This window comes from Prunus avium, chromosome 7 (assembly GCF_965620075.1).
Source record: "Prunus avium chromosome 7, drPruAviu1.hap1.1, whole genome shotgun sequence".
Classification (NCBI taxonomy): domain Eukaryota; kingdom Viridiplantae; phylum Streptophyta; class Magnoliopsida; order Rosales; family Rosaceae; genus Prunus; species Prunus avium.
In genome coordinates, this window is record NC_142290.1 from 2,137,509 (window position 1) to 2,209,597 (window position 72,089).

General features: G+C 41.6%; 1 protein-coding gene and 1 pseudogene across 1 annotated transcript; one reads left to right on the forward strand and one right to left on the reverse strand.

Moving 5' to 3' along the window:
- Nucleotides 1-12,621: 12,621 nt before the first annotated feature.
- Nucleotides 12,622-13,878, reverse strand: LOC148292804 (uncharacterized). Its single transcript, XM_088244026.1, has one exon. It carries the CDS (start codon nt 13,876-13,878, stop codon nt 12,622-12,624), a length of 1,257 nt encoding a protein of 418 aa, XP_088100152.1.
- Nucleotides 13,879-43,307: 29,429 nt separating this feature from the next.
- LOC148292805 (uncharacterized) lies at nt 43,308-46,736 on the forward strand (annotated as a pseudogene).
- Nucleotides 46,737-72,089: the final 25,353 nt, after the last annotated feature.

Consider the following 72,089-nt stretch of genomic DNA (forward strand, 5'->3'; position numbering starts at 1 on the left):
TCCTGTTAATGGCTCGAGAGGTGTGCCATATTCAGGTTTCCCATTAAAAGCTGCTTGCTGCCTCCGATAAGGATGGTTGATTGGTAACCATTTTCTATGCCCCATGTAACAAATTTTGTAGCCATTTTTCAACCTTTGACTAGGTGTATCATCGCCGAATATTAGACAAGCTTTATATCCTTTAACGACACAATCAGATAAGTTCCCATAGGCAGGAAAATCATTAATTGTTCACAGTAATACACCTCTGAGTGTAAAGTATTCTCCTATGTGTGCATCATACACTCCTCTAATCCCATCCCACAGAGATTTTAAATCATCAATCAAAGGCTTTAAGTAGAGGTCTATATCATTTCCGGGCTGTTTATGACCGGAAATCAATAAGGTCAACATCATGAACTTTCGTTTCATATAAAGCCATCACACTACAAGAAAAATACCATATAACAACATGAATATAACGTGCGTTTAATGGGTGTTGTAAAATATACTTTTTACAACGTGCTTTTGAATGTGCGTTGCCTAAATTTTTTTTGACAATATGCAAGAGTTGCGTGTTGTTAAACGGCTATTCTACAACACACACAAGTGCGTTGCAAGTTTCACTAAAGTCTACAACGTGCCTAGTACGTTGTGAAATTTTTATTTTTTTTTGTAAGAGAAAACATATACTAAGTGACAACAAAGTTTATGCGGGAAATTTTTTTGCAAACTCCCTCTTTTTTTTTTGGACTAAGCAAACTTGGTAATTTTTTTTTTCTGTTATGAAAACCAAGTTCAAATTGAGAAACCCATTCAGCCTTAAGCCCTCTCGCTCTCTCCTCCTCTTCCACCCCTCTCCCCCTCTCCCACCTCCCCCCTCTATCACTCCTTTGGTTTTCAGCCTATCCCTCTCAAACACCCCTTTCTCTCCCTTATTTTATTGCTATTTCATCTGTTCTAGGAAGCCCAAGCAAAGGAAGCATATGTAAGGCCCCATCCCTTTTTTCTATGGCTAACAAAAATTATAATTAACTTTTAATTTTAAATTTTTGACTATTCTCTTTTGATTTTCAACTTCCTAGGTTATTTTTGGGGTCCAATTTTGGTTTTGATTGTTATGAAGGATTTAGGGTTTTGATTGGGTTTCCAAAGGCTATTCTTTGAATTGCTCTGTGTAATATTTGTCAATCCATAGGATTTCGATTTAGGATTTGGGCATTCGCAATTCCTTCCATTCAATTTAAGGCTGAAAGTGTTTTTTTTCCTTCCTTAAGCAACTCTGATTCTATTGGGTGGGCCGAAGACACTGTTAGTGTATAAGCTATGAGCTAATTAAAGCTTAGCTTAAGCAATGCCTTGTAATCATGTGTGTATCCACTTTGGTAATTAAACCAAGTGTAGGGCCTTTATTGTAATTTGTCCAAGTGACATGTGGAGAGTGATCCATTAGTCTAGAGGGATGTGTGGCTAGGATTGTTTCACACGCTGGAAGCACTGAGCATCACTATGCATAACTAATCGTTATGCACAGTGTGTGTGTTGTGTAAGAAAGAGAACTTTCTCTCTGCTATTTGCAGAGCATAAAGCAATACATAAATCTTCTTCAAATCTGAGTGCCATTTTCGTTTCTTTCTTTTCCTAGCTAACACACACACACAATCAAAACTTCAACAAGGCCTCAGAGCCAGGTTCGATCAATTAAGATCTGGGTGTAGGAAATTGAGCTCCACTCAAGATTGGTTGAGCTCGGGCGAAGTTGCAGAAAGTTCATAAAATCAGATTTCGACTTGTGATTCGTTTCATCTAAGCTAAGAGATGGCTGGATCTGGAAGTTCTGAAGTGAGAACTCCGATCTTCTCCGGTGAGAATTACGAATTCTGGAGAATCAGAATGACGACGATCTTCAAGTCTCATGGGTTATGGAAATTGGTTGAAAAGGGGATTTCGACCTCAGATCCAAAGAAGAAGAAGGCTGAAGGAAGCCCATAAGAGGAAGTCATGGGCGGAACCAAGGCAAGGGCTGCCCTTGGCTCTAGCCCAGGGACAGTTTGGGAAAAAACAAATTAAATATACATATAGTCTAATATTTTAATTTAAATATATATATATATATATATATATATATATGTATAATCTCAATACCAATATGCATAGTAAGAGGTCTTCCACATTTGTATTTGGTGTTAAAGTTTGTCCCAACAACAATTTAAAAATTTTTCTTTTAATTTGTCTCCAAAAGTGAAGCATTTTTCTAAATAAAATTCACCTTTTCGTGAATAATATGGCTCTAATTTTTTTTCCTTGTGTTTACAATTAGCATGATTTATATGATTTAATGTATATTTTAATTTCTAGAAAAACTATAGAAAATGTAAGTAAAAAAAAAAAATTATCATTAGATTTTAAGCTAATAACTTTAGCTAGCCCACCCATTGAAAAATTTCTAGTTCCGCCCTTGGAGGAAGTTGATGAGAAAACAACAGCTGCCTATATGCAAGATGCTAAGGCTCTAGGCATTATTCAGAATGCGGTTTTAGATCATATTTTCCCACGAATAGCTAATGCTGAAACAGCAAAAATGGCTTCGAATTTGTTGTATGGAGAGTATCATGGTGGTGATTAGGTGAGGTCTGTAAAACTACAAAATCTGAGGCGTGAATTTGAGTATGCTAGCATGAGAGGTGATGAAACCTTATCTAGTTATTTGACAAGGCTAAATGACTTGATAAACCAAATGAAAACATTTGGTGAGCTTCTGTCTAATGAAAGACTTGTCCAGAAAGTGTTGATTAGTCTTAGTAAGCCATACGATCCTATATGTGGCTATTTTGAAAAGCCAAGAGCAGAGGTTTGATCTGCATAATGTGGATACCATTGAAAGAGCTTTTGCTTCACTCTCTGTGAGCTCAAAAGGGCAACAAAATAGGGGTAACTCTCAGTCCAGTGGCCCTAAGTCTCAAAAGAATTGGAATTCTAAGGGGAAACCATGGGAGTCAAAAGGAAAGTCTCAGCAGAACAATCCTGCTCCAAATCACAAATTCAGTTCATCACAGCCGGCTAATCAAGAAGCTGTGAAGCTTCAGTGCAGAGTGTGCTCTAAGTGCCATTTTGGAGAATGCAGATATAAAGGTAAGCCAAAATGTTACAATTGTGACAGATTTGGTCACTTGGCTAGAGAGTGTACTGTGGGGAAGACTACTCAAAAGGCTAACTGTGCAAATCAAGTGGAGGTTTCTGGTAATTGTTCTATGCTAACAGTGCAATTACGGATGTCAAAATGAATGGGAATTGGTATATTGATAGTGGTTGTAGCAACCACATGACTGGAAATGTTGAGTTGCTTGTTGATGTAAGGACAAATGTTCATGGAAAGGTGCAAATTCCTGCTGGAAATCTGGTAGACGTTGTAGGAATAGGTTCATTAGTGATTGACACAAGTGCTGGCAAGAAATACATCAAGGAAGTCATGTTTCTACCTGGACTGAAGGAAAACTTGTTGAGTGTTGGTCAGATGGATGAACATGGGTACTATTTGCTCTTTGGTGGAGGTATGTGTTGCATTTTTTATGGCCCCTCACTTGACAAACTAATTATCAAGGTTAAGATGAAAAGCAACAGATGTTATCCCCTATCCTTAATGCACAATGATCAAATTGCATTGAAGGCTAGTGTGACAGAATGCACTTGGATTTGGCACAAGAGACTAGGTCATTTAAAACTCAGAAGTCTCAAACGATTGAGAGAACAGAATATGGTTCATGGTCTCCCACATCTAGAAGAAACCAGTGGTGTATGTGAGGGATGTCAATTGGGAAAACAACATAAAGACTGGTTTCCTAAAGAGCAGGCTTGGAGAGCAAGAAATCCACTGGAATTGATACACACAGATCTGTGTGGTCCAATGCAGACCGAATCCATAGCTGGAAATAGGTATTTTATGCTACTTATTGATGATTACACAAGGATGGCTTGGGTTTACTTTCTAAGGTATAAATCAGATGCAATAAATTGCTTTAGAAAGTTTAAATCGATGGTAGAATTGCAAAGTGGGTTCAAAGTGAAGTGTGTGAGAAGTGATAGAGGAGGAGAATTTACATGTAGTGAATTCAGCAAATTGTGTGAAGAATGTGGAATTCAAAGACAATTAACCACAACCTATACTCCACAACAAAATGGTGTGGTGGAGAGGAAAAATAGGACTGTGGTGGAAATGGCCAAGGCAATGCTCCATGAGAAGAATATGCCTTACTTTCTCTGGGCAGAAGCTGTTCACACAGCAGTGTATCTTCTCAATTGATCACCTACCAAAGCATTGGAAAATATGACCCCATTTGAAGCATATAGTGGCAAAAAACTGGGCATTGGTCATCTCAAAGTGTTTGGATCCCTCTGTTATGTACATGTACCAACTAAAACAAGACAGAAGCTTGATGCTAAGAGTGTTAAAGGTGTATTTGTTGGATATTCTATTTGTGAGAAAAGGTACAGAGTATTTGATCCTTCCATTAAGAAGTTGATCTTGTTAAGGGATGTTGTGTTTGATGAAGGTATGGCTTGGAACTGGAAAGAGCAGACAGAGATGTCGATTGTAGTGCCAAATATTCAAGATCAATCTAGAGCTGTAATTGATTCCAGTCTACATGAGGTGACAGAAGTAGAAGACAGCTATCAAATGGAAGAACAAGAGAGAGATGTCCCTGAAACTATTGCGATCACAAGACCATATGATCATACACCAGTTAAATGGAGAAACATTAGTGATATCCTAGCACAATGCAACCTTTGCATTGTGGAACCAGAGAAGTATGAGGAAGCTGCACAAGATAAGGCATGGATAAAAGCTATGGAAGATGAACTCTCTATGATTGAGAAAAATGGGACTTGGGAAGTTGTAGACAGACCAAGTGACAAAAAAGTTATTGGAGTGAAATGGGTGTTCAAAACCAAACTTAATCTAAATGGTTCAGTGCAAAAGAACAAAGCAAGATTGGTTGCCAAGGGATATGTGCAGAAACTAGGAATTGACTATAATGAGACTTTTGCTCCAGTGGCTAGATTGGACACAATCAGGACTTTAATTGCTCTTGCTGCACAAAGAAGCTGGAAGCTATATCAACTAGATGTCAAGTCTGCATTCTTGAATGGAAAACTGCAAGAAGAAGTTTATGTGGAGCAACCTGAGGGATTTGTGCTTAAAGGCAAGGAAGATAAAGTTTATAAACTGCACAAAGCCCTTTATGGTTTCAAACAGGCACCTAGAGCCTGGTATGGAGAAATTGACAGCTATTTTGCTGAGTGTGGATTTGAGAAAAGCTTGAGTGAAGCTACTCTCTATACCAAGACAAGGGGAGCAAACGATATACTAATTGTATCCATCTATGTGGATGATATAATATACACAGGACGCAATCAAAAAATGTTGAATGAATTCAAGGAAGACATGAAAGAGAAGTATGAAATGACTGACTTGGGACTTCTTCATCATTTCCTAGGAATGGGAGTGATTCAGATAGATTCAAGCATCTTTATTCATCAAAGGAAGTATGCCTCTTCCTTGTTAAATAAGTTTAGCATAAATGAGTGTAAACCTGTGTCCACTCCTCTTATTGCTACTGAAAAATTAACCAAGGAGGATGGTAGTGGTTCTGCAGATGACGAGAAATATAGGAAGCTTGTGGGAAGCTTGTTGTACCTCACTGCTACAAGACCAGATATAATGTATGCAGCTAGCTTATTAGCTAGATATATGCATGGTCCTTCAAATAAGCACTATGGAACAGCTAAGAGGGTGCTAAGGTATGTTAAAGGGACATTGGATCATGGTTTGATGTATGACAAAGGCAAGAAGGAAGTTTTGGTTAGATACTGTGATAGTGATTGGGGAGGCTCTATTGAAGATAGCAAAAGTACATCTGGCTATGCATTCTCATTTGGAAGTGGAGTGTTTTCATGGGCGTCTGTCAAGCAAAACTGTGTAGCTCTCTCTACTGCAGAAGCAGAATATGTTAGTGCTTCAGAGGCTACAACTCAAGCAATCTGGCTTAGGTTTGTTTTGGAGGACTTTGGTGAATTACAAGCAGATGCTACTCCTCTGAAATGTGATAACACATTTGCAATTTCCATCACTAAAAATCATGTGTTTCACCAAAGGACAAAGCATATTGACAAGCGGTATCATTTCATCAAGGATGCTCTACAACAAGGTGTTATTGATTTGGTTTATTGTCCTACTAAAGACCAAGTGGCAGACATCTTTACCAAGTCCTTAACAAAGGAGAGGTTCAACTATCTTAGAGATAAGCTCGGAGTCGTATCAGCTCAAAGCTTAAAGGGGAGTGTTAGTGTATAAGCTATGAGCTAATTAAAGTTTAGCTTAAGCAATGCCTTGTAATCATGTGTGTATCCACTTTGGTAATTAAACCAAGTGTAGGGCCTTTATTGTAATTTGTCCATGTGACATGTGGAGAGTGATCCATTAGTCTAGAGAGATGTGTGGCTGGGATTGTTTCACGCGCTGGAAGCACTGAGCATCACTATGCATAACTAATCGTTATGCACAGTGTGTTTGCTGTGTAAGAAAGAGAACTTTCTCTCTTGCTATTTGCAGAGCATAAAGCAATACAGAAATCTTCTTCAAATCTGAGTGCCATTTTCGTTTCTTTCTTTTCCTAGCTAACACACACACACAATCAAAACTTCAACAGACACCACTCTAGCAAGTCGCTCTACTCGGGAAGGAATTTGCTTCAAATTCTGTTAGATATATGGTATTCATTTTCTTCTTTCAATCTATTTTCTTTATTTTCTTTAAAGTATTGGCATGTGCTGCTGTTTCTTTTCAACCTAAATCCAATCTTTCTATGAATTTCTCTACAATCTCTTTCTAATTTGTTCTTTTTATTGTTACGGTTTCCTTTTTTGGGGCTTTCTCTCTGTAGTGACTTGCCCATTCTCAAGTGAGTTATTTCTTGCTCCATTCTGAATGTTAGCTTGTTGCACATTCTTTACTCTGTTATTTGGATGTTAGTTTGAATCTCTGTATTTTTAGTTGGTACTTCACATTCTTACTTGAATCTCATTGGAAATCTCAAATGGAACCACTAGTTTTAAATTTCCTTATGTGTTCATTTGGTTATGAACTTTGATTTTGTTTTTAGTTTTGGATTCATTCTTTATTTTGTTTGGAATTTGGAAAACTGATTTCTAATTATGAAACATCTCTCTATTAAAATAACTTCATTAACTCCATGAAATCAGATTTGGGGCTTGGGCATAAGGTCTTGTTTGTAGGTGCTGTTTTGAAGGAGGTGAAAAGAGAAGAGGAAATTGAAAAGCAGACAAAGGAGATTACTCCACCAAAGTTAAAGAAGATGCCATCTCAAGAGGTTTGAGTTTTTAACTTATATTTTGAAAATCACAATGGATGACTGCTAAAATTAGTTTTCTGACAAAAATGTAGGGGATTTTGATCAATAGCCAACGCCACAGATCAAATGCAGGTTTGATTCTTGTTAGCTTGTGCCTGCTATTACTCGGAGGTTTTTGCATAGGTTACATGTGGTTTGGTGTGTTAGAGATTGATTTTTGTTGTTATACTCATGACTGAATGGTTATATGTAACTTATTTTTGCATAGGTTATATGTGGTTTGGTTTTTGCATAGGTTATATGTACCTTATTTTTCACATGTACATGTGCACATAAGGATAAATCCAATAAATTGTGTATTCATGAAAGGATTTTTTTTCAGAGATTAATTTGTTGAACAAAACGGTAACTAATAAATTGACATGTTATGTTTCATGCCATAAATAACTTGGCAAATTAACGAGTACAACTTGCGATTAAAGTATATATGACTCCAAGTTCGGCGTTGTCTGTTGGTACATAAGTATGAATTTTAGTAAATCTGCGATGAAACCACGGTAGATTGGAATTTAGATTTCTCAATATTATCTTACTGAAACTAAGGCCAGAATCCGATCCCAATATGTTATTGAATTAATGTACCTTGATGGTCTATTTTTTTAAATACAAAAACGCTACGTGGCTGAACTTGTTTACCAACTTTTTGTATGCGAAAGAGATACTGGTTTTTTTAAAACAGAGTTATGTGGTGATAAAATAAAATAAAAATGACAACCAAAGAGATACTGGTTTTTTTAAAATTTAAGCCTTTCGTGTTATTCGGTGGATCGAACACTAAACTAGTAAGAAATAATAATATTTAGCACACACTGAATAAATTAGTAATATTTACTTGTTTTGAGATTCAGAACTACGTGCTTGAGACTAAAATATACAATAACTACATATTAGTTAACTTCTGTGTAATCCTCATATGTTCAAATTTATCTGTTTTTCAAGTGATTAAAAGAGGTCAATTAGGACCGCCACTTATATTTACCATATTTACTACAACGATTTGAGAATAGAAGACTATGTCCTATAAAGTGGAATTTCATGTTGTCGCCTAATTAGCGAAAATTGTTAGGTGTTACACTATTTCAATTATTTTTTTTCGTTGTATTCGGTAATTTAGAATCACTTCAATGTTTGCTCGTATACCACACCTTTATCATCACAGTATTATGAAAAGAAATTCAAACCAAGCAAACTATAAGTAAGAAGGTGATGTTATTTATTATCCATTCAAACACTTAACGAACATAAGATTTTTGGTGCACATCATAAGTACATGATATATATTGATGTATCAAGTAGCACTGATTATGGCATTTCCTTCTGTGCTTGCTGGTGTGTAGAGAAGTCTTGAGGAATGAACTTGAATATTTCATTTGACGGACACTTACACTAACCCTCGACGCATTTGCAGTGGGCGCATCCAGAAGATGTTTGGCACGGAAGATTTACAACTGGACCCCTTGCTTCGACTCCAAATTGCACACCTACCACAAGTAATATTTCAATAATTCATAATAAAACTGTTTTTTGTCTTTATTGTGAACATACTGCTTTATGCATAAGTTGACGTTACAAAAATATACACTTAAACTAAACTTTATGGCTGAAAATATCGACAGTTGTTAGGTTAAAGTATATAATTTTAACGATGTATCAACGACATATACACATTTTAAAAAATAAGTGAAGTCAACCACGTTGGAGAAAAAATAATTCCTATATGCAGTTGTATTGCTCAAAGAAGTCAGCCCTTGAGGTTAGCCTATGTTGTTAGGATTAACGTTCGGATTATAGTATGTCAACAATAAATTTCTCTTTCATTGTAACAAAAATATAAATTGAGAGAAGTATTTTACCATCATATGAAACAAGAAAGAGCACAATGAGGAAAGCTGACTTGAATGAACCTTTCTCCATATCTATTCAATTTGTTGAAAGCTAGGAAGGATTATAGGTTTGTACGTGCTATAAAACTTAAATTCGGAGTCACTAGTTTTTAAAAGACTACAAGATATATAGGCGAATTTGAAAACTATTTTCCATGATTGCACATTTCGGTGAGGTTCGATTCAACGAATTGTTCACGCATGAATTTTGTAAACAAATCAATTTATCGAACTATAATGGTAAATAAGTTAGCATAACAAGATTGCGATTTGATGCCTAGTATAATTAGGTGCATATTCAAGCTACAAAGCTTTGTTTTTTGTTTTTTTTTTTTTTTTGATCAAATAGAAAGATTCATTCAACCGTAGCACCAACCAATGATAACGTTTACAAATGAACGGAGAGCGTTAGTGTGTCCTCATTAAAACCTTGCCATCCAAAACCCCCAATGGGGGAAAATCCGGTCAAGGAAAAAGAGTACCACCGCATCTCAAAAACAAACAATGAATTACACCATAGCTATATCCTTATCTAAAAGAATGCTTAACCATGGAGGAGCACGGTCTTTCCAAAAAAGGCGAGATCTCACTCTCAACCCATGCTGAGCTAGACTATGTGCCACCCCATTACCCTGCCGATGTTGGTAGAACACTCCAGCCACGTCTCGATCAACCATTAACCGACGAACATCCTCCACCACATTACTAATATTACTCCACCAATCCAAACCATCTTTAAGCATAGAAACAGCTTCTTGAGAATCAAGACCAATGTAAACCGAGTAAAACCCATGTATCCCATCATCAATAACCCTTCCCGGACAGCCACTAACTCCGTGCCCAAAACATCCAAACCAGGTGGACCAAACGATGCGAAACCACAGATAAAGTTTCCGGCGTGGTCACGACAAACTCCCCCCAGACCCCGATCACCTTGCTCACGTCCCACAGCCCCATCACAGTTAAGGAGAAGAGTATTGACCCGTGGTTTCAACCAATGGGCCTGCGGAGAGACGAGGGGGAGCTTGGACCGCTCCTCACAAGATTTAAACACTTCCAGCATTTCCATCGTGTTTTCCACCATATTATCCACCCGTGTAATCTGTTTCCCATGCAAAGAATCATTACGTAGTTTCCACGCACTCCACGCACAACAAGCAAAGCGCTCTAAGTCAGCTTTCGACAGCATTGAAGCCACAGCCTCAAAAGCATCAGCGAAGGTGCCCCCCGCCATATTAATTCGTCGGATGAAATGGGTACACTTCCATAGCTTTTGACTCATTTTACACGACCACAAAGCGTGGAAAGCATCTTCAGGATAGTTCCCACACCTTGAGCACACATGAGACGGAAGCACCCTTTTCTTAAATAAATTGACTGCAGTTGGCAGAATTTCAGTACATGCCCGCCACAGCAGCATCTTAATTTTGTTGGGGACAGCTAGCTTCCAAATTCGCTTCCAGAAGCCTTCTTGAGCACTCTGATCCGATCCTCCCACTCCAAAATCATCATCGCACTGCCTTACCGCCACACGATACCCAGTTTTAACGGAATATTTCCCGTTCTTTGAGAAAAACCAATATTTGCTGTCACCCAGCTGTGAAACTGATCCCAAAGCGATGCCAGAAATGATATCCCGATCTTCCAAGCTAAAATGTTGCTCTAACAGTGGCAAATTCCAAGAGCCAGAAGCCGTTAGAAGGTCAGAGACCATAGACGTCTGCTCCAGCCCTCTAGTCATCAATGGTTTAAACGTAAAAGGTTTTGGAATCCACTTATCTTGGAGAACACGGATAGAAGCTCCATTGCCCACCCTCCAAAGCAAGCCATCCTCAATAACCTCACGTCCCCACAGAATAGATCTCCATATCAGTGACGGCGAACTCCCCAAACTAGCCTGCATAAAATCATCCTCTGGAAAATATCGGGCTTTAAGCATCTTAGCCACCAGAGAGGTGGGGTTCTCTAAAATTCGCCAAGCCTGTTTTGCGACCATGGCTTTATTAAAAGCTTCAAAGTGTCTGAAACCAAGGCCTCCCAGCCATTTTGGTTTACACAATTTTCTCCAACCCAACCAATGAATTCCTTTCCTACCACTCTTCCCCCACCAGTACCTTGCAATCATAGCAGATAATTCCTGACACAAAGATTTTGGCAGCTGAAATACTCCCATTGTATAAGTAGGTAGTGCCTAACCAACCGCCTTAATTAAGACCTCCTTGCCCGCCGCTGACAGGAACTTCGTATCCCAAGTATTAAGCTTGCGCCACACTTGTTCTCGCACATGATTAAACATCCGGGATTTGCTGCGTTGAGCTAAGGTGGGCAGCCCAAGGTAGCGTTCATGACATGTAACAATCGGCACTCCAAGCATTTCAGCAATCAGTTGCTTCATCACCGGATCAGTGTTGGGGCTAAAACAAACTGCAGACTTATCAAAATTTATTTTCTGACCAGATGCTCTCTCATACATGCTGAGAATTTGAAGCAAATAAGCACAATCAGCAAGATGGGCATTACAAAAAAATAGGCTATCATCTGCAAAAAATAAATGAGAAATAGTAGGTGCTCCCTGAGCCACGGAAATGCCGCTAATACGCTTGATTCTGAGTGCGTTAGAAAGCAAAGCAGACAGTCCCTCCGCACAAATTAAAAACAGATAAGGAGAGAGAGGATCTCCCTGACGCAGCCCCCTTGATGGCACAATCAGTCCCGACGCCACCCCCCGAACTTGAACAGAGTATGTAACAGTGGATATACAATCCATGATTAGCTCCACCCACCTATCGGTAAAGCCCAAACGCTTAAGCATAGCCTCAATAAATGTCCATTTCACCCTGTCATAAGCTTTAGACATATCCAGCTTTAGTACCATTTTCTTCAGCTTACTCCCACCACGCCGTTTAATAGCATGGATGCTTTCAAAAGCAGCAAGAATGTTGTCCGTAATCAGCCGTGTAGGGACAAACGCGCTCTGAAACTCGGAGATGATAAGCGGCATAATAGGCTTCAACCTGTTAACTATAGTCTTGGAAATCATCTTATAGATTACTGTACACAAACTAATCGGCCGAAACTCCATAACTTTTACTGGATTGTCAACCTTAGGAATGAGCGTCAAAAGTGTGTGATTTATTGCTTTCACACTGGCACCCCCATTCTACATTAAGGCAGTACCCTACCACATCATTGCCTACCACCCCCCAATACTTCTGATAAAACAGTGCCGACATACCATCCACTCCTGGAGACTTAGTAGGAAACATTTGACTCAAAGAAGTTTCGATCTCCTCCCTTAAGAAAACTTGGTTGAGGCGCAAATTTTGAGATTAAGTGAGTATCGGTTTGACCACCTCAGTGACTGCCCCTGCCTCATGAAGTCCATTTGAAGCAAACAAGCCTTGAAAATAATCACAAAAAACAATGCCAATACTTTCCGTAGATGTACGCCATATCCCCTGATCATCTACAATAGTCTTAATTAGGTTCCGTCGTCCCCGCATTTTTGCATGTTCATGGAAAAATCTAGTATTTTTGTCCCCATATTTCATCCATGAGACCCGCGATCTCTGCCTCCACAACATCTCTTCTCGTTCCAGTAACACATCCATTTCCCTACAAATATCTCTCTGTTGAGCCTCAACTATTGGAGAAGACCTTCTGCTTTGGGTGTCATCTAACTTCCGCTGCAGACTTCGGAGCTTTGTGGGTATTCGGCCTACATGGTCATTATTCCACGTCCGCAGAGGCCCTCGACATGCCTTCAATTTCTCTACGACAGTTCCAGTCTCAGACTCCCAAGCATGCGTAATGACATCTTGGCAACCCTCAATAGTAGTCCACATTTCCTCGAACAAAAACCGCTTATGCGTCCGTGCCCAAGTACTTGGTCTCAAATATGACAACAAAGGGAGATGGTCAGACACCATAGAATTCAGATGATGCGTTGTGACCTCAGGAAAGGTCCTAACAAAGTCACCATTAGCCACCATTCTATCCAGCCGAAGCTTTACATTCCCATCACCTTGCCACCGGTTAGACCATGTAAACTTATACCCCTGAAACCGAATAGTTGTCAAACCACACTCCTCCAAAGCTTCCCGAAAGGCCCTCATTTGTGACATTGGTCGGAAACGGCGACCCAAGTACTCATGAGCCTCAAGTATTTCATTGAAATCCCCACCTACAAGCCATGGCCCTTGAACAGTCCCTGCAATTCGTCGTAGCAAATCCCAAGAGTGCCGTCGTAACCTCGTTTCAGGATTACCATAAAACCCAGTAAAGCGGAAAGTCTCCATATCCACACCCTTTAAAATAGCGTCAATATGCCCTGGAGAAGAAGAAAGAATAGATACTTCCACTCCGTGTTGCCATAACAAAGCTAAACCCCCCGCCCTTCCTTCTCTTCCCACACTGAAGCACCCCATCATACCTAACTGCCGTTGCACACACTCCATCTGGCGCACCGTCTTTTTGGTCTCCGACAAAAAGATGATACGAGGCTTTTTATCTCTGAGAAGGAATCTCAGAGCTCGGAATGTTCGTGGGTTGCCCAGACCCCGAACATTCCAGCATAAGATTGTCATTGCTCGTGATGGGCCCGACCCCCGGGACCCATCACGGGTGTGCGCTTAGCACCGGATGTATTATCAGTCATCACCGGACTCCCCCGAGGCCTGGCACGGCCTCGCTGAAAGCCACGTCGTATACTACCTTTGCAGAATGAGGTTGGCGGCCCCAAGATAGCAGAAGCCGCAGTGATATCTTCCCCCAAAACTGTTTTGCCTTTGTCCAAACGTCTTGGAGCAGTATGAAGAATCTGTGAGATATCCTCATCCAGCCGCAGGGGACCCATATCCGACCTCGCAGCCTTAGTGACCCCTTGGTTCAGATGCACCCTACCTTCCCTGTGGCCAACCACATCACCATCGACCCCTTGTGAGGAGACCGTGACCTCCTTTTCCTTGTGCACTCGACGCCTTTTAAAGACTTGCGCCAAGGGGCAATCCATCCCATTATCCATCTCCATCATTCCTTGCCCGTCAAAGGCCTTGTCGAAGGATCGAACCACCCCCGTACGCTTGGACGGCATCGAAGCCATGTCATCCTTTTGAGGTTCGTCATCAAACAAACCTAGCCGCTGGCCTGTTAACTGATTCTCTGCCCGGATACTATACACATCTTTCATTATCGTTTTCCGCCGTCTGTATTGTTCAACTTCAATAGCCCCTGAGGCCTTGACACTGCATGCAGAACCCACGTGGTCCAGTCGCCCACAATATAAACAGAAATACGGGAGCCGCTCATATTCGATTTCATACTGTTTTGCCGGTTCATCTGCCGACAAACGCAGTGTGACACATCGTTTCAGCGGCTCATTGATTTTCAAACCCACCCTGATACGTAGAAAGCTCCCCAAGCAGTCTCCATTTAAGCCACGATCCACCATGTAGAACATACCCAAAAAATTACCTAGTTTTTCTCCCATGGCCGGGGTCAGAAAAATCGGCGGAATACGGCGCACACGCACCCAAAAACTTTGCGAATCCACCGAAACGGACATAGGATCCACTTCACCATCAGTGCTCGCCAGTAGCAACAGCGCCCTATCAAAAGTCCAAGGGGAGCCCCTCATCACCTTCTTCCTATCGAAATCTGTTTTGAAAGAGAACAAGAACCTCTTGGGGTCGTCCAGAGACACCGCAGTGAACTCCTCCCTGGTATGCCAAATCCTCTTCAACGTGCCAAATAAAGCCTCCTTATGAAACGCCTTTGAAGTGAGCAATTTCCCAACAAGCAAGAACCATTCAGCCTTCAAGTTTCCCAGATCCTCTAACCCGACAACCTCCACTGATTCAGATTCTGAAATTGCCAAGGAAGAGGTGAGACCTTATACCAGTTCATCAACACCCGCCATCATCCACTCAATGCTTCCCTGTGTAAGCCGAAGGCAACACCCAAACCCCGCTTGAACAAAAGTGCTTCCCTCTGTACGCCGAAGGCAACACCCAAAACCCGCTTGAGCAATAGTTCCGCCGTATTCCACACTGTACGTCTGATGAAACAGACACCGTTGAAAGCAGCCGTGAACCACAAGCAATCACTTAGAAACCCTAACCAACCTGTACTGGAGACTGGCGGCACTAAAGCCCTAACCTAGGAGGAAGGGACTTTTCAAGCTACAAAGCTTAATTTCTAAGTTATTTGTGCTCTCCAATCCTAAGATTATACGCAATTTATCTTTTGTAAATGCATGTGTAGAAAAGGGTGGGATAAATAAATTGTGTATCCATGAAAGAAATATTATTTTAAGAGATGAATCTGTTCTACCAGAATGTTAACTAAATTAGCAAATTAGGTTTCAAGCCAAAACGTGTACGACCCAAATTCAAAGTATATATATATATATTCTATTATTGGCGTTATTTGTCTGTACAAAAGTATGACTTTTAGCAAATCCATGATGAATGCATTGGATTCCAAGAATTGTTCGTCTATGGATTTTGTAAAAAAAAAAATCAATGTATCGAACTATAATGGTAAATAAATTGGCATAATAAGATTGCGATTTTATTCCTTATATAATTAGTGGCTTAAAATTGTTGAAACAATATAACTTAATTTCTAAGTTATCAGTACTTTCCAAACCGACGATTATATGTAACTTATTTTTCACATGTACATGTGTACATAAGGATAAATCCAATAAATTGTGTATTGAAGAAATGATTTTTTTTCAGAGATTAATTTGTTGAACAAAACGGTAACTAAATTGACATGTTATGTTTCATGCCATAAATAACTTGGCAACCTAAACGAGTACAACTTGCGATTAAAGTATATATGACTCCAAGTTCGGCGTTGTTTGTTGGTACATAAGTATGAATTTTAGTAAATCCACGATGAAACCACGGTTGATTGGAATTTAGATTTCTCAATATTATCTTACTGAAACTAAGGCCAGAATCCGATCCCAATATGTTATCGAATTAATGGAACTTGATGGTCTATTTTTTTAAATACAAAAACGCTACGTGGCCGAACTTGTTTACCAACTTTTTGTATGCGAAAGAGATACTGGTTTTTTTAAAACAGAGTTATGTGGTGATAAAATAAAATAAAAATGACAACCAAAGAGATACTGGTTTTTTTTAAATTTAAGCCTTTCGTGTAATTCGGTGGATCGAACACTAAACTAGTAAGAAATAATAATATTTAGCACACACTGAATAAATTAGTAATATTTACTTGTTTTGAGATTCAGAACTACGTGCTTGAGACTAAAATATACAATAACTACATATTAGTTAACTTCTGTGTAATCCTCATATGTTCAAATTTATCTGTTTTTCAAGTGATTAAAAGAGGTCAATTAGGACCGCCACTTATATTTACCATATTTACTACAACGATTTGAGAATAGAAGACTATGTCCTATAAAGTGGAATTTCATGTTGTCGCCTAATTAGCGAAAATTGTTAGGTGTTACACTATTTCAATTATTTTTTTCGTTGTGTTCGGTAATTTAGATTCACTTCACTGTTTGCTCGTATACCACACCTTTATCGTCACAGTATTATGAAAATAAATTCAAACCAAGCAAACTATAAGTAAGAAGGTGATATTATTTATTATCCATTCAAACACTTAATGAACATATTGGGAGAACATAAGATTTTTGGTGCACATCATAAGTACATGATATATATTGATGTATGAAGTAGCACTGATTATGGCATTTCCTTCTGTGGTTGCGGGTGTGTAGAGATGTCTTGAGGAATGAACTTCAATATTTCATTTGACGAACACTTACACCAACATATGAAAATTGAGAGAAATATTTTACCATCATATGAAACAAGAAAGTGCACAATGAGGAAAGCTGACTTGAATGAACCTTTCTCCATATCTATTCAATTTGTTGAAGGCTATGAAGGATTATAGGTTTGTACGTGCTATAAAACTTAAACTCGGAGTCACTAGTTTTTTAAAAGAATGCAAGATATATAGGCGAATTTGAAAACTATTTTCTATGATTGCACACACTACTACAAAAAGGGCAAAAGATGACCAGTAAACAACGACGGTAGATCAAAAAACCGTCGTTGTTTTTTAAAAGACGACGGTAATAGAAACCCGTCGTAGAAACATACTTTAAACACCTAAAAAACCGGCACACGTATAGATATTTTTAAACCACGACGCACCAAATTAAAAAAGCGTCGTCTTATTACAAAGGTATTTTTCAGAGTTAAAATCTGAACCTAAAAACAACGACTGCATCTATGAAATCACCGCCGTAGAAAGTAAAGACGACGATATAAAAATAAGACGCCGTGTTAACTAATTAATAAACACGACCCAATTTTCTTAGTCAACGACGCATAAATTCAAAAGAATCTGCGACGGTTAATTACAAAAAAAATCACCGATTTAAATTAAGTTACCACGACTGTAAATATAAATTTATCGACTTTTTAATTATACTATACTACGACGGTATCCATAACTCTACTATCGCATAATTGTACTAACCACGACGGTTTGTTAAATTAACGACGTACAAATCTTTTACCATTATTCGTCTATCATTACCAGAATGAACTCTGTTCCTCATCATAATCGAACCATTATTCGTTTTTTACCATTGTTCCTCATCATAATCGAACCAGAATGAACAAAGGCAATGTTTTAGAAGTGGATGATGTGCCAATTACTCTCACAAGGAGTTTGAGGGCAAGAAGCTTGTCTCAGCCACCAAGGAAGGTCTCAAGCTTGATGAGAGTGAAGACGAGGCAAAGAAGAAGGAAGAGTTGAAGGAGAAGTTTGAGGGACTCAAGGTTGTGAAGGATGTTTTGGGTGACAGAGTGGAGAAGGTTGTGGTGTCTGACCGTGTGGTAGACTCTCCCTGCTGTTTGGTGACAGGCGAGTATGGTTGGACTGCCAACATGGAAAGAATCATGAAGGCTCAGGCCTTGAGGAATAACAGAGCGGCTGAGTACATGTCGAGCAAGAAGACCATAGAGATCAACCCAGAGAACCCCATCGTGGAGGAGCTGAGAAAGAGGGCTGATGCAGACCTTGTTCTCCTTCTGTGCAGAAAGATAATTTTTTAGATGATGTGTGTGTGTTTGTGTCTTTCAGATACACAAACGCGCACACACATCAACATCAAAACTGAAAAATGAAAGCGAGGTGAGACAGAGAGGTGATGTGCCTCCAGAGAGGTGAGAAAAAGTTGAAACCCTAATTGAAAAATGAAGACGACAGAAAGACAGAAAACCCCTTATTTATAAACAAATCTTATATACCACGTCAGTTTTTTAAAATTATCGACGTTTATATGAAAACATAAACGTCGTTTAAAACTAAAATAAGGCCGTATTAATTAATTAGCAACGACGCTATATAAAAACGACGTTGTAATTTTTTGGAAAACTAATTTATTGTGTAATTAAAAAAGTTACACGTCAGTATGAGTAATTAAAACGACGTGGTATGAATTTTTAACGTCGTTATTATTGAGTATAAGGTCGTTGGGTAAATTGGAAGTGACGTGATTCATCTTTTTGAAGAAAAATGCATCGTGTAATTCGATATAAAAACGGCGGTTCATTAAAACCTTGCGTCGTGTAAAGTAATATTATAGGGCAGTGTGAACCTATAGCGCCGTATAATGTTTCATACTAGGGCGCTTCCTATTAATAGCGTCGTTTTATGAAACGGTTTGTTATTATTTTAAAATTTTTGCCTACCTGACCCATACTTGCACTGTTTCCAAACCCGAGAAAAACTTTCAAGCTTCTCTCATTATTCATTCTCAAAGCGCTGTTTCAAATTTTCAAGCTTATCTCCGAGAGAAAACTTTTCGTCTTCCTCTCCTCTTCGTCTTCGTCTCTGAACTGAAACACCAAACTCCAGGAGAAAGCTTTCATTGCACGCAAAGGGTAAGCATGTCTGGAAGGATTTTTGTTAATGTTTTGCATGCGCATATCATTTTCGTTGTTTTAAATCTTTTTACATTTTTTCTTTCCAAGTTTGATAAAATTTGCAGACAAAGACGGAAAGTTTCCAAGTTTGAACACTACTTTGATTCTTTTACTTCAACTAAATAAGACGACGGTGGCTTGTTATTTACGTGGTTAGATTTATAGACCACGACGGTTCGTCAGTCACCCTAGCGTCGTGTGAAAGTGTTCTTCTTTGTTTTTTAAAATGATATTCTTTTTTTGTATTTGATTTTTAAGGATATATTCATCGCAGGTTTGATTTCTCTGAACAATGGTTTTTGTTTTGAAAATCTTTTTAATTATTTTTTTGTTGAAAATATTTTACGTTTTTCCTAATTTGTTTTTGTGGTATAGACGACGGTATATTAATATTTACGTCATTTTATTTTCAATACCACGGAAAATGTTTATTATTAACGTCGTTGTAATATTTAATACTCTGTTTTTTGTGATTATATCATAGGACGTCGGTTGTTTATTATTTACGTCGTTATAATATTTTATCACGTCGGTGGTTAATTACCGTCGTGAAAATTTATTATTACGTCGACTGTTTTGTTCTTACGTCGTTTGAAATATTATAATACGTCGTAGTTTATAAATAATCGTCGTGTTTTTTCTTAATTTCACTGATATATTTTCACTTGCAGGTTTGATTTGTCTATAACCATGGTTTCTCAATCCCAAAGTAAGGAGTCTGGCTTGAAAAAAAATGAATGTAAGGAGCTTAGAGTTGTAAATCCTCAAGCCAAGTCCTCAAAGAAGTTGAAGTTTGTTTCATCTTCTGAGACAGAATCAGGCAGCACGGCAACATTTTCTGAGGAGCCAAAGTCGGGTCGGGGTATAAGCATAATGCCCCGTGTTGTGAAGAGAAAATTTCAGAAAATCAAGCCTGTTGTTGAGTACAATGACATGGGGAAACCATTTGGCCTTGCACATAGTGAGATGCAGTCCTACATTGGTGGGTTGGCACGCTCCAGAGTCCCACTTGTGGACAAGAAATGGGCTCAAATATCCAAGGATATAAAAGAGCAGATTTGGGAAGCCGTTGACATGGCTTTTGTGGTTGGTCAAGAGGGCAAGAAAATGGTGCTATCTTCTGCCGCCAAGAAATGGAAGGATTTCAAGTCTACACTAACGAGGGTTCATATCCTTCCATTCATCAAGGAGAAGGAGAAATTAAGGCAACGCCCCGAAACATACAAATTCATAGAGAAAGCTCAATGGGATGCCTTTGTAGCTTCAAGGTTATCTGAAAAATTTGAGGGAGCACTTGGTGGAAATCATGCCTGGGGTAGATATTGATCGATCTACCTTATGGAAAAAAGCTAGAGAAGACAAACATGGTAACATCCCGGATCCAAAGGCTGCAGAGAAGGCAAAATTAATTGTAAGCCTACTCACTCTGTTTTAAAAAATTTATGACGTCTACTGTTATATTTTTGCGTCGTGTGAAAAATATTACTACGTCGAAATATTTTAAAACACGTCGTTAAAGGTCTGAATCTGATATCACTACTCTGTTTTTTGTAATTATATCATAAGACGTCAGTGGTTTATTATTGACGTCGTGTTAATAAATTAATAACGTCGGTATTTAGGTAGCGTCGTCTGAAATATTATATTACGTCGATTGTTATGTTATTAAGTCGTGTGAAATATTATATTACGTCTATTTTTTATAAATACCCGTCGTTTGTTTCCTTATTCTCACTGTTTATTATGTCTTTTTGTTAGGATGATTTGCAAAAGCAAGTCTCTGAAGGCACTCTTTCTTTGTCAGGAACCAATGATGTGTTGACATTGGCTTTGGGTCCCGAGCATCCAGGAAGAGTTAGAGGGGTAGGGGCTGGGATTTCCCCTAAGCAATACTTCAATTTACCTAGACAACACAAGGTAAGGTTTGCCGATCAATTGAAGGAAAGTGTAAGACTTGTCCTTCAAGAAGAGACTTTGAAAATGGAGGCTAGATCAAGGGAAGAGAGTTTAAAGATGGAGGCTAGGACCAAGCAATTGGTAGAAGCTGAGAGGGAAAATTTGCTGAGTCAGCTTTCCAAACTCATCCCCAATTTTGATCCAAGTGTGCTGAAACTGAATACAATGTCCCAAATCCAAGGGCAAAGTCCCAAAAATCCAATGTCGGACAAAGCAAGCTGCTCTGGGGCACTTGATGTTAGAGCCCTACAATTTGAGGAGGATACTACCAAGAATGGGGAAAAACAGGAAGAAATGGTAACGTCTTTGAACTTTGAATTCTCTGTTTCTCTGTTTATATTTACCGCCGTGTTAAAGTTATACCACGACGCATTTTTTATTAAACCGTCGTTTGATGTTATTTAGACGTCTGTAATTATTACATACCGTCTTCTGTTAAGGTTTACCACGATGGTTTATTTACTTGTTTTTAATTTTTGTACAATGTCATTTATATATTTCTTTATTTCTTAAAACAGAAATCCGAGGAAGTAGAAAAGAGAGTAGGAGGAAAGATACTTGAGATAGTTGAACAGGTAAATTCTCATAACTTTGCCTTTTTTTTTTTTTTTTTTCAATTCTCATTACCGTCGTAATAAATGAATTACCATGACGTTTATTATTTACCGTCGTTTAATGAATTTTACACGTCTGTAATTATTACATACCGTCGTCTGTTATATAGTACCACGACGGTTTAATTTTACACGTCTGTAATTTTTGTACAATGTCTTATGTATATTTCTTTATTTCTTATAACAGAAATCCGGGGATGTAGAAAAGATAGTAGAAAAGATAGAAGAAAAGAAAGATGAAAAGGTAAATTCTCATAACTTTGCCTTTTTCATTTGTTTTTCAATTTTCAGACGTCTATATTTTCTTTAAACCGTCGTTTGTTTTAAATTTCCACGGCAGTTTTTATTTAATTGAATGTTTAAATTGTTGTACAAGCTTTCTTATATATATATATATATATATATATATATATATATATATATATATATATATCTTTATTTATTAAAACAGCAATCCAGTGTTGGAGAAAAGCAAATTGAAAAGGTAAATTCATTAATTATGAATTTTACATTTGAATTAGACGTCGGTTTTTTTTAAACGACGTAATAAAGTATTCATTACGACGGTATTTTTTCCCCGTCGTGTAACTTATTTTAAGACGACGGTTTGTTATTTAAACCGTCGTTTTTATTTATTTACCACGTCACTTTATGTTGCTTTATTTCTTCAAACAGAATACTGAAGTACCATATTATTCAAAGCTGGAGTTGCCATCTTCTTTACAATCCCTTTGTAGTTATGTGGAATCGACACTAAAGCCTCAGGAGAAGGCTATGACCTTTACAATTGAGAAGGAGGTGTTTGGCATAGATCGTAATACCTTCGTCTTGCATGAAGATATTACCCAATTTGCTGGCATGGAAGAAATTGGGGCTACTGTAGTTGCAGTATATATGAGGTTTGTCCTTATCAAATATTCATTTGACACTCTCCTTTATGTTGAAAAAAAAAACACTCATGGTTTCAATTCATATATTTAGGTGCCTATTTGATCATTTGAAAGCTGTGAATATGGTTGGCTTAATAGACCCTGCTCTAGTTAGTGCCGACGCTGGTTCATTAACTGAAAGATCACGTATCGTAGCCAGTCGACTTCAAAAAACAGATGGTGAACAGATTTTCCTGATGCCTTACAATCCAGGGTTAGTCTCCAAACAAAAAACAGGATTTTGTTTGTATGATGCTCTGCATATAAAACTATTTAAAAGAAGGAGACCGTCTATTTTCTGGATCCACTGCCTGGAAATTGAGTTGTGGATGAGGACGAGAAAAACATAGTGAACAGTGCTCTAAAAATGTATAATACACACATAGGCAGAGTAGGCCGTAAAACACCTCTTTGGAAAACTCTGCCCGGCACTCCAAAGCAACCAAGCAGTGTAGAATGCGGGTATTATGTCATGCGCTTTATGAGAGACATCATAAAGGATACTTCCCTGGAATTTGAGAAGATGGTAAGAAGAAAATTTTCAGATTTATTATTATGTGGGTTTTTATATTATCAACGACGGTAAATTAAAAATACCATCGTTGAATATATATACTACGTCGGTAAATGAAAAATAGCGTCGTCTGTGAGATTAATCTTTGTTTATGGATTGCAGTTTGCGAAGGGAAAGGATCAAGCGCCATACCCCCAAGAAGCCATTGAAGAAGTTAGGAGAGAATGGGCAGAGTTTGTTTGTGTTCATATGGAGTAGAGGAATTTTAGAATACTTAAACATTTTTATAAAATGTACAAATTTTGTTAGAATTAGACAAGTTTTTGTACAAAATTGGTTAGAATTAGACATGTTTTTGTGCAAATTTTATGTATAATGTACATTCTTTTTTTCCCTATGAATTTCAAATAGGTTTTCATTATTTTTAAAAAACGGAAATTGTGTGACCGACGTGTAATAAAACTTGCAACGACATAATTATATAGAAGACCGTCGTCTTTATATCTATCAAAATTCAAAATATTCATAATAAATTTAAAATATAACCAAAAAATGCACCGTCAACCTCCCTGTAAATTTGTCGAGGTTTTCATGTTGTGAAAAACCCAAGATCATGCTGAACCAAATTTGTTGAGGTTTTCATGTTGTGAAAAACCGTCGTTTCTTCAAAAAGATGTTGTACACACATAACAACGTCACAGTTTTTTAAAAAGCGACGTAAAAGGTTTTTCAAACGACGCTCTTGGTTCTATAGATGACGTTGTTTTCTTGATATTAGACGGTGAGAAGTTAAGAGTTTAAGCGACGTTTGTTTTAAAAATGGCCATGGTTTTAACTTTAAACGACGTTTGTTTTAAAATTAAGTCGTTTATTATAATTTAAAACGTCGTTAATTTATTAACGCCGACGTGGTTTGTGGGTTTTATTAATAATATTTTATTCTATTTAATTCGAAATATTCATAATAAATTTAAAATAAATCCAAAAAATGCAACGTCAACTCCTATGAAGTCATTGCGATATTTTCTTCCCCCTTAAGCTTTAAAAAATTAAGTTTGAGTTATACAAATTTAAAATTACCTCCAAAAAGAAAAATGTTTTCATGAGTCACAACATCACTTATACTTTAATGGTTTAGGGTTTAGGGTTTAGGGGGATAAATGTTTATTTTTGGGGTTTAGGGTTTATGGTTAATATATATTAGGCCGTAAAACCATAAACCCTTTTCTAAAATTATTTAAAAATATATATATAATTTAGGGTTTATATTTTATGGTTTAGGGTTTAGGGTTTAGGGTTTAGGGTATAAATGTAATAAGCGTCATGTTCATTTATATTTTTAACGACGGTTTTTTTGTTTTCTGTCGATGATTTACGAAGAGTGCATTTCTAAACTGTGGTTTCTTTAAAATGACGTTATACACACATAACAACGTCATATTTTTTTAAAAAGCGACATAAAATATTTTTCAAACGACGCTATTGGTTATATAGACGACGTTGTTTTCTTGACATTAGACGGCGAGAGGTTAAGAGTTTAGGTCGTGGAAAATGGTTTGTATTTCGTTTTCTGTGTAAAAATGGCCATGGTTTTAACTTTAAACGACGTTTGTTTTAAAATTAAGTCGTTTATTATGATTTACAACGTCGTTATTTTATTAACGCCGACGTCGTTTGTGGGTTATAATATTTTATTATATTTAATTCGAAATATTCATAATAAATTTAAAATAACTCCAAAAAATGCAACGTCAACTCCTATGAAGTCATTGCGATATTTTCTTCCCCCTTAAGCTTTAAAAAATTAAGTTTGAGTTATACAAATTTAAAATTACCACCAAAAAGATAAATGTTTTCATAAGTCACAACATCACTTATACTTTAATGGTTTAGGGTTTAAATAAATTTAGAAAAGGGATAAGGGTTTAGGGTTTTATGGACGAGATATTTTAGGCCATAAAACCCTAATCCCTTTTGAAAAATTATTTTTTTAAAAAAAATATATAATTTAGGTTCTATTTATTAGGGTTTAGGGTATATTTGTCTATTTAATTTTCTAATACTTCTGTTTTTTTTTTTTTAATAAGCATCATATTTCTTTAGACATGTTAACGACCGTAGTTTGGTTTTGCGTCGTAAGGATATTTACAACGACGTCATTTTTTAAATAAGCGTCATGTTTAGGTTGAACTTTTAACGACGGTTGTTTTTTTGTTTCCGTCGATGATTTTTAAAAAGCGCGCTTTCTAAAAATTTCACCTCGACCTAAAATTTGCAGATTTCGCTCTAACTCTTATACTTGTAACCCTGAACCAAGTTGGCCAAAGTCTGTGACCTAAAACATTTCGCTCCGCTCTCTCACTTCAACGCTAATTCAAAGTTGGTCTCTTCGTCGAATCCAAGTTGGCCAAGTTTACAACTCCGTCGAATCCAAGTTGGCCATAATCTGTGAGCTCTGCCTACCTGTAAGTACAAACCCTAATTGCATGCTTGTAAATTCATTGAATGATATTCAGTTCTGTGGTAAAGGGTTTTGTGATTTTTTAATGTTGTCGACGGTATGGGTTAATGGATTTAATGTTTAATGTTTTCATGAATCGGGAATGGATTTAATGTTGTCGGATCTTTTAATCACTCTCTGTTATTATGAATCAGGATTTAATGTTTTCATGCTTAGTATATGTTGGTTTCGTGCTTAGTATACGTGTTCTTAATACCCAACATAAAAATTAATGTATATGTTGTGTTCTGAATATATTTTGGGTTCTTGAAAATAAACTGGGATTTCAATATCTTTTTTATGCATACGACGACGGTTTTTTAACAAACCGTCGTCTGTAAATTCATACCACGACGCATTTTTTAACTACCGTCGTGGTCCAAGTTCGCTGGCCTCTGTTTCTTGCTAGCATTAGACGACGTTGTTTTAAAACCTGTCGTCTATATATGTGTAATACGTCTGTTGTTGTTTAAAAACCGTCGTCTGTATACTATATTATTTGCTATTAAAACCTTATATAATCTGCTATAGTGATAGTCATTGCTTGTCTTTTCACCTTATTATAGATAATAGGATATAGTGTCGGAGATGGATAAGTCATGGATGCACTCGGATAGAAGATCGAAGGCATATGAGTTAGGGGTGGAAGCATTTTTGCAATTTTCTGTAGAAAATCTTCTAACTACAACGCATATCCGTTGTCCATGTGTTAAATGTGTGAATTTGAAATTGTTTGGGGTTGGAATTATAAGGGATCACTTATACTTTAATGGAGTTGACCAAAGCTATAAGAATTGGACATTTCATGGAGAACCTTGGGAACCAACTACTAATGCTAGTAGAAATGTTGAAGAAGATGATGACCATAGTAGGTACATTTTTGTGCCTGAAGAAATAGAGATGGATTATAATGATTTTGGTGATTTTGGATCCGATCCTTATGAGTTTGCTAATGTGATTGGGGATGGAGATCAACCATTGTACCCTGGTTGTAGAAAATACACCAAGTTATCGGCATTAGTGAAGTTGTATAATTTGAAGGCAAAACATGGGATGAGTGATGTATGTTTTACAGAATTATTAATACTTCAGGGCGAGTTGCTTCCAGAAGGAAATACAATACTGGCCTCTATGTATGAGGCAAAAAAGACTTTGTGTGCATTGGGGCTGAGTTATGAGAAAATCCACGCATGCCCCAATGATTGCATCTTGTATAGGAAGGAGTATGAAGATTCAACTAATTGTCCTACTTGTGATATCTCAAGGTGGAAGGACACCAAAGATGGATTCTTGAAAGAGGGTGTGGCAGCGAAGGTGTTGTGGTATTTTCCTTCAATTCCAAGGTTTAAAAGGATGTTGTGGTAATCTCCCACCATGGCTGTGCATGAAACGAAAGTTCATGATGTTGACTTTATTGATTTCCGGTCCTAAACAACCCGGAAATGATATAGACGTCTACTTGGAGCCTTTGATTGATGATTTAAAATCTTTGTGGGATGGGATTAGAGGAGTGTATGATGCACACATAGGAGAATACTTTACACTCAGAGCTGCATTACTGTGGACCATTAATGATTTTCCCGCCTATGGAAACTTATCTGGTTATGTTGTTAAAGGATATAAAGCTTGTCCAATATGCGGCGATGATGCACCTAGTCACAGGTTGAAAAATGGCCACAAAATTTGTTACATTGGGCATAGAAAATGGTTACCAATCAATCATCCATATAGGAGGCAACGTGCAGCTTTGAATGGGAAACCTGAATATGGCACGCCTCTGGAGCCATTAACGGGAGAAGATGTGCTGCATATGGTTGAAGATATTAATTACATATGGGGCTCGAAAAAAGGGGGAGGTGGAGGTGAAAATGATGGTGACAGAGTTTGTTGGAAGAAGAAGTCAAAATTCTTTGATCTTGAGTATTGGAAATACCTTCCAATGAGGCATGTCCTAGATGTTATGCACATTGAGAAGAATGTTTGTGATAATATCATTGGTACATTGTTGGAGATCCCTGGAAAAAATAAAGATGAGATTGCTGCTTGGTTAGATTTATTGAACATGGGGGTCAAAACTGATTTGCAACCCGAGTATGGAGAAAGAAGTACTCGTTTGCCTCCAGGGCCTTGGAATTTGTCAAGAGCAGAGAAGAGAGCGGTTTGCAATTCTTTCTATGGTATGAAGGTCCCTGAAGGTTATTCTTCAAATATAAAAAATCTTGTATCTTTACAAGATTCAAGACTTCTTGGCCTTAAATCACATGATTGTCATACCTTAATGCAACAATTGCTCCCTGTGGCAATTCGTTCTGTTTTGGAGAAGCCTGCAAGGTATGCAATAACTCGTTTGTGCTTCTTCTTCAATGATATATGTGCAAAGACGGTTGATGTTTCCAAGCTAGATAAGTTGGAAGAAGATGTAGTAGTTACTTTGTGTTTGTTTGAAAAATATTTTCCACCTTCATTCTTCGATATCATGGTTCATCTAGTAGTACATCTTGTCAGAGAAGTTCGTCTATGTGGGCCAGTATATTTTAGATGGATGTATCCGTTCGAAAGATATATGAAAGTTCTAAAGGGGTATGTTCAGAACCGTACTCATCCCGAAGGTTGCATTGCGGAGCATTATATAGCTGAAGAAGCTGTAGAATTTTGCACTGAACATTTATCTGATATTAGTACAATTGGAGTGCCATCAAGTCAGAAGATAGGAGTTTCAAAGCCATTATCAGGTTGCACAGTGAGCTTAGTTGATCGGGACCTGTTGAACCAAGCACATCTATATGTCTTGGAGAATACGGAGGAAGTCCTACCTTATATCGAGTATGAGTTTTATTCTTTAAGTTTCCATTTTAAATTATTCCTTATGTTTATCTTATATGTTTGGGACCGTAATGCTTGAATTTTTCGTGTCATGTAGGGAACATATGATCCACATCAAGGCCGCTTATCCAAAATTTAGAAAGAGAACAAAGTGGCTGCAAGATAAGCACAATAGCACTTTCATTCAATGGCTACACTTCAAGGTATATGTTATTCAATAACATATTGGACTTTTAATTTTCTTCTTTCTATGTTAGATTGAATTAAGATATGATTAATTTGCAGGTTCAAAGTGAACTTGATGAGGGAGACAATCATGGGGTATAAAAAAATTTAAGGTGGCTAGCAGCTGGTCCAAACATGGCAGTGCCATTATATAGGAGCTATCTTATTAAAGGTGTTAAATTTAATATCAAGGCACAAGATGATGTGAGGACAGTTCAAAATAGTGGAGTTTATTTACTTGCACATACCATGCAAGTTGGTAGTGCCAAGGATAAAAACCCAATTCTCTCAAATATGGGTTTTTATGGTGTCATTCAAGAAATTTGGGACCTTGACTACCAAAAGTTTACAATCCCAATCTTTAGGTGTGATTGGATAGATAGTACTTCCGGCCTTGTAGTCGACGAACTTGGATTTACCCTTGTAGATTTGAGTAAAATTGGACATAGGAATGACCAATTTGTTTTGGCTTCTCAAGTCAAACAAGTATTTTTTGTTGACGACCCGATGCATCATGGTTGGTCGATAGTGTTATCAATGCCTAATAGAGAATATAATGATGTTATTGGTGATGATGTCTTAGGTGATGTGAGAATTGAGTGCGAGCCATTTACTAAAGGGATGCCAAATGTTGACACATTTGATAAACTAGTGGGTGAGTTTGGGAGTCAAAATATTCGAGATTGGTGTGAAGATATATGGATTGAATGATGCTCTTGTAATTTATGAAATTACTTATGCCCTAAACTGCACTACTGTAGGACATTAATTTTGTAATAAATTGCAATGTGTTTTCTTCACTTTCATTATGCAGGTTTTGGCCACAAAACAATCAGTACATAAAATACTGGTTCAGTATTATAAAACTACGGTCCTCATAAAACTGTGAAAAACAGACGTCTGTTTTCATAAAATTGTCAATAAAAAATGATGTTTTGGAGCATTCAACGACAGCATTGAATTTACCGACATCTAAAAGCGAAGTAAAATTGAAGAAAGACGACGGTATTGTGAAACAGTTATTAACGATATCACGTCGGATAAGCATAAAGAGCCGACATGTAATTACAAATAATACGACTCCAGTACCATAATACCGACGTCTAAAAGGACAGATATCGAACCTGAACGTTACAAAAGACGACGTCTTAGATCATGAACTCGTCCGTAACAAATCAAAAATCGTCATCTTAAAATTTTACCACGTCGCTTGTTATATAAAAAATGAAGTAAAAAATAAACAATTCACGACGTAATTTGATATCCAGAGGTAAATTTGTCGACGTAAAAAGATATTTGGACGTCGTTCTTTTACAAAAACAACGTTATATGGGAATATCCACGCCTCTTTTTTATTCTTATGTCGTTAAATATATTTTCCACGGTGATTGGCTGAAAAACTTCGTCGTCTCAGATAGATTAGACGACTATTATTTTGGTAAAGACGGCGTATAAATAGAGAAACACGGCTGTCTTTTACATGATCACGACATTGTATATAAAATACTACGTCGTTTATAGAAATAAATATGTCGTAAGTCATGAGCCTAACATATTTTCCACGTCGTTTATTTTATATACAATGAAGTGGAAAAACCATTTCACGACGGTTATGCAAATATATGAGACGTAGTATATCTTAATAACGTCGTATTTTATTTATTTAAAGACGTAGTGTATTTATTTACACGACTGTGTTTGTATAAAATAGGTCGTCTATTCTTATCCTTGACAATTTTTTGGCTCATTTTTCAGTATACGGACGTCGGTTTTTTTTGTTAATGACGTTGTTTGTTATAACAACGACGGTGATTTACCCTAACCGCTATTTCCACGTCAATATTAATGGAAAAAACGAAGTGAAAAAATCATGTCACGACGGTTATATAAATATATTGGACGTAGTATGTATTAATAACGTCATATTTTATTTATTTAAAGACGTATTGTATTATTTACACGACGGAGTTTGTATAAAATATGTCGTCTATTCTTATCCTTGAAAATTTTTTGGCTCATTTTTCAGTATACAGACGTCGGTTGTTTTTTGTTAATGACGTTGTTTGTTATAACAACGACGGTGATTTACCCTAATCGCTATTTCCACGTCAATATTAATGGAAAAAACGAAGTGGAAAAACTATTTCACGACGGTTATATAAATATATTGGACGTCGTATGTTTTAATAACGTCGTATTTTATTTATTTAAAAACGTATTGTATTTATTTATACGACAATTTTTTGGTTCATTTTTCAGTATACAGACGTCGGTTGTTTTTTGTTAATGACGTTGTTTGTTATAACAACGACAGTGATTTCCCATTGTGGTTTTACTTTGCAAAAGATGTCGGTCGATTTTATGACGGTTTGAAAACCCGATACACGACGGTGAATTCCCATCGTCTTTTGCCTTTTTTGTAGTAGTGACATTTCGGTGAAGTTGGATTCAACGAATTGTTCATGCATGAGTTTTGTAAACAAATCAATTTTTTGAACTATAATGGTAAATAAGTTAGCATAATAAGATTGCGATTTGATGCCTAGTATAATTAGGTGCATATCCAAGCTATAAAGCTTAATTTTTAAGTTATTTGTGCTCCCCAATCTTAAGATTATACATAACTTATTTTTTGTAAATGCATGTGTAAAAACCTGAACCGTAAATAATTTTTAATTATTAATTTATTCAAGTAAAAGACTAAATTACCTCGTGAATAATTTATTACGATTAAAGTTGACTTCTTGACCGGGAAGGAATTTGGGAATTCCATTTTTACCGTTGCGTAGAGCACGTCGAAACGAGTCCGTAGACATGTAGTGGGCTCAAATCCGAGTTGTATTGAGGAAGATACGATCAAAATACGTAGAGGTGGAAAACCGTAATTTAGCAAAAATCAGATTTTTATGTTTCTTCTTCTTCTCTCTCTCACTCTCTCTCTCCACGAAACCCCCTCCCTCTCGACAGCTCCCTCAAGCCGCCACCCCCAACCTCCATAACCACCACATCCGGCCACCCCAACCCACGAGACTGGTGCCAAAAGGATCTGCCAAGCTTCGCCGTCACACCCTACCCGACTTCCACCGCCAGCAACTGCGAGATTCGCCGAAAAAAGCTCGAAACCCGGCCAGTTTTTAGTCCAAACTTCCCGTAGCTCGTTCTCCGGCCTCCGGCCACCAATGTCGACGTGTGAGGTATGGTTTCTCACCTATTTTTTGTGCTCTAGCTAATGGTTAGGTAAGATTTGATTGATTTCTAGCTCAGATAATCCGATTTTCGATTCAAAGTTTGGCCGATTTCTAGCTTAGGTTGAAATTCTGGCCACTTCCGGTCATTTTCCGGGGTAGGTCCAAGAACAGCAGTGGCTCCAATCGATGTCCTGTACCTATGGTAGGAAGCTTGGCCAGCCGTTTGGAGTTTTTTGGGTTGCCAGAAATTTATCTAGCCACCCACCCGTTGCCAGTGCGTGCGGCGGCTTGGAAGCAGTATGGTGGGGCCACATTGTATCCTAAAATGATCCTCGTGTTGTGACGAGCGCGTAAGTGTGTTCAGATTCCAATTCGGATACTGTTTGACCCTCGAACGGATTTCGCCTATTGTGCGATTTCTGGGTTCGTTATGTTTGGACCATTGGATCGAACTCAAACTCACATATGTTGTACCTTGTATTTCTAGTCCCGGATACTCTGAAATCGTGAACCCTAAGGTTAAATAAACCGTAACCGTCTGATCGTGCGATCGTGATCAATCCGACTGTCTGATTTGGACCAAACTTGCAAGACGTGGTTATTAAAATGTGTAGAGCCTATAGGAACTCTCGGATTGACAATTCGAGGCCGTAAACCCCACGGGGTCTCAGGTTAACCAGTATGAAAATGTATCGCTTATCGACTCTCGGGTCTTTTCAGACCGTTCTAATCATTGGAAATGCTTAAGTGGGCATAGGAGTGGCCTTAAACTAGGTGCACACACTTTTAGAAGTCGGGGGTCAAGGTTTTGGATTAAATCATTATATTGAGCTATTTTATTAATTAAATATTTGTAATGGCTTAAATAGGTACTCGGGCTCCATCAGACTCGCAGGAGGGACCCTCGAAGGGTCAGGCTAGCTCGGACGCTCAGCGAGTGGACTTTTGTTTTTATAAATGGTTTTATGCAATTAAGTTTTGTTATTTGATCTTGAATAAGTTATTATTGACTATGGCTTTCCAAGCATGTTTAATTGGATTTAAATATTTTATTTATACGCTTCTATGTGGAAATGCAAAGGGCTTGAAAAGTAGGAAATGAGGTGATTATCGGATTGAATGGTTTGATGAGAAATAAAATTATAGTTTTCATGAATGGCAGCAGGATTTAAGGATAATTGAGAAATAGTTTTATAATCTTTAATCCTTTTCAGAAATATATTTATTTTAAAAACCACCATAGGTACCCAAGGTTGCCTTCGGAATAAATGTTGCCTACGGAATAAATAGTTGCCTTCGGATAAGTCAGCGCGCTTGACATTTGCCCCACGAGTCCTAGGGGTACTGGGACCGTGCGGAGCGAGGAATGCTAATCAAGTGGACTAAATGTCCCCTGAATCTAGCAAGGATTGCGGCTCGGGTCTACTTTGTGTTACTGAGACTTGTGAGGACGTGCCACAAATTGTGACACGAGGAATTAACGGTTTAGTGTGGGAATTGACAGAAATTAAAGAATTGACGAAAATATAATGGGTACACCTAGGTGGATGGAAATTATTTCGTTTTCGATGTTTTCATTGGGTTTGTTTAATTCTTTGAATGATGGAACGTTTATATTCATATAAATATGCATGCTTGATTTTTGTAAGAATATAGAATCTTGAGATAATTGAGTTTTCTAACTGTTTTTACGGAGGGGTTAGTATGTTCATATGCTATTTTCTAAAACTTTATTTTTGCGCCCCCAGGCAATAAACGTGCACTAGAGCACCACCACAGGGCAGACACCACACTCCGCTTCATCCTTTCCTTATGTAGGATTCCTTTTGTAATCAAATTGTGTTATTGTAAATTTCTGAAATAATTGTTCTGATATTTCCCTAGGATTGCAGTAAGGCATGAGGCCATTTAGTTCTGATATTGGGATGTTGGAATTTATGTCGATGCATGCTAAATGGTTGGGATATATATATATATATATATATATATATATATGCTTGTTTGACATGTGAAAATTTTGGGAAAAGATCAAATTACAGGGGAGATTCTACCGAATTTTCGGGAGAAGTCGATCTTGTATTTGTTTGTGCCTGATAAATCACGGCCATAAGCTGGCCGAAGGAGCCCCTTTCTCGGCCCTGACACTTGCTCGTTTGCCTTCCTGAAGACAAAAGAAAAATGCTAAGGCATGATCATCTCGGCCTCGAGTGCAGGCCGAGGCCGAGGCCGAACAAAATCACGGCCAAGGCATTAAAGGCAAATCATCACGTGATAGCAGGGACCCAGGCTTCATTTAATGAAGTAGTGCCTGTTTAATGCAGCAAACCCACTGGCCACAAAGAAGCATTTAATGCATGAGGGAAGGTGGGAAGTGACTGAAGTCAGGATTTGGTGATGAGGATCAGAGTGATTAGACGTGGACATTCTCACAAGAATTCTGACAGCCTGAGATATTGGTTCACCACCTATCCAGGCCATAAATGCGTCTCCACGGCCAGAAGCTCAGAACCCACGATCAAGAGCGGCGGCCGAGATTCACCGGGATTTCTGGGGTCACACCACCATACTTCATGATCCCAAATGTCGATTGGACTGCCCACTTGCTCCAATCAAGCTCCACCATGCAGATTTTTAGCCTCGATTACTCCTCCAGAGACTCTTCCTATAAATACAAGACTCGAGCTACATTCAAAGGGTTCAAACACCAAAACAAAGCCTCCCACGGAGCAACTTATTTTTTCCTGTAATGCACTTTCAATATCTTTACTTGCTTTCCTAGGAGTAGTGTTAGATTGTAAGGAAAATCCATTCATCAATATATCATACGACCCTTGATTTTCAAGGCGCCGGAGCACCATCCTTGTTGTTCGTTCACTCACCCCATATATCACACGACCGTCGCTCCCTGAGCAGCGCGCCGGAGCACCGCCCAAAACCCACCACCAACACCATCACTCAACGGCCTTGTAGTTCAGGCCGTGAACCTAACAGCCGAGACCAATTCCTCTCTCGGCTACAATCGTTTGATTAGGAAGACGAGTTCAAACAGGCGCACCACCTATCCATCCAACACTCATCAACACATCGACGCACGGTAGACCGTGCTGGCACGCCCGCGCACAACCGCACCGCACCCAAAAGCAGGAAACCGTGTGTTAACGCATATCCCCTCGGCCCGGAACTCCAGGCCGTGATATTTGCACGGCAGACACTTTTGGCACGCCCGGTGGGATACTTGTCAAAAAATTTATGGTGGAAACTAGGGCACAGGCAAAGCTCAAAAACAAAGCAGTCGAAATGACTTCTGAGACTCCTGAGTCCGCCTCACCAATCACAACTACCGAGACCGAACGTACGGTTGGGATCTCGGCCGGCGTTCCAGTAACGACGGATCGCACGGCCGAATCCATGCAGGAACAGGCAGTGGTGGAGGAACTGATGTCCAAGCAGGCCTACAGGATAGAAACATCCTTCATGGCCGCGATGGACAGGTTCTCCTCAGAACTGCGAACGCTCTTACAGGAGAGGATGCCGGTGACCTCGCCCGCGACACCTCCCAGAGCCGGACCGAGGGGCCAAGAGCGCGACAGAATCGAGCCTTACGGCGAAAGCAGCAGCCTCGGCGTCTCGGCCCACACCCAAGCATCAGGGTACGGCCAGCATTCTTTGCCACCGACAAACAGCTGTGGGCAATCCCAGCCCACGTGGATGAATTCTGGACCAACCTACTCGGCGGAGACAGCGTGCGGACCGCTCCATGCTTTGGCCATATCACTAGGGCACGACAGCTTCACGCATCCTGGGATCCACCCACTAGGCTCAGTTCATACTGCCGCCGTCCACACCCATCCTGGCCCAAGCAACGCGTCCGCTGTATCATCACAACAGTACAGTCAGGGCAGTCTGACCGTCTTACCACCTTTGCAGGCGTCGTCGTGTCCGTTGGGCTCTCACCTTCACTATGGGTCGGCCGTTCCAGCAACAACGCATACGCACCTTGGCCAAACCCACGGTGCTCATCTGGCATCAACCAGCTCGGTCATCCCGGCCGAGCCCTTTGTTCAAATGGCCCAGCAGGTAAGGCCTCAGAACGAGGTGCTACAGGCCACGCGGCCGTATGCAGCCCAACAGGAGGCCGTACTCGCCAGGATATACGAGGCGGCTCGAAGACGTCCCGCGAATGATCGAAGACGGCCTAGCTCAGAGGCGGCCGGACATGCCAAGATATACGAGGCCGTACTCGCCAGAAATTGACCGGACCCCCCTCCCCCGGAACTATCGATTGCCAGAGTTCATGCTTTTTTCTGGGGATGGGCAGACCTCCTCCATTGAACACGTCGACCGTTTCACGGCCCAGTGTGGAGAGGCCGATTCAAACGCTCAGAGACTCCGACTATTTGTTCATTCTTTGACCGGCGGGGTGTTTTCATGGTTCATAAACCTTCCGCCGAACTCAATAAGGGATTGGTCTGATATGGAAAGGGTGTTCCACGAACATTTCTATCAGACCAACCGAGGAATAACGGTCGCCGAGTTGGCAAGAATGAGTCAAGCATCGGATGAATCACCTCGCGATTACCTACAACGGTTCAAAACATGTAGGAATTGGTGCCGCACGAACCTACCAGAGAGGGAGTTCGTCAAGATGGCCGAGGAAAGATTGGAATTCGAATACCGGAAGAAATTCCAGGGAATCTAATTTCGGGACATGCATGACTTGACCAACAAGGTGGACAGATATGCGTCCTTGTTGAAAGAGGAGATGCAGAAGAAGACGGCCTCAAAGGGGACCTACTACAGGAATCCCATCGTCAGCTACGCCAAAGCAGACGGCTCCGCAGAGGCCGAGGGCGATGAGGTCGAGATGAGTTCGGCCGAAGTCAGCATAGACAAACCCTTCGTTTGCAGAGGGCTTGTTAAAACTGACAATAGCCGCACAAAGGTCCCCGACGCCAAGTTCGCGACGTGGGAAACGAAGGCCTACACTTTTGATTTAACAAGGGCCGAGGCTATCTTCGACCTGCTGGTGGCCGAGAAGAAGGTAAAATCGTCCTTCGGCCATAAGACTCCGAAGCCCGAGGAACTCAAAGGGAAAACGTTTTGCAAGTACCACAGTTCTTGGTCTCATAACACCAACAACTGTGTTGTCTTGCGAGACGTTATCCAGAAATTGATAGACGAGAAGAAGCTCCAATTTCCGGGCGGCCATGCAGGTCGACTCCAAGCCGTTCCCTCCACCTGTCGTTAAAATGGTCGACGCCCAACTCCCGGCCGGGGATAGAGGAGTTCGCAGCTCGGCGAAAGGAAAGGAGCCTTTGGCCGAACTTGAGCCGGCCCTTTGCGAACGATGCAAGTGTAAGATCGGTCAGCCCAGGCCGCCGAGCCATCTCAAACGATCGTGAAAAGATTCGGTGGTCAGTACGGTCGACGGCCGACCAGCAGAGCTGTTTTCAACCGACTAGGGCCACAAAACCCCAACGCCTCGGCCAGCCACGAAGAAGAGGCCGCCCCTAGGTCGATAAAAACTTTCAAACCACCAGTCATAAAGGATGACCGATGGTACCATGCACGGCCTGGGGGCAGGGCCGAACCACTGACGAAAACCCAGCTGAGAAGAATGCAGAGACAGGTTCAGCAGGCCAGGATGCAGACAACCGAGGTCGAGGGCTTCAAACGCCAAAAGAAAGTGGCGACTGCTGACGGGCCGTCATCCAAACCAGTTGTCTCCCCGGCCGTGAGAGCAGCCAACACCAAGCCTTTGAGGGCGTGGCGCCCTAGGCAAGACGAAAGTTCCCATGGTTCGTTGGCCAATTCAGCTCAGCCAAAGGCCGCGGTCATGGAAAGAACAGACGAAGGTGTCGTCGACATCTACCACGGGAGGGATCCCCCTTTTTCGGCCAGCGGTCTGTCCTTCCTCAGAGAATTCCATAAGGACCATTCGGCCATGGATCTGTACGGCATGACCCCTGAGAGCCGAGAAATCGTAGAATTGGCCCTCAAGAACACAAAGGCAGAAGCGCTCCTCATCACCAGCGGTTCTGACTCGGCCATTAAGGCCGTATACCAGGCGAACAGGGAGTCCAGAGCAAGAGGCCTGCCAAGTTACCAGCCCAACCTCGGCGGATTAGAGGCTAAAATCCCCTTCAGCAGGGGCGATTTGGAATATCTCCGCCGGTCCTTTGCTGTGACGCCGGCAGACACGTTCTTTGGTTTGACGACCGAGGAAGAGGGCCGAGTAAGCCGCCTAGACGATTACCTAGCAGCTAGGGACGCATTGGCAGAGGCTAGACGGGCCCTCAAAGAGGAGGTCGAAACCTCAGAACCCCCTAAGGTCAAAGCGTCCACAACCGATAGTCCGAGGGCCATGAGGCTTATGGACGAGGGTTTCGGAGATCCTCTCTTCGGGCATGAGGCCGAGGACGACCCCACAATAGGAATCTCCGATGAAGAATATGAGGGAATCCTCGGGATGGTCGAGGAAACGGCTCTCGCCAAAGACGGCTCTGAGACTGAAGAAGAAGCCGGTAGGGGAAACCCGCAGGAGCCGGAGGAAGTCGGCATCAACATGGTCATGGTGCTGCCATTCGAGTTTTCAGCCCCAGGAGGACAGACTAGCAGCTTAGAGGATGACGTGCCCGAGGAGCAATTTGACCAGAGACCAAAGACTAAGGAGGAATTGCTGGCCGTAGCGTTTAACGAAGTGATACCAAGAGACGAGCCGAACAAATACCGGCACTTGAAGCCTTTGTATATCTCAGCTCACATAGAGGGTGTGCCCATATCCAAGGTTTTCGTTGACTGTGGGGCGACGGTCAACATCCTTCCCTATTCCTTGATGAGAAAGCTGGACAAGTCGAAGCAGGACCTCATCCCCAGCGACGTGGTCATGAGCAGTTTTGTCGGCGATAAGTCAAAAACCATTGGCGTATTGCCCTTAAAGATTACCATGGCCGATCAGACGAGGGTCGCGGCCTTCTACGTGGTCGAATCAAGCGTCGACTACAACGTATTACTCGGCCGTGATTGGATCCATCAATCTGGGTGTATACCATCTTCCCTTTTCCAATTGTTATTCTTCTGGGACGGCCAAAAGGTGTTTATACATCCGGCCGACGAAAAACCTTTCGAGGCCAACGCAGTGCAAGCTCGGATTTACGACGACGATGTTGGATGGGTTGTCATCACCGGCCACGATGCAAACAGCCGACCAACCAGAACGACGGCCCAGAAAGTGCTGGAGTTAGGCGCCGAGAACATCCGACAGGATTCGTTGCGCGAAGTGTTGATCGACCTCACCAGTCTTTAAATGACAGACAAGGCCACTAAAGAAGAGGGGGCAGTGGCCGTGAGGGATTTGGTAGAACGACTGCTGGAACACTGGGCGGCGGAATCCTTACGGCCAAATTCACCAATCAACCTGATCGAATTCCTCCACGAAGCGGACGAAACGGACGCATTGACTTTCGACGACCTAGAAACGGCGCCCGCCGAAATGGAGGATGACTACCCTGAAGTCCAGGACCCTTTGTTAGAAATTAATGTAGGGTCCGAGGCCGAACCACGGCCTCTTTTTGTAAGCCATCTGTTGGATCCGAAGTTAGCGGCCGAGGTTATCGGCTTGCTAAATGAATATAAGGATTGTTTTGCTTGGGATTATCATGAGATGCCTGGGTTGCCAAGAAGTTTGGTCGAGCACGAATTAAGAATCAATGAGGGGTTCAAGCCTTTCCAACAGCCGCCAAGGCGTTTCTCGACTGAGGTACAGCTTAGGGTCAAGGAGGAAATTGAACGGCTCCTTAAAGTCGGCTTCATACGAACGGCCCGGTACGTTGAATGGCTGGCCAACATTGTACCGGTTTTGAAGAGGTCTGGGGCTTTGAGGGTTTGCACCGATTACCGAAATCTGAACCTCGCGACCCCCAAAGACGAATATCCCATGCCTATGTCAGATCTCCTGGTGGACGGAGCCGCAAAGCACGAACTCCTGTCTTTCATGGACGGCCATGCGGGTTACAACCAAATTTTTGTGGCCGAGGAAGATGTTCACAAAACGGCGTTCAGATGTCCAGGAGCAATCTGAACCTATGAGTGGGTGGTCATGCCGTTCGGCCTGAAAAATGCCGGCGCGACATACCAAAAAGCCATGAACCTTATTTTTCACGACCTTATAGGCCGAACCGTTGAAGTCTACATCGACGATGTGGTTGTAAAGTCCTCGTCCAGAGCCGACCACGTTGGACATCTTCGACAGGCTTTTGACCGGATGCGAGCGCACGGCCTAAAAATGAACCCGAAGAAATGTGCTTTTGGTGTCACTGCCGGGAATTTCCTCGGTTTCTTGGTTCACCAACGAGGAATCAAGGTAGATAAAAATAAGGCTACGGCCATTATGGCGGCCCCTCCGCTGAGGACTAAGAAGGAGCTCCAGTCCTTCCTCGGTAAGGTGAACTTTTTACGGTGTTTCATATCCAATCTGGCGGGAAAAATTCGACGTTGTCTCCCTTGCTCAAACTCAAAGACATGGAACGGTTCGTATAGGGGGCAGAGCATCAGGCGGCCCTCGACGACATCAAGAAATATTTGTCCCAACCGCCGGTCCTTATGCCGCCGAAAAGGGGGAAACCATTGAGGCTTTACATTTCGGCTTCAGAGGGCTCTATCGGCTGTCTGCTGGCTCAGAACGAGTCTGGGCTCGAACAAACGGTGCACTATCTAAGCCGCACCCTCAACACGGCCGAATTGAACTATTCGCCGGTCGAAAAATTATGCCTAGCGCTTTATTTCGCGGCCACCAAGTTGCGGCATTATATGCTTCCTTCGGTTGTTCAAATCATCTCTAAGACCGATCTCATCAAATATATGCTTACCCGGCCAATCATACGCGGCCAAATTGGGAAGTGGACGATGGCATTGTCCGAATTTACCTTTCAATACGTGGCTCAGAAATCGATCAAGGGTCAGGCTTTGGCCGATTTTCTGGCTCATCACCCAGCCCAGGGACAAGAAGAGGAGTTGGAGGTCGAGATCGGTATGGCCTGCATGGAAAAGAATTTTTGGACCATGTACTTTGACAGCTCCAGCACCGAGGCCAGGTCAGGAGCCGGAGTTGTGATTGAATCTCTTCAAGGGCAGAAGTGGCAGTTCGCTTTCCAACTCGATTTCAAATGCACTAATAATCAGGCTGACTACGAAGCGCTCATCATTGGTCTCGAGATTTTGAAAGAAATGAAGGCAACCCGTGTTTTGGTCTACGACGACTCTCAGCTGTTGATTAACCAGTTAACTGGGGAATACCAATGCACAAGCGAGAATTTGGCCGTGTATTATGTGACGGCCCTCCACACGGCCGATAGATTTTCTAGAATTTCCTTTGTTCATATACCGCGCACCGAAAACGGCGAGGCCAATGAGATGGCCCAGGTAGCGTCTGGCGTAAACATCCCGAGCACCGACCATGATCGCGTGATAAGAATCGAGAGGCGTACCTTGCCAGCCTTGGCCAAACGAGGAATGACAGCGCAAGTGTTTTCGGCCGATATCACCGACGAGATCGACACGGCCGAAGCCGATTGGCGCTACCCCATAGTGAAGTATCTGCATAACCCTTCTGGCAGCCATGAAAGGACTACACGGTTCCAAGCTCGGTGTTATTTAATTTATCAGAATGAGCTGTACCTAAAGGGATCAGATGGTTTATTACTCCTATGTCCCAGCACCGAGGACATCAAGGTCATCATGAATGAATCTCACGAGGGGATTTGTGGTGCTCACCAGTTTGGGGTCAAGATGAGGTGGTTGGTTCGGAGGCACGGCTATTACTGGCCGACCATTTTGAAAGATTGCATAGAGTATGCGAAGAGATGTATCAAGTGTCAAATCTAGGGCCCCATACAAAGGGTACCGGCCGAAGCCTTTCACCCGGTTACCAAACCATGGCCATTCAGAGGGTGGGCCGTGGATATCATCGGCAAAGTCCATCCGACCGCATCCAACCAACACGCTTGGATTTTGGTGGCGACCGACTATTTCACCAAATGGGTCGAGGCCGAGTCCTATCGGTCGATATCCAGCGCACAGGTGGTCAAATTCTTTGACAATCACATCGTTCATCGGTTCGGTATTCCAGAAACTATCACGGCCGACAACGGCCCGGTATTCGCATCGGCCGAGACACGGGAGTACACCGAGAAAATGGGGATCAAATTGATCCACTCAACACCTTACTACCCTCAATCTAACGGACAGGCCGAGGCAAGTAACAAAGTAATCAAGGGCATCCTAGAGAAGATGATCGAGGAAAAACCTAGGGCGTGGCACGACTTGCTCCCCGAAGCTCTTTGGGCTTACCGAACCTCAAAGCGGTCGGCCACGGGCACATCTCCTTACTCCTTAACCTACGGTCACGACGCCATCATCCCGATGGAGTTAAAGGTTCGGTCTCTCCGTGTGGCCGAGCAGCCTGAGCGTGAAGGGGGGGTTATGCACAAGCCATGGCTCAGGAGTTGGAAGATTTTGAGCAATCTAGACTCGATGCCTATAACCTGATGTAGGCACAAAAGCAAATCGCAGCGAGGGCTTACAACAAAAGGGTTAAGCAAAAGGCTTTCGCCGAAGGCGACCTAGTATGGCGAGCCGTGCTTCCTATTGGGACAAAGGACCCTCGGTTCGGCAAATTTTCGCCCAACTGGGAAGGACCGTTCATTATCGAACGAATTCTTGGCCGAGGTGCATTTCAGTTAAAAGATAGAGATGGGGAATGGCACAACTTGCCGATCAACGGCCAATATTTGAAGAGATATATCCCGTCATTGTGGGAGACGGCCGCAGAAAGGTTATGAGATTTGCAAATATCAAAGTGGAGTATGCAACATAACAAATACAAACTAAAGGAAATCATACTTCATTTTATTCATTTGGGTTGAAAAGGGGGGTGCGTTTACAAGGAGACGGCCAGGTCCTGGCCGAGTGCAAACACACATAAGAAAAATCACATCCTAAATTTACGCGCTTCGGCTCCTTGGTCTTCTTGCAAGACAATCAGACGCCTTCCCCCGAGGCAGGACCTTCGCCACCTATATCGCCATCAGCCACGGCCAGCCTAAAGCCAGGGCTTCACTCCAGGCCATGGGAAGCGCAAGGGCCGTCACCCCGGACACGGACGGCCACTGCCACTCCAGCCGTGGTAAGCAGTCGCCATTCCGGCAGTGGCAGCGGCCGTCGTTCAGGCCGTGGTAGCGGCCATTACTCTGGACATGGTAAGCGGTCGTCATTCCGGTTATGGTAGGAGTCATCACTCCAGCCTTGGTGAAGGCCGTCACTCCGGCCATGGATGTGACCCGAGTATTCAGCCGCATAAATTCGGCCGCGTCGAGGTCATCATCCCAGATCTTCTCGCCCTCATCAAACTGCCAAGTCATCTGGACCAGGCCAAATTGCCAAGTCATGCGACTCAGCAAGTTTGGTTCCCTGGTTTTGAGGAAGCTGCAATAAGGATCATTAGGGCAGTTGGAAATAAGGGAGGGCGAAGCCCAGGAATCAAAGAAGGGTTCCAGAGCGATTAAAGCAAGAAGGAAGTTCGCTGGATAATAATTTTAAGTTTGAGGAACGAGGGTTAAGAAAACTGAAGAAGGTCAGTATGAACCTTCGAAGAAAATGAACTCGGAGATCTTGGGAGTGTGAGGGAAAATGTGAAGGAGTATGGATTTTATACTGGTGCTGGAGTTCAAAACAGAGGTATGATCTCGAAATATGAAATGGCTTGACAGCGCACTCAGAGCACGCGAAATTATGACAGAGACATGGTGGCCGATGTTTCGATTGGTGGGGCAAAACTATGACTCGTGCGAATTAAGAGCGCGATGACACGTCGAAAATCTAGAGACCATCGTTTCATTTGACGAGGCGAAGCGACGCCCTGGGCAATGATGGCCTACATGACGTGCTTGAGGCATTAAATGCACCGACTGGCCTGCGCATTTAATGCCCCAGTTGTCAATCACTTCAGAAAGGAATGCAAAGGGTCCATCCCTTGGAATCCATTCGGCCCCTACCCATGCCGAGGCCGAAGAATCCAGGGATGTGGGGGCAATGTTTGTGCCTGATAAATCACGGCCATAAGCTGGCCGAAGGAGCCCCTTTCTCGGCCCTGGCACTTGCTCGTAAAACTGAAACGCAGCGTTTCAACAAGGTGCTTTGCCTTCCTGAAGACAAAAGAAAAATGCTAAGGCATGATCATCTCGGCCTCGACTGCAGGCCGAGGCCGAGGCCGAACAAAATCACGGCCAAGGCATTAAAGGCAAATCATCACGTGATAGCAGGGACCCAGGCTTCATTTAATGAAGTAGTGCCTGTTTAATGGAGCAAACCCACTGGCCACAAAGAAGCATTTAATGCATGAGGGAAGGTGGGAAGTGACTGAAGTCAGGATTTGGTGATGAGGATCAGAGTGATTAGACGTGGACATTCTCACAAGAATTCTGACAGCCTGAGATATTGGTTCACCAGCTATCCAGGCCATAAATGCGTCTCCACGGCCAGAAGCTCAGAACCCACGATCAAGAGCGGCGGCCGAGATTCACCGGGATTTCTGGGGTCACACCACCATACTTCACGATCCCAAATGTCGATTGGACTGCCCACTTGCTCCAATCAAGCTCCACCATGCAGATTTTTAGCCTCGATTACTCCTCCAGAGACTCTTCCTATAAATACAAGACTCGAGCTACATTCAAAGGGTTCAAACACCAAAACAAAGCCTCCCACGGAGCAACTTATTTTTTCCTGTAATGCACTTTCAATATCTTTACTTGCTTTCTTAGGAGTAGTGTTAGATTGTAAGGAAAATCCATTCATCAATATATCATACGACCCTTGATTTTCAAGGCGCCGGAGCACCATCCTTGTTGTTCGTTCACTCACCCCATATATCACACGACCGTCGCTCCCTCAGCAGCGCGCCGGAGCACCGCCCAAAACCCACCACCAACACCATCACTCAACGGCCTTGTAGTTCAGGCCGTGAACCTAACAGCCGAGACCAGTTCCTCTCTCGGCTACAATCGTTTGATTAGGAAGACGAGTTCAAACAGGCGCACCACCTATCCATCCAACACTCATCAACACATCGACGCACGGTAGACCGTGCTGGCACGCCCGCGCACAACCGCACCGCACCCAAAAGCAGGAAACCGCGTGTTAACGCATATCCCCTCGGCCCGGAACTCCAGGCCGTGAGATTTGCGCGACAGACAGTATTAAAAATTGAATTTTAGCTAGAAGGGCAATTTAGTCATTTGTGCCCGACACCCGCCAAGTGTCGAAGACACATAGGGTTTTGCTTTGTTTCCAAAGTGGAATTTGGGTCGGGTCCTATCAACTTGGTATTAGAGCATTAGGTTTAAATTCCAGTAGACTTCGCACCTTGTGTGCATTCCTGTTTTGATAAATTCGTGTTTCTTGTGACAGAATCGTGGGCCCTAAATGTGGTGGCACTCATAGGGGAACTCAATGGTCATCCCGACTTCGACGACGGGATCCTTCTCCTGAGCTAGAGAACCCTCCGATTTTGGGTTTGGTACCGGAACAGGTCGAGCAGTCTTACGTATGAGGTCCGGCAGGAGCTATACCGGTGATGCCCACTCCACCGATTGATCCAAATTTTCAGTAGACACTGGAGTTGTTCACCCATGCCTTACCATGACTGGGCAACCCAGAGATCCATCCTTGAGTTATGCTGACCAAGCTAGAAGAATTGGGGCCGTAGAGTTTGATGGTGATGGTGACCCTATGGGAGCCGAGGAATGGATGGAAAATATGGAGAGAATTATGGATGTGATGGATATTCCACAGGAGTGTAGAGTGGTTCTGGCCACTTTCTTTCTGTCCAGGAATGCCAGACACTAGTGGGAGTCACTCTGAAGACGGTATCAGGATTCGTCAGCTATTACATGGTTAGAATTCCGGACTGCATTTGATGAGCAGTTCTACCCACTAGCCGAGCAAAATATGAAGATGGAGGAATTTCTTCAGCTGGAATGGGGCAGTATGACAGGTTTCGAATATGAGAAGAAATTCAATGAATTGTCCAAGTATTGTGCACCACTTGAGAGGAAGAAGTGTCAGTTGTTCACCAGAGGACTAAAGGCATCCATCCGTGACATCGTGATAGGACAACGTCTGATTAATTTCAGAGATTTGGTTATGTCTACCTCATTGATCGAGAGCAGTCAAATGATGGTCTAGGACGTAGCGATTTCCATAGACGGCAGTATGACATGGGTGGTCCCAGCCAGGGGTTATCCAAGAGAGGCAGTTATAGCTCCGGATTGTCCAGTTGCCGTAGCTAGGGAGCTATTCGAGCTGGAGTCAGCTCCAGGGGAGGGTCCAATCAGAGTGGGAGTTTTGAACCCGTTCCGGAGGTAGTACAGCTAGAGGTTCTAGGAGACAGCTGCAGCTAGTTTTCAGTGGGAGGAATCGCTCCCACTATGCTTTATGCGGCAGGTACCATATTGAGCCCTGCCAATAGGGTACCACTAGGTGCTATCACTGTGGTCAGTCTGGGCATTTTCGGAGGGAGTGCCCGATGCTTCTGCAAGGCAGAGAAATCTCCGTTGGGCACAGAGCAGAGTACAGGATACATCACAGTTTGTGGGGGCCTCGTCTAATGGTGGGGCCCAAATCAGTGTGGCTAGGAGAGGTGGTAGTTAGCAGAGGGGACGTGGAAGACGTTCTAGGGCAACAGGCAGGGTATATAACATGTCTCAGCAGGAGGCACATGCGTCACCTGATGTGATCATAGGTATATTACCAGTCTTTGGGATTCCTGTTAGAGTTTTAATTGACCCCGGGGCTACACATTCTTTTGTTGCACATAGTTTTGCCCACAATGCGGATGTGAGACTCACAGCTCTGTGTGAGGAACTTGCCATTTCGGTGCCTACGGGTGATGTGTTTATAGTGTCTGTAGTTAGTGCGGTGTACATGAATAACATGGTCTTAATAAGGGACGTATTTCTGGAGGCAGATTTGATCCCTCTGGAGATGGTGGGTTTGGATGTTATTCTGGGTATAGGTTGGTTAGCCAAGCTCCATGCCTCAGTGGATTGTTTCGGAAGGAGGTCGTACTCCATACGGATGACTTGAGGTGACTTTTTTGGTGAGCGTAGAGTTCTTCTATCTTGCGTCATTTCAGCCATGACGGCGAGACCGTTGCTCAGAAAGGGGTTTTCATGATACTTGGCTCACGTAATTGACACTGGGGATAATGGGTTGAGATTGGAGGATATTCAAGTTGTACGGGAATTTCCGGATGTGTTTCTAGAGGATCTTCCTCGGTTACCTCCTCATCGGGAGATCGAGTTTACTATTGAGGGAATTGAAGACGCAGTTGCAGGAGCTGGTGGATAAGGGTTTCATCCTACCCAATTTTTCTCCTTGGGGTGCACCAGTTCTGTTTGTAAAGAAGAAGGATGACACCATGAGGTTGTGCATTGATTACAGGTAGTTGAACAAGGTCACTGTGCGGAACAGATATCAGTCGCCTGGTATAGTTGATTTATTTGATCAGTTGAGGGGTGCTAAGGTGTTTTCTAAGATTGATCTGAGATCAAGCTATCATTAGTTACGAATCAGAGAGGAGGATGTGCCTAAGACTGCTTTTCGGACAAGATATGGTCATTATGAATTTTTGGTGATGCCTTTTGGACTAACTAATGCGCCAGCTGTGTTTATGTATCCCATGAACAGAGTGTTCTGACGTTACTTGGATCGCTTTGTGATTGTGTTCATAGATGACATCCTGGTATACTGTAAAAGTGAAAAGGCGCATATGAAGCACTTGGAAATTATGCTGAAGACTTTAAGGAGGAGGCAGTTGTATGCCAAGTTTAGCAAATGTCAGTTCTAGTTTGACAGAGTGAATTTCTTGGGACATGTGATTTCTGCAGAGGGTATTTATGTGGATCCCCAGAAAGTGGAGGCAATAGTGAATTGGCCACGACCAACTAATGTCACTTCGTCAAGCGTTTCTCTACCATAATGGCACCTCTCACGTGTTTGACAAGAAAGGGAGTTAAGTTTGAATGGTCAGATGAGTGTTAGGAGAGCTTCAATGAACTCAAGACCAGGTTGACCACCGCTTCGGTATTGACACTTTCGAATGATAGTGGGAACTTTGTTATCTACAGTGATGCATCCCGACAAGGGCTAGGTTGTGTGTTGATGCAGCATGGTAGGGTAATCGCTTATGCTTCTAGGCAACTCAAGAAGCATGAGTTGAATTATCCTACTCATGATTTGGAACTTGCTGCTATGGTGTTCGTTCTAAAGATTTGGTGGCACTATCTTTACGAGGAAACGTGTCAGATTTTCATGGATCATAAAAGTTTGAAGTATCTGTTCACCTAGAAAGAACTGACCTTGAGGCAAAGGAGGTGACTAGAGCTAATTAAGGACTATGAGTACACTATTGAGCATCATCTTGGGAGAGCTAATGTGGTGGTGGATGCTCTCAACCGGAAGTCGTCTGGATTTGTGGCTCACCTCCGAGGGAGATATCTTCCATTGTTGGTTGAGTTGAGAAAGTTGAGAGTTGGGCTAGGTATGGATGAACAGGGAGCTTTGTTGGCTACTCTCTATGTAAGACCCGTATTGGTAAAATGAATAATTGCAACCCGGTTGCAAGATCCATTAATTTGTACCTTGAGATTAGAGGTCGAGAACGGTACCAGAACAGATTATTCAATGAGAAATGATGGAGCTTTAATGTTGGGTACCATATCGTATGTTCCTGATGATGAATCATTAAAAAGGGAAATTCTTGAGGAGGCTCATTGTTCGGCTTTTGCTATGCATCCTGGCAGCATAAAAATGTACTTTGCTCTGAGAGAACATTATTGGTGGCCTTTCATGAAGAAGGAAATAGCAGAGTATGTCAGTAAGTGCTTAATTTGTCAGCAAGTTAAAGGCGAGCGGCAAAAATCATCGGGGTTGCTGCAACCACTTCCAATTCCTGAGTGGAAGTGGGAGCACATCACTGGGGATTTTGTGTTCAAGCTTCCTCGAACACTAAACAAGCATGATGGAGTTTGGATAATTGTGGATCGACTCACCAAGTCCGCTCATTTTCTGCCGATGAGAGCAACCTATACTTTGAATAAACTGGCTAAGATTTTCATAGATGAAATTGTAAGATTTCATGGGGTGCCAGTGTCCATTGTGTTAGGCGAAATCCGTGAGTCTGAGTTCGATCCAACGGTCCGAACATATCGAATCCGGAAATCACACAATAGGTGAAATCCATTTGAGGCTCAAACGGTATCCGAATTGAAATCCGAACACACCTACGCACTCGTAACACGAGGATCATTTTAGGATACAATGTGGCCCCCCACCATACTGCTCATGCGCCTGGAAAAACTCCATTGGAGCCACTTCCTACCACAGGTTCAGGACATCGATTGGAGCCACTTTTGTTCTTGGACCTACCCCAAAAAATGACTAGAAGTGGCCGGAATTTCAATCCGGAATCCGGCCAAACTTTGAATCAAAAATCGGATTATCTAAGCTAGAAATCAATCAAATCCTACCCAACCATCAGCTAGAGCACGAAAAATAGGTGAGAAACCATACCTCACACGTCGAGATTGGTGGTTGGAGGACGGAGAACGAGCTACGGGAAGTTTGGACTAAAAACCAGTCGGGTTTCGAGCTTTTTCGGGTGAGTTGGGCCGGATGTGGTCGTTATGGACGTTTGGGGTGCCAACTGGAGGGAGCTGTCGAAGGGGGGGTTTCGTTAGGGGGGAGAGAGAGAGAGAGAGAGAGAGAGAAGAAGAAGAAGAAGAAGAAGAAGAAGAAGAAGAAACTTAAAAATCTGATTTGTGCTAAATTACGATTTTACCCTCTACGTCTTTTGATCGTATCTTCCTCAATGCAACTCAAATTTGAGCCCACTACGTGTCTACGGACTCGTTTTGACGTGCTCTGCGGAACAATATAATTGGAATTCCCAAATTCCTTCCTGGTCAAAAATTCAACTTTAAACCTAATAAATTATTCACGGGGTAATTTTGTCTTTTATTTGAATAAATTAATAATTAAAAATTATTTAAGGTTCGGGTTGTTACAATCTACCCCCCTTATAAAAATTTGGGTTAATTACAATTTAGTACCCTGTACTTACACTCTTAAGGCATGTTAGTCCCCGTCTTTTCAATTTTAACAATCGCATACCCCAAGTTTGTAAATTTTTTACAATCTGATTCCACCGTTAGGTTTCCGTCAGATTCCACCGTTAGTTGCCTACGTGGCACTATGAATTCCACTTTTTTTTAAAATTTAAATTTTAAATTGATTAAAATATGAATAAAATATTAAAAACCATAAAACCAAAAAAAATTAAAACAAAATATCTCTCTTTCTCTCTCTCTCTCTCTCTCTCTCTCTCTTGATCAAGCTCCAACACCCCAACCTGCAGCCATATCCCACGAACCCAGAAACCCAGACTCCTCCCCCCTTTCTTCTCCATTCCTATCCCGACCAGCCTCCACCCCACCATCATACCAACCACGAAGACCTTCCCCATCTCTCTTTCAACTAATCTGCAGAACCCATCACAAGCGCTCCCCCCCCCCCCCCCCCCCCCCCCCCACCCCCCAAAAGACGATTTCTTGCGATTTTTTCTCCCCCATCACAAACCCAGACCCATCCCTCCTCCCTCCTACTCCACCCCCCCAACCTCCGAATTTCTTCTCCGCAACCCTCAATCTCCACCTAGCCCCACGAACCCAACCACCAACCGCATCTCTCTCTCTCTCTCTCTCTCTCTCTCTCTCTGACTCTCTCTCTCCGATTCTCTCTCACAGTCACCTCCCAGATCTAGGCACCATCTCACTCATCGGATCTCGCCGAAGTTGTTTTGAGTTATTGGGTCGGGTATGGGTGCACTAGGGACCTGGGATCTGGAGTTTGAGTTCGTAAGGGAGGATGAAGAGTTTGACCTCTCTCTCTGAAATTTTTTGCGTTCAAATTAAACTGCTGATGATCTTTCTAGGCTAAACACGTTTAGGAGTTGTTAGGAAATGGGTTCGCAGTTAGTTTTGATGCATGCTTCCTAACAACTAATAATAATCTATGTCGCAAGTTTCTGGTTCCCTTCCCCAAATTCTTTGATTTCTGGGTTTAGTTTTTGCTTCCCCATTGCTTGAAAATAGGGGAAATAAGAAGAGTCTCTGGAAAATTAGGTCTTGATAAAAAGGTTGCTTCTGACAGAGAAGAAGAAGAGGGTTCAGATATGAGGAGAATGATAAAAGGGTTGCAACTGACAGAGAAGAAGAAGATGGTTCAGATCGGAGGAGAAAATGGGTGGTGTGGTGTTGGTGATGAAGACGAACACTTGTTTCTTTCTTTTTCCATTGGACAATGAAAAAAATGGGTGGTGTGGGTTTTTTGCCCAATTTTTTAATTGATTTTTAAAAATTATATGAATATTTTATTACACCTAAATAAAAAAAATTAGATTTTTTTAGAGATAAATTTTTTGATTTTTGATTTTTGATTTTTGATTTTTTTGATTTTTAATATTTTATTCATATTTTAATCAATTTTAAATTTAAAAAATTTTAAAAATGTGGGACCCACAATGCCACGTAGGCAATTAACAGAGAAATCTAACAGAAACCCTAACGGCGGAATCACATTGCAAAAAATTTACAAACTAAGGGTATGCGATTGTAAAAATTGAAAAGACAGGGACTAACATGCCTTAAGGGTGTAAGTATAAGGTACTAAATTGTAATTAACCCTAAAAATTTCATCCTCGAAATTTCCATACCTGTCACTCGAAGCGATAAGGGTACTGATCTCATATTTGATCCTCGGGTTCCCAAGTAGCCTCTTCCACAGTATGACTCCTCCACAAGACTTTCACAAGTGGGATCTCTCTAGAACGGAGCACCTACGTCTTCCAATCTAAAATCTGAATAGATTCCTCCACATAACTCAAATCATTCTCCAATTCTATTGGTTGCTCCTACAGAACATGGGAAGAGTCAGAGATATACTTCCGGAGCATGGAGACGTGAAATACGTCATGTAACCTAGAAAGGTCTTAAGGCAAGGCAAGTCTATACACTACTGGGCCTACACATTCCAAAATCTCGTATGGCCCAATGTAACGAGGACTTAGTTTTCGCCTCTTTCTGAATCTCACCACACCTTAAGGCAACAACTTTCAGAATACCCAGTCACCAACCTCAAACAGAAAATCTTTTCTTCTATTGTTGGCATAACTCTTTTGTCGATCCTGGGCTGCCGTAAGTCTTTCTCTAATCAGTTCAACCTGCTTCTTTGTCCATTCAACATCTTCAGATACTTCCAATCTGTGCTCACCCACTTCATCCCAATAAATTGGAGTTCTACATTGTCTTCCATACAAAGCATCAAATGGCGACATCCCAATACTTGTTTGATAACTGTTATTATACGCAAACTCTATGAGTGGTAGCTCCTCATCCCAGTCTCCCTGAAACTGCAAAGCACAAACTCTCAACATATCCTCCAAAGTCTGAATCCTTCTTTCTGATTGACCATCAGTCTGGGCATGGAATATGGTACTAAACCGCAATTGAGTTCCAAAAGCTTCTTGTAACTTCGTCCAAAAATGGGATGCAACCCGAGGATCTCTGTCTGAGACAATGGACACTGGCACCCCATGCAATCTTACAATTTCATCTATGAAAATCTTAGCCAGTTTATTCAAAGTATAGGTCACTCTAACCAGCAAAAAATGAGCGGACTTGGGGAGTCAATCCACAATTATCCAAACTTCATCATCCTTGTTCAGTGTCCGAGGAAGCTTGAACACAAAATCCATAGTGATGTGCTCCCACTTCCACTCAGGAATTGGAAGTGGTTGCAGCAACCCCGATGGTTTTTGCCGCTCAGCTTTAACTTGCTGACAAATTAAGCACTTACTGACATACTCTGCTATTTCGTTCTTCATAAAAGGCCACCAATAATGTTCTCTCAAAGTACAATACATTTTCATGCTGCCAAGATGCATAGCAAAAGCCAAACAGTAAGGCTCCTCAAGAATTTCTCTTTTTAATGTTTCATCATTAGGAACATACAATTTGGTACCCAGCATTAAAGCTCCATCATTTCACACTGAATAATCCCTTATGGTACCATTCTCCTCCTCCAATCTTAGAGTGCATATTAATGGATCCTGCAACTGGGCTGCAATTATTCGTTCTACCAACACGGGTCTTACATAGAGAGTAGCCAACAAAGCTCCCTATTCATCCATACCTAGCCAAACTCTCAACTTTCTCAACTCAACCAACAATGGAAGATATCTCCCTCGAAGGTGAGCCAAATCTCCGAAATTAATCAGATGCTATCCTATCATGATGTCACGGATGGATGCCTTTAGCCCTCTGGTGAACAACTGACATTTCTTCCTCTCATCCACCACAAGTGGTGCACAATACTTGGACAATTCATTGAATTTCTTCTCATATTCTAACATTGTCATACAACCCTATTCTAGCTGAAGAAATTCCTCCATCTTCATATTTTGGTAGGCTAGTAGGTAGAACTACTCATCAAATGTAGTCCGGAATTCTGACAATGTAATAGCTGACGGATCCTGATACCATATTCGAAGTGACTCCCACCAGTGTCTGGCATTCTTGGACAGAAAGAAAGTGGCTAGAACCACTCTACGCTGTTGTGGAATATCCATCACATACATAATTCTCTCCATCTTTTCTATCCATTCCTTGGCTACCGTAGGGTCACCATCACCACCAAACTCTACGGCCCCAATTCTTCTAGCCTAGTCAGCATAACTTAAGGATGGATCTCTGGGTTGCCCTGTCCTGGATAAGGCATGGATCTCTGGGTTGCCCTATCTGCTGAAAATTTGGACCAATCGGTGGAGTGGGCATCACCATCATAGCTCCTGCCAGACCTCCTATGTAAGACTGCTCGACCTGTTCCAGAATCGGAGGGTTCTCCGGCTCAGGAGAAGGATCCTGTCCTCGAAATCGAGACGACGGTCAAGTTCCCCGATGAGTGCCATCACGTTTATGGCCCATGATTCTGTCACAAGAAACACGAATTTATCAAAACAGGAATGCACACAAGGTGCGAAGTCTAGAGGAATTTAAACCAAATGCTCTAATACCAAGTTGATTGGACTGGACCCAAATTCCACTTTGGAAATTGAGCCGAACATTGTGCTTGTCCGGCACCTGGTGGGTGCCAAGTTATTTATGGCATCAAACATAATATGTCAATTTAGTTACCGTTTTGTTCAACAAATTAATCTCTGAAAAAAAATCCTTTCATGAATACACAAATTTATTGAATTTATCCTTATGTACACATGTACATGTGAAAAATAAGTTACATATAATCGTCGGTTTGGAAAGCACTAATAACTTAGAAATTAAGTTACATTGTTTCAATAATATTAAGCCACTAATTATATAAGGAATAAAATTGCAATCTTATTATGCCAATTTATTTACCATTATAGTTCGATACGTTGATTTTTTTTAGAAAATCCATACATGAACAATTCTTTGAATCCAATGCGTTCATCATGGATTTGCCAAAAGTCATACTTCTGTACAGACAAATAACACCAATAATAGAATATATATGACAAGACTCAACCCAAATTCCACTTTGGAATCTGTGCCGAACCCTGCGCATGTTCGACACCTAGCAGGTGCCGGGCACAAATGACCAAATTGCCCTTCTAACTAAATATCAATTTTATTACAAGTTCGACTTCTGCCGAAAATTCGGCAATCTCCCATGTAAACTGATCATATCCCAAAATTTTCACCTGTCAAACAAGCATATGTAGACATATATAACCCAACTGTTCAGCATGCATAAGTTACATTCAAATACTCTAACCACACATAATCGGCCTCAGGCCAAACAATAATCCTAGGGCAATATGAGAGCAACTAATTCAATAATTTACAACAAAACAGTTTGATTTCAAAAGAAATCCTACATAAAGAGAGGGTGGAGCGGAGGGTGGAATCTGCCCTGTGGTGGCGCTCTGGTGCACGTCTATTTCCTGGGGGCGCAAAACATTGAAAAATGTGAGTGGACCAAAAATAAAGCTTTAGAAAATAGCATATGAACATCAAGCATGCATATTTATATTTATATATAATCGTTTAATCACGCAAACCATTCGTCAAACCAAATGAAAACATCGAAAAGAAATATTTTCCTTCCGCCTAGGTGTACCCATTAAATATCCGTCAATTCCTTAATTTCCGTCAATTCCCACAATAAACCGTCAATTTCTCATGTCACAATTTGTGACACGTCCTTGTTGGTCTCGGTAACACAAAGTTGACCCGAGCCGCAATCCTCGTAGGATTTAGGGGACATTTGGTCTGCTTGATCCGCATTCCTCCCTCCACACGGTCCGAGTACCCCTAGGACTCGTGGGGCAAATGTCAAGCGTGCTGACTTATCCAAAGGCAACTATTTATTCTGACGGCAACATATTATCCGAGGCAACTTTTTATTCAAAGGCAACATTATATCGAAGGCAACCTAGATACCTATGGTGGTTTAAAACAAATAAATTTTCTGGAAAAGATTAAAATTTATAAAACTATTTCTTAATCATCCTTTCTTAAAATTCTGTTGCCATAATCCTTCCTACTTTCCAAGCCATGCTCAACTTAAACATAAACATAATATAATAAAAATATTCGAAATCAAACTATCATGCTTGGAAACTAAACTTCATAATAACTCATTCAAGATCAAATAATAAAACTTAAATTGCATGGAATCATTTATAAAACAAAAAGTCCACTCACTGAGCATCCGAGCTAGCTTGACCCTTCGAGGGTCCCTCCTGCGGGTCCGATGGAGCCTGAGTACCTATTTAAACCATTACAAATATTTAATTAATAAAATAGCTTAACATAATCATTTAATTCAAAACCCTGACCCCCGGCTTTTAAAAATATGTGCACCTAGTTTAAGACCATTCCTATGCCCACTTAAACAATCAGACGGTTACGGCTTATTTAACCCTAGGGTTCGCTATTTCAGAGTATCTGGGACTCTGATTCACGATCCGTCGAATTCTATACGATCTTAGAAATACGAGGTACAACATACGTGAGTTTGAGTTTCAACCCAACGCTCCAAACATATCGAGCCTAATACGTGTCTACGGACTCGTTTCGACATACTCTACGCAATAATACAATCGGAATTCTCAAAATCTTTCCCGGTCAAAAAGTCAACTTTAAACCTAATAAATTATTCACGGGGTATTTTCGTCTTTTACTTGAATAAATTAATAATTAAAAATTATTTAAGGTTTGGATTGTTATAATCTACACCCTTATAAAAATTTTGTCCTCGAAATTTCCATACCTATCACTCGAAGGGGTAAGGGTATTGATCCCGCATTTGATCTTCAAGTTCCCAAGTGGACTCTTCTACATTATTTCTCCTCCACAAGACTTTCACCAGTGGAATCTCTCTTGAATGCAGCACCTGCATCTTCCCATCTAAAATCTGAACTGGTTGCTCCACATAACTCAAATCATCTTCCAATTCTATTGGTTGCTCCTCCAAAATAGGGGAAGGATTACAAATATACTTCCGGAGCATGGAAACATGGAATACATCATGTACTCGAGAAAGGTCTGAGGGCAAGGCAAGTCTGTAAGCTACTGGACCCACACGCTCCAAAATCTCATAGGGCCCAATGTAACGAGGACTTAATTTTCCTCGCTTCCCAAATCTTACCACTCCTTTCCAAGGCGACAACTTTAAGAACACCCAATCACCAACTTCAAAGTGAAGATCTTTTCTTCTATTGTCAGCATAACTCTTTTGTCGATCCTGTGCTACCTTGAGTCTTTCTCTAATCAATTCCACCTGCTTCTTTGTCCGTTCAACATCTTCAGATACTTCCAATCTGTGCTCACCCACTTCATTGCAATAAATTGGAGTTCTACACTGTCTTCCATACAAAGCCTCAAATGGTGACATCCCAATACTTGCTTGATAACTATTGTTATACGCAAACTCCATAAACAGTAACTTCTCATCCCAGTCTCCCTGAAACTGCAAAGCACAAGCTCTCAACATATCCTCCAAAGTCTGAATCGTTCTTTCTAACTATCCATCAGTCTGGGGATGAAATGCAGTAGTAAACCGCAATTGAGTTCCAAAGGCTTCATTTAACTTCGTCCAAAAATGGGATGTAAACCGAGGATCTCTATCAAAGACAAAGGACACTGGCACCCCATGCAATCTTACAATTTCATCTATGAAAATCTTAGCCAGTTTATTCAAAGTGTAGGTCGCTCTCATCGGCTAAAACTGAGCGGACTTGGTGAGTCGATCCACAATTACCAAAACTCCATCATCCTTGTTCAGTGTCTGAGGAAGCTTGAACACAAAATCCATAGTGATGTGCTCCCACTTCCACTTAGGAATTGGAAGTGGTTGCAGCAACCCCGATGGTTTTTTCCGCTCAGCTTTAACTTGCTGACAAATTAAGCGCTTATTGACATACTCTGCTATTTCCTTCTTCATAAAAGGCCACCAATAATGTTATCTCAAAGTACAATACATTTTCGTGCTGCCAGGATGCATAGCAAAAGCCAAACAGTAAGCCTCCTCAAGAATTTCACTTTTTAATGTTTCATCATTAGGAACATACAATCTGGTACCCAGCATTAAAGCTCCATCATTTCACACTGAATAATCCGTTTTGGTACCATTCTCATCCTCCAATCTTAGAGTACATATTAATGGATCCTGCAACTGGGCTGCAATTATTCGTTCTACCAACACGGGTCTTGCATAGAGAGTAGCCAACAAAGCTCCCTATTCATCCATACCTAGCCGAACTCTCAACTTTCTCAACTCAACCAACAATGGAAGATATCTCCCTCGGAGGTGAGCCATGGATCAGGATGACTTCCTGCTGAGAGCATTCGCTACCACATTAGCTCTCCCATGATGGTGCTCAGTAGTGCAGTCATAATCCTTAATCATCTCTAACCACCTCCTTTGCCTCAAATTCAGTTCCTTCTGGTTGAACATATACTTCAAACTTTTATGATGCGTAAAAATCGGACACATTTCCCTGTAGAGATAGCGTCGCCAAATCTTTAAGGTGAACACCATGGCAGCAACTTCCAAATCATGAGTAGGATAATTCAACTCATGCTTCTTGAGTTGCCTAGAAGCATAAGCGATTACCCTACCATGTTGTATCAGCACACAACCTAGCCCTTGTCAGGATGCATCACTGTAGATGGCAAAGTTCCCGCTATCATCTGGAAGTGTCAATACCGGAGTGGTGGTCAACCTGGCTTGAGTTCTTGAGTTCATTGAAGTGTCAATACCAGGATGTCGTCTATGAACACAATCACAAAGCGATCCAAGTAACGTCGGAACACTCTGTTCATGAGATCCATAAACGCAGCTGGCGCATTAGTCAGACCAAATGGCATCACCAAGAATTCATAATGACCATATCTTGTCCGGAAAGCAGTCCTAGGCATATCTTTTTCTCTGACCCGTAACTGGTGATAACCTGACCTCAAATCAATCTTAGAAAACACTTTAGCACCCTTTAACTGATCAAAAAAATCATCTACACGAGGTAGTAGATATCTATTCCGCACAGTGACCTTGTTCAATTGCATGTAAGCAATGCACAACCTCACGATGCCATCCTTCTTCTTCGCAAATAGAACTGGTGCACCCCAAGGGGAAAAACTGGGTCGGATGAAACCCTTGTCTACCAGCTCCTGCAAATGTGTCTTCAATTCAGCTGGTGCCATTCTACACGATGCCTGAGAGATAGGATTTGTTCCTGGAACGAACTCAATAGTGAACTTGATCTCCTGATGAGGTGGTAACCCAGAAAGATCCTCTGGAAACACATATGGAAATTCCCATACCACCGGAATATCCTCCAACCTTAATCCATTATCCCGGGTGTCAATTACATGAGCCAAGTATCCTGAACACCCCTTCCTGAGCAACCGCCTCGCCGTCATAGCAGAAATGAGGCAAGATGGAAGAACTCTGCGCTCACCACAAAAAGTCACCTCAGATCATCTGGGACTACGAAGTACGACCTCCTTCCGGAAACAATCCACTGAGGCACGATGCTTAGCCAACCAATCCATGCCCAAAATGACATCCAAATCCACCATCTCTAGAGGAATCAGATCCGCCTCCAGAAACACGTCCCCCACTAAAACCAAACTACTCCCGTACACCGCACTAACTACAAATACATCACCCGTAGGCACAAAAATAGCAAGTTCCTCATGCAGAGCTATGAGTCTCTCATCCGCATTGTGGGCAAAACTATGTGCAACAAAAGAGTGTGTAGCCCTAGGGTTAATAAATTCTAGCAGGAATCCCAAACACTGGTAATATACCTATGATCACATCAGGTAACGCCTGTGCCTCCTGCTGAGACATGTTTTATACCCTGCTAGCCCTGGAACATCCTCGACATCCCTTCTGCTGACTACCACCTCTACTAGCCATACTCATCTAGGCCCCGCCACTAGAGGAGGCCCCCCACAAACTGTTACGTACTTTGTACTTGCTCTGTGCACAAGTCCCCTGGGTTGGCCTAACGGATACTTCTCTACCCTGCAGAAACATCGGGCACTCTCTCCGAAAATGCCCCAACTGACCACAGTGATAGCGCCCAGTGGCACCCTGCTGACAGGGCTCGATATGGTACCTACTGCACAAAACACAATGGGAGCGATTTCGCCCACTGAAAACTGGCTGTAGCTGTCTCCCTAAACCTCTGGTTGTGCTACCTCTGAAACGGGGTCCAGAACTCCCACTCTGATTAGACCCTCCACTGGAGCTGACTCCAGCTCGAAAACCTCCCTGGCTACGGCCACTGGACGATCTAGAGCTATAACTACCTCTCTTGGATGAACCCTGGCTGGGACCACCCATGTCATACCGCCATCTGCGGAAATCACTACGTCCCTGGACCATCATCTGACTGCTTTCAATCACAATGTCACGGATAGATGCCTTCAGTCCTCTGGTGAACAACTGACACTTCTTCTTCTCATCCGCCACAAATGGTGCACAGTACTTGGACCACTCATTGAATTTCTTCTCATATTCTAACACTGTCATACTGCCCTGTTCCAGCTGAAGAAATTCCTCCATCTTCATATTTTGGAAGGCACGTAGAACTGCTCATCAAAAGCAATTCGAAATTCTAACCATATAATAGCTGATGGATCCTGATACCGTCTTCGGAGTGACTCCCACCAAAGTCTGGCATTCCTAGACAGAAAAAAAGTACCCAGGCTCCTGTGAAATATCCATCACATCCATAATTCTCTCCATCTTTTCTATCCACTCATCTGCCACAGTTGGGTCACCACCACCATCAAAGTCTACGACCCCAATTCTTCTAGCCTAATCAGCATAACTCAAAGATCGATCTCTAGGTTGCCTTGTCCTGGATAAGGCCTAGGTCAATAACTCCAGTGTCTGCTGAAAATTTGATCAATCGATTGAGTGGGCATCACCGATACAACTCCTACCGAACCTCCTACATAAGACTGCTCAACCTGTTCCGGTACCGAACCCGGAATCCCTAGGTTCTTCGACTTAGGAGAAGGATCCCATCCTCGAAGTCAGGACGACCATCGAGTTCCCCTATGAGTGCCACCACGTTTAGGGCCCATGATTCTGTCACAATAAACACGAATTTATCAAAATAGGAATGCACACAAGGTGTGAAGTCTACAGGAATTTAAACCTAATGCTTTGATACCAAAGCATGATTAAACAATTATATATAAATATAAATATGCATGCTTGTTTTTTGTACAAATATGGAACCTTGAGATAAATGAGTTTTCTAACTATTTTTACAAAGGGGTTAGTATGGTCATATGCTATTTTCTAAAGCTTTATTTTTGGTCCACTCACATTTTTCAATGTTTTGCGCCCCCAGGCAATAGACGTGCACCAGAGCGCCACGACAAGGCAAATTCCACCCTCCGCTCCACCCTCTCTTTATGTTGGATTTCTTTTGAAATCAAACTGTTCTGTTGTAAATTATTGAATTAGTTGCTCTGATATTGCCCTAAGATTATTGTTTGGCCTGAGGCCGATTATGTGTGGTTAGAGTATTTGAATGTAACTTATGCATGTTGAACAGTTGGGTTATATATATATCTATATATGCTTGTTTGACAGGTGAGCCAGAACTGCTCCTTCTCCAACTATCTGAAGAAGTTCGCACAAAGAGGGAGAGGGATCAACAAGACATGTTGTTCCTCCTATACTGGCTGAACAGGTTTGTTTTTCCCAATCGTTCTTCAGCAATTCTGCTTAAGTATAGGCATCTGGCAGAAGCTCTGCATAATCACACTGATGTGGGGCTTGGTCCTACAGTTCTGGCTCATTTATACAAGAATCTCCACAGCGCTACCCTGGATAACCCGCTGAATATCTCTGCTCATGGCGCGTTTTGGATGATCCAGATCTGGCTACAAGTATACTTCCCAAAATGAGGTTTCCAGACATTGTTCTGCCAGAAGACCAAGTCATTGCTCATCCCTTGATGTCGGTAGAAGTGCCCAAGAGATCAATTGAAGAGTATTTGATGTTCTTCAGGCACTGCACCAAGAGGTCTGCTGCTCAGTGGCAAGTAGTGCTCAAGAGGACCTATCCTTGGTTCCACCTTGGATACAGACTCTTTGAGAAGGAGCTTGAAGAAGAAGAAGCCAGAACTAATTTCAGGAAGAAGTTCCCGAGCGTGATGCTGACCCAGGATCTGCCCTTTGGTGGGGGTAAGCCTCCCAATTATCACTTGGGCGCAGAAGTTTATCATCCCAACTTCTGTGCCAGGCAGTTAGGTTGTCCTCAGCTCATTCCACTCAAATCCTATAGAAACTGCAATTGTGGTACCTCATGGAGGGATTCAAATGACCTGGAGGTGCACAAGGACTGCAGATGCTCAGTGAACAAGATAAATAATAGTGTGGATGCTCTTTATCCATCCTGAGAGCCTAATTCCTGCAGTTCTGGTGAGTTTGACACCTGGTGGAAGGCTAGGTTTGCTGGGATAACAGATGCGAGCACAGCTGTGGAGGTGCTTTTTGCCAATTGGGATGCTGGAACTGTCCTGGGAGAGCCAGATGCTAATAAATTCATCATGCAGACAGTCAAAGCTGTGAATGCCCAAGTAATTGAAGGTAAAGTCTCAATTCTGGTAGTCAACTGAGCTGGACCTAGATGAAAATAAAGAAGCTATTAACCAACTGATGAAATACCTAGACCTGCTACACAGAGAGAATATGGCTCCTAGGCCTATTCTTGAGATCAGCCTGGGCTTGGCAAGAGATGTGCTCAACCTTCGCAACCATTATGAAGACCTCAAGCCCTCCTTCAATGCCTCCGAGTTCTGCAAGACTACTCATGAAGCCAACCTGGCAGATTATCAAAAACAGAAGGTTGAACTGGACATGCTGGTTGCAGACTATAAGGAGACCAAGTCTACTGCTGATAATCTGGAGAAATAGATTGAAGAACTCCAGAAATAGTTGGTCACATTGAGGGAGAGGCAAAAAAGTCTTCGGGCTGGACTGGGAGCTAAAACCAAGGCTGCTTTCCTGGTGTATAGTATGGTTTCAACTTCAAAGCCTACCTTGGAGATTGTAGAGGCCTCTATCCATCAGGGAGTGCTCCTCCAAAAAGAGATATCTACTAAGAAGACTGGATTACAGGAGACTCAAGAAATTAGGACTTTAGTTTTTGCCTCTCTTGTAATAAACTTAGTCATGTAAACAAATGACTATATTTAATAAAAGGTCCTAATTATTTTTGTTGAACTTTGTATTTTCATTTTCTCTTAACCAAAACAAAGAAGGCAGAACTGAAACACACTGAAATGAAATAACTGTAAAAACAGTTCTATCCTTTTCTCCATCGATCCTAGGATCTGTTTGCACAGCCTGTGAATCCTACATAGTTGGATAGAACTTCTTAAGCCATTTTCCATTGATTGGCACAGCATGGATGTCTCCATCTTGATCTTGTAATCTGTATGCCCCCATTTCCAGAACCTGTTTGATTATGAAAGGGCCTATCCATGGGGGTGATCATTTTCCATAACGAGCCACGTGTGCTCCCAGGGGCAGAACTACCCTCCAAACTACTTCCCTTTCTTCAAAACTCTTGTTTTTAACTCTCTTGTTATAGGCTCTTGCCATAGCCTGTTTCCCTGCGAAGAGTTTGTTGAGGGTGTCAATTCTGCTTGTGTCCAATCCTTCCAATTCTAGCAACATTGCTTGAGATTAGTCTTCTCCAACCAGATTGTATTGCTGGGCAATTCTGATGGACTGAACTGTAATTTCCATGGGCAGAATTGCGTCATGACCATAGGTTAGAGTATATGGGGTCATGCCAATTGCATCTCTTTTTGAAGTTCTGTAGGCCCAAAGAGTTTCTGATAATTTCTCATGCCATTGCCCTAGATTCTCTTCAAGCATTTTTCTGATCATATTGATGATCACCTTGTTGCTTGATTCTGCCTATCCATTTGCCTGAGCATAGTAAGGAGTGGATTGGAGTAGCTTGATCTTGAGCCTGTCTGCCATATCTTGCATTTCTCTGGACATGAAAGAAGTCCCTCTATCAGTGGTGATTGATTCTGGTATGCCAAACCTGTGCACAATCTATTCTTCTATGAAGGTAATGATCTCTTGAAATGTGGTGGATTTGACTGGCTTGGCCTCTACCCATTTAGTGAAATAATCCATAGCCACAATGATGAAATAGTGTTGTCTGCTACTGGCTGGATAGATTTTACTAATGAGGTCCATTGCCCATCCTCTGAATGGCCATGGTCTGAATTCATCCTTGGTTTTTCAGACCAAATCTCCATTCCACTTAAGGTAGTTCAAAGCCATGATTCTTGTTCTTTTCTCAAAGGGCAGAGTTGGATACTACAAGTAATTCATGATAGGAGTTCTCCAATCTTCTTCAGTCACTATGGCAGAATTGACATCCATCTCCATTCCTCTGGTCAGAACAGATGGCATACTCTTCTTCCCTGCGTTGATGATCCTCTGTACGCAGTCTGTAGGCATTTGTACCCCTGTTTCTATCTGAGCCATTTCATTGGCTGCAAAGTTCTCGTCTCTTGGAATATGTTCCCAAGTAGCCTCCCTGAATTCTGTCAAAAGATTTCTGGCTGCCACTAGATAAACAGCTAAAGAGGGGTTCAAACACTTATATTCTCTGGCAATCTGCTTTAGTACAAGCATGGAATCTCCCATAATTTCCACAGATTGGATTCCCAATTCTACCAACATTTCGAGGCCAATGATCAAAGCTCCATATTCTACCCTGTTGTTGGTGCACTGGAAATCTAGCTGGAATGAATAATAGTGGCTAATTCCTAATGGATCTTCTAAAACAATCCCTGCCCCAGAGGCTAAGTTAGTTTTGGATCCATCAAAGTACAGCTTCCATGGGATAAGATAGACTGAGTAGATGGGTTTGTTGATATATGTATGAGCTCTAGTCAATAGATCTGCATTGGCTATATCCATGGAATCCATGTTCTCAATCTCCTCTCCTGGATGATTTGCCAAGAAATCTGCCACAGCTTGCCCTTTGACAGCCTTCTGAGGAACATATCTGAAAGCAAATTCTATTAAAACCAAAGTCCATTTGCCAATTCTGCCTCTCAACATTGGCCTAGTCAGCATGTATTTGATCAGATCTATCTTGGCAATGATGTAGATGGTGAAAGGCAGCATGTAATGTCTAAGCTTTATAGCAGTGAAATATAAAGCCAGACACAACCTTTCAATTGCAGAGTAGTTTCTCTCTACTTCTGTCAGAGTTCTGCTTAAGTAGTAGACTGCCTGCTCTTTTCGTTCCCTGTTATCTTGGGCCAAAAGGCTCCCAATAGATGTCTTTGATGTAGAAACATACAGTTTGAGTGGCCTGCCTTTAGTTGTCGGAGATAGAACTGGAGGATTTGAGAGGTAATGCTAAATTTCTTCAAAAGCATGTTGGTGCTGTTCTTCCCACCTGAATATCTGTTCTTGTTCCAATTTTAACAATGAAGAGAAAGGTTGAATCTTTCCGACAAAATTGGATATGAATCTCCTGAGAAAGTTGATCTTTCCTAAGAGGCTTTGCAATTCTTTCTTGTTCCAAGGTGGTAGAGCCTCTATGATGGATTTTGCTTTATTTTTGTCAATCTCTATGCCTCTTTGATGGACCAAGAAGCCTAGGAAATTCCTTGCTTGAACCCCAAAAACACATTTCTTGGGATTCATTTTTAACTTGTGCTGGCGCATCCTTAGGAAAGCTTTCCTTAGATTGAGTACATGATTTTCCTTTTCCTGAGATTTGATGACCACATCATCTATGTACACTTCTAAGGAATGGCCTATCATGTCATGGAACATAGAATTCATTACCCTTTGGTAAGTGGCTCCTGCATTTCTCAGGCCAAACAGCATTACAACATATTCAAATGCGCCTATGTGCTCTGGACACATGAAAGTAGTCTTGCAGATGTCCTCTTTTGCCACCATTATTTGATTATACCCTGCATTGCCATCCATAAAAGACAGCATTTGGTTATGAGCAGCTCCATCTACCAGCATATCTGCCATTGGCATAGGATATTCATCTTTGGGAGATGCTTCATTCAGATTTGTATAGTCCACACAGATTCTGACCGCCCCTGTTTTAATTTTGAGAACTGGTATGATATTGGACAGTCAATCAGCATAGATAACTGGTCTGATGAATCCTGCCTTCACCAATCTCTTTATCTCTTCCTTAACTTTTAATTTTGTTTCCATGAACATTCTTCTTATGGCGTGTTTGACTGGAAGGTACCCCTCTTTGATTGGCAGCTTACATTCTACTAATCCTCTATCTAGTCCAGGCATCTCATGATAATGCCATGCAAAACAGTATCTGAAATCATGCAAAAGTGCAATGATTTCACTGTTCAAAAGTTCTTCCAGCGGCACACTAACAAAAGTGGGTCTAGGATCTTCTTATGTCCCTAAATTTATCTCCAGTAGAGGATCTTCCACTTCTGGCGAATAGTCTCATGTGTGAATTCTAGATTCTGCATAGAGAGCTTCCTTTCTCCCCAGTATATCAACAATCTTTTTGTAATGGATCGGCTTGTTGCAGCTCAATCCTTTTCTTGTTGATTGGGGCTAAACATTAGAATTCTGGAGGTTCAGAATAAGAGGTCTATTCTAGTCCTCTAAAGAACTGGCTAGACCTTTCTCAATGAGTCTCTGGGCCGTGACACCATGGGGGCGGCCGTTCTGGTTGACTCCAAAGAATGTGAAAGCACCAAGGTCATCATGATAATACCTAGCCTCAAAACACATTGCAGAAGGTAGAAATGGTCGTGGATCGGCCTCTACTATTTCCATGAAGCCCTCTCCATGCCAAAGGGCCAGTTGTTGATGTAGAGTGGAAGGAACACATAGGCTCTGGTTTATCCAGTCCCTGCCAAGTAATGTATTGTAAGCAATTTTTAGCATCTTGGTTCCTACTATGACATCCACATCCAGTATTTCGTGGGTCTTGGTGATGCCCCCAGAGATATTGGTGACTGTTAAGCACGTTGGAATCAGGTCCTTCTCTGTTCTGCCCATCTTGGTCAATAATCTGTGAGGTAACAGATTGCCATCTACCATCACTTTGGGGATGGAATCCCTCCAAAGTTTGCAGTGATGAACAATGGTTTGAGGTGTTTGGCCATTTCCTTGGTAGGTTTGGAGAAGCATACTCCTTCTGCTGCTGTCTTGATGGTAGTTTTGTCTGTATGGCAGCAAAATTCTGCTGTTCTGGCACCTCTCTCATTTCAGCCAACCTACATTCAAAGCCCTCTTCAGAGAACACATCTCCTCCCAAGGTACTTTCTTGTCCTTCTGCTGCTCTGAACTGTTCTGGCAGGACAAAAACCATGTTGACATATGAGTCACCCTGCAGCAGGCTTTCTAGTTCTACCCCAAAGGTCTGAGTTTCCTCATCTAGTTCTTCATTGTATCTCTCAATACAGTCCTCCTGCTCTTCGATTTCGAGGAATCCAGTTTGGTCATCTACAGATGGTTCATAATCTACCTGTTCTTCTTCATATTCTTATATCCAATCTTCCTGCCCCTCTGTTGGGAAAACTTTGGATTGTTCCTGTAAAGATAAAACATGGTGAAAGGAGGATCTGACCAACCCCTCATGTTGGTGTTTCATCTGTTCTTTCTGAATAACTTTCCCTGGACTACTCTAAATCCTGGCAGAACTGACATTCATGAATACTTTAGTATCTTCGCTGTTCTTCAGCAAGGTGCAGTATTGTCTATGGACTCTCCTTCTCTATGTTTTGGTCAGTTCTAAGGTTGGCTTGCCATTTTTCTTAACAGAATACCATCTGCCATCAATTATGGTAGCCTAAGGCTTGCTATTTCCAGGCAATTTGACTGGTAGTTCCTTCTTTGGCAGGTCAACTACCTTCTTGATTTGTTGGGCAGGCCTGGCACAGGACTTCCGTCTGATTGTGCTTCTAGATAGAATTGGCACTGGTGTTTGTTGATATGAAGTTCTAATTCTGTCAAAGACACTCGTGGCAAGTGGAATCTATTTGTCCAAAGCTACCTCTAGCTCACATTCACATTTACATCTGCTGCACAGAACGATTCCAGCAGAGATAGTAGCCTTTGGTAGTTGATCAAATCCTTTTGTGACTTTTCTGCCTCTGTCAAGGCTGACTTCCACTGTCAGCTTGCCTTTTTCCTGTTCTGACCAGTTTAGATTGACCATGTTCACCTGTGGCTGAGGAAAAGGATCTATAGTGACTGTAGGAGGCTTCTCAGCTAATTTTGGCTTTCCTGTGGTTCTTCCCTCCTGTATAATGTCCCTAAAAACGACACAACTATTGGTGGAGTTGTTCTAGGAGTTGTACCACTTGCAATACTGTCTGCCTTTGAGCTCTTCTGGCTTAGGCAACCTGTGAGGTGTTTCTATTGCCTTCTGTAAGAACATCTCATCAAACAAAGCGTCCACCTTGGTTAGATCAAAAGAATAGACCTTTTTCTATGCTGGTTTGTTTGGGACAAATCCGCTTGTAAATGGAGGTGGCTTTTGATCTTTTGGTGGCTTGATCAAAGCCTTGCAGCTGATAGGATGTTTCAACTTTGCCATTTCTGCCACTGCTATCTCCATTTATCCAGAACCTTCCTGTCCCTGGACTACAAGAGCTTCCCCCCTCTGTCCAGCCTGAATTCCTGCTTGTTCTAGTATCCCAGCTATCTGTGCAATTAAAGGGTTTTCCTGATATGGCCATACAAAACCTGGTGGAGGCCCAAAAGGGAGATCTAGTTGCTGGACTACTGGGTCTAGATTTGGATTTCTTGCGATATCAAGTTATCAATCCTTTCTTAACTGCATGTTAACTTGCCATCTCATCATGGCAGTCATGTTATCCAGGGTGTCTTGGCTTCTCTGCACTGTAGCCTCTTGTCTAAGTACAGCCTCTTGTATCTGGCTTATTTTCCTGGAACTAGATCTGGAACATCTGCTCCTGGTACTGCCGTGGGCTGACTATCTAGCATCACTTTCTTTTGATTCATGTACTTCCAACTAGGCAGCTGGCTGATCTCTCTCCATGGCGAAGCATGGATTCTGGCTAGAACTTCCAATCGTTATACACCAAATGATATCTTTTTATGAGTATGTATACGATGAAGTCCCACCGGGCGTGCCAAATTGTTTCACCCGTTTTGTTTTGGTTCCTGTGATGGCAGGGTAAAAATCCTCATTGACCTAGAAACCATTTGTGGTCAACAGGTCAACTTTCTTTTATGTGCGATCGTGCCACTGTTAGCAGTTTAAAAACCCAAACAAACTTAGAAAAACGTAATAACGTGTGCTCTAAGTTACTGACTTGATCAAACGATTGTGAATTTGGGTGAGGAATAATTCCCAAGTGAGTTCTTTTCTTGCCTCAGACTGGTGACAACTTCATAATTTAACACAATAAAAGCCACTGGTAATTCTGGCCAGAGTGAGAGCTGGGAAATAAGTTGAAATGTTTGAGATAAAAGCTACCTATCAAGCAAATTTAAAACAAATGAAAATTGCCAAGTCTAGTAAGACAGAACATTGGATTTTGACTTCTGCCTATTCTGGTGAACTGGGCTGGACTGGAGTGATCTTATACTGGAATTGCATGTCAATATCTTCAACTGGTGAGGTTTAGCTAGAAATCGATACCAATGTTGAAATTGGCAGAGCTTTACTCTGTTCTGGCCGTAGAAAGACATGCTGGATGGGCAGAATTGAGATTTCTTCAGTCTGGATTGGACTGGTAGTGGTTGGATTGATGATTGCTGCCTTTGAGCTATACCACATTACATGTTCCCCTTGATTAAGGATCAAAACGAGGGCTGAAAGCTGTTCTGGCTGTTCTGAGCACTCAGAGATATACCTGAGAATTTGTTGCGGTTTTCATATTGTGAAAAACCCGAATTCTGTTTAATTTGGCCTGAGCTAAACCAAATTTGTAGCAGCAGAGAGCTGAATTTTGTTTGCCTTTTCTGAGCTAGATTGAATCTGCAACGAGAGAAATCTCGTTCTCCCTAGCTGGTGAGCTATTTTCCTGGGCTACATTGGAAATAGAAACCTGAGTTTCACTTGTTTTGCTGAAGGCTAAATGACTATTGAATTTGGAGGCTTTTGAGATAAAGTGATCTTTGATTTTCTGACAGTTTTGATTGAGAGTTTTTCTCTTGAGTGTTTGATTTTTATTGTTGAGATGTTGATTGTGTGCTCTTTGTGAGCTCTTATCTCTCTGTATTTATAGGCAAAGTCCACAGTGCTTTACCCCTTGTTATCTGGGTATTTATGCAAAATTCCTTTAACTATTGCACGCACAGCTCGAATTGTCGGACCTTGATGGCATTTTTTGTCAGTTTGAATTGTCATGATGATAATCCCCTTGGCTTCACTGTTCGCCCATCCCTATCAGTTTTCCTGGAAATCCTCTTCCCCTTTTTAGCTTTATGGATGGGTTCACGTGGGTTTTGGCAAAAATCTCTTTTCTTGTCTGTTGGTCTGGAGATGAGCGATGGTGATTGATTCCTTGGGCCTTTCGAAACAAATTGGAGGCAAATTGGAGGCTAGGTGTCTGGACCAGCTGGGCTTTGTCTAATTTTAATTACTAATAATAGCAATAAAAAATTTTACCTTATGGTAACAGTTGAAATTACTCAAATTGACCTGGGCTTCTTCAATGTTTTAGACTGCTTCCTAACTTCAATTAAAATACCAAGCCCAAATTGAGTTTGTGGTTGTGGGAGCTAAATAAATGGGCTGGCGTGTAGAATTTAGGCCCAAACATATATAAAATATATTTATTGGTTGGTTTACCCAAAGGGAGATTTTATTGGCAACATAATATTTGCTCTTTGCACCCCCCCCCCCAAAAAAAAAAATTAATTTTAAACATGAATAATCTATTTTACCCTTATACATAATTACCGTTAAGGACAAAAAAATTTAAAATTAAAATTAAAATTGCTCACTACACCCCACATATGTTCCTGCAACCCTTGTTAGACTTTTTTCTCAAACCATCATATTCCTACAACCCTAACGAGGTTTATACGTTTATATTGGTGAAAAAATATCTTGTATTTATTCATGAAGGGTGAAGGGTGATATTGAAGTTAGAGAGGCTTCGAATAATGTATGAGTTTATTTTTTGGCATTTTTCAAGTTTTGGATTTCATGATGGTAGCTGGTTGCGTTCAGCACAACAATACCGAACGTGATAGGTAAATTCGATGGGATGCCACCGAAACATTGCACCTATTTTGGTTGTGTTTGACCGGCTGTTAACTTAATATGCCGTGGGGATCCACCATAACATGGAATGGTGTTCAATGGTGTATTACCGAACTTTTACCTGCAGTTCAGTGGCAACGAACTGAAATATATTTATTTTTTCAGTAACTTATTATCGACCACAAATTTAATGCAAGCTGTTTTGACCTTGCTCCCATTGAAGGAACAAAAACAAGGTGACACCCCTTAACAGGACTCGCCCCTAATTCCTCGGAATCCGGGATGAATCTCGTAAATTATCTAATATTGTACCGATGCCGAACCCACATACTAAAGAAACGAGACTTTCTGCCGAAATTTCAGCAGAGTCTCCCCTGAAAATTGGACAATCCCAAAATTCTCAACCTGTTAAAAACACATTTAATATCACCAACTGACAGCAAGTACAAGATAAATTCATGTAGTTTACATAAATGGCATCCGGCCTCATGATCAAACCCCCATGAATAACCAGCAATGCTATCAAGGTCTCTAAGTAGTCTAAGGTACACAATTTGGACTCTCGTGCCAGTTTTGTTAACAAACAAAGTGCAACCCAAGAGATATAGCAAATTTGCTCTGGCCAAATACATGATGTGCTCCTCTGAATCTGTGTATGAAATATTGGAGAATCGTGCCCGTAACCATGACAAACTCACATACTCATCATTGTATTTGTGCAATTGTTCAGTAGTCTCTTCATCAATCACTCCTAAGTAATTAACTAACAACTCGAAATTTGTGTTGTTATCATCTTCAAGCAGAGCAACCGCTGCACCAAACATAGAAATGCCTAAAATAGATGATACATCAACCAATGTGATGGTCATCTCACCAAAAGGCATGTGAAAGGTGTTCGTTTTGGGATGCCACCTCTCAACGAATGTAGATACCACAATCTTATATGCATTCCGATAAGAACACCTAATAAGTTGCCCCAATCCAAATCTCTGAATGTACCCTTTGAATATATCATTATTTGAATTACCCCACCAATTCCACTCAGGAAGGGTAGATGTCTTCGACATGCACCTAAGAGCAAGTCCACCCCAAAAGGCTAAGGCAAGGGCTGGCACTATTCACATGAATAGTGGCAGCCTTGCC

Excerpts from the sequence above, each read along its gene's own strand:
- LOC148292804 (XM_088244026.1), bottom strand. The coding sequence starts at position 13,878 with ATGACAATCTTATGCTGGAATGTTCGGGGTCTGGGCAACCCACGAACA.